Below are 72,089 nucleotides of genomic sequence, written 5' to 3'. Positions count from 1 at the left end.
TTTTCTTTCCAAGCTCCTTAGTCTTGTGTAGTCTGTTTTCCTCGAAGATTCAGATCTCCTTGTTTGTTTGTTTTTTGTTTGTTTTGTTTTTATCTGAATTATTTTGCACGTAGTTCAAGTTAATAAGGTCACTTTTTAGTTTACCACTCCATCTTCCAAATGCTGCGTTTGGGTCCAACTCCTGATGTGCAAATAAAACCATGAACCTCTATTGAACCACTTGATCAGTCCTGTTGAAAATTGGTTCATTCATTCAAAGCTTTGTTCAGTGACATCTAGTAATGAAATAGGAGACAGCACATGAAATCTCAATTTCCATTTGCTGATTGTATCAAAGTATTTATATCATTCATTGTGTGAATGATATAAATACAATTTTGTAACGATGGATTGATTGGTCAGTTGATTCTGTAAACTTATGTAATGTAGCAGGTAGATGAAGGTGTCCTTGGTTGAACAGGATGTGTTGGGATGGTAGGGCATGTTTCAGTAACTAGGGTGGGGTGTGATCATGTACATGGGACATGTGATTTTCCACAATGAAGCAACCTTTGAAATAGTGGTTCAAGGAAAATGTAACTTTGAGTTTGAAGCTTGTGTGGGAGCATCAGTTTCATACGGCCAACACTACTCCTGCCTGCCTGTCAGTCTTGACAGTGTCCTTCCTATTGTTTGTTTTTATTCCTGTTGACTATTAAGTAAGAAATGAAGGTTAGAGTAGTTCAGTTGCTTTTGCTTCCTTGTATGAAGAAAAAAGTATGCTGATGGTAAAGTATCAGGTCTTTAGTCTCTATAGTTTTAGTGCCAATGACAAAAATGCATGCTTTTGTCAACGTGTTGATGACAGCAAAGGTGAGTGGAGAGATTAAACAAGATATCACAAATACATTTTATATAAATGACATCTGGAGACTAAAACATTTTTTAAACAGTGCCTGTAGCACATTATGTGTATGTAAACTATCAACGCTGAAATTAATAAGATCTAATGAGATCTTTTAGAATATGTTTTTGTGAAAATGTCAATATGTTTGCTACAACAGTTTCCTGCTAATTTCACATTTTTTGCCCCTTAAAAAACTTTGGCTCTGTAAAAATCATATTATTCCAAATCAAATGAAATCAAATGAAAAATAAAACTTAAACCTTTGTATCAGTGTAAACACATTTCACTAAACTGGAAACTTTAGATATTTAGATGAACTCTACAGAGTGACATGAAGTCGCAAAAGTTGCAACAGTTCAATCCAGCTAAGAGACAAAAACATTTACCTCCTCTTGTCACATGAAAAAGGTTATTGAGATAAATAGAAACTTAAACCTCTGACACTTCAGAACCACACAGGAAAGTAAGTGATCTTATTTAGTGAATAATACTTTAAATATGAATAAATCAGTTATTGCTGATTGTCCCCACAGCAAATTCCATGGAGACATCTGGATTTGTCCAGGACAAACTAACTGAATGGGGATTCAGTGAGTTCATGCAGAGATTTAAAGGTATGAGTTTATTATTATTATTTAATGGGAATTGTTTTATCTGTAATGGCACTAGAACAGCATCGTAATTTACTGATTTAGAAGTCAGTCTGGATATTCCTGTGATTTATGACTTGTAATAGAAAACAAAAGTCTTTCATATTCAAAGTTGATGAATATTAATGTTTTGCAGTGTTAGCTTCATCTGACTTTTGAATATTTTATTTTGTTGTTGGCATTATTTCAGATGAAGGCATTGACAAGGAGACGTTTCTAAACCTTGGAGATTCAATCCGAATTAATTTACTGTTTCCTAAAATTGGACCAAGAGTAAAGTTTAGAAAGAGACTGAAAGATTACTTACAGGTAAGGCATCTATTTTTTATTCTATATCAGCAGGTCTATTGTTTCATTAATGTGTGATGTGTTTGTTTTGATTCTGTAGATGGAGACATGTCATTTTGTCCAGGAAAAATTAACTGAATGGCATCTCAGTGAGCTGATTCACAGATTTGAAGGTATTTTATTATAGTTTGGTTTTGGTCCTTCATAAATTACTGCTGTACTGTAATTTCATATTGATATTTTTTTTTTGTCTAATTTCAATTTGAATACTTCATTTTGTTGCAGAGGAAGGTATTGACAAAGAAGCTTTCCTAAGTCTCGAGTCAGGCAGAATCAATACTTTGATTCCAAAAATTGGACCAAGAGTAAAGTTTAAAAGGAGACTCAGAGAATACTTACAGGTAATGTTTTATTAAATGTTACAAAAAAATCCTGGAACATAAAGCCATAAAAGTTTAAATATACTGTTTTTTTTAATAAAACAAATGGCGGTTAAGATCAGTAGATTAATAGTGTATGCAATGCATCAGAGTGGAGGTTGTGTGTGAGCGCTGTGACATTCAGAAAAATAACCTCACAATACTCGAGTACAAGATAATGTATTTAATGTAACATTTACTGTGCATGTAATGCATTTCACACTGGCAGGTATCAATATAACAAAACTGATCACACTTCTTTTATTATACGAAATACATCTTAAATTTATCCCTCACCACTGCAGGACTTGAATAGAACACATGATGATTCTGCTGACATGATGGAAACAAGCGCAGAGCAAGAGGACAGTTCAGAAATGGTATGATCTCATTGTGTCTGAACATGGTTCATTATTGAGTGATTAATCTTTGATCATTTTTGTTATTAATGTCATCATGTTATTATAGAAAAATTAATGTTGTCAGCGTTAATCTCCTTAAGTAAAGTAAGTAAGTAAAATTTTATTTAAATAGTACCTTTCAAGATAAAATCACAAAGTGCTTCACACAAGCAGAAATGGACATACAACCTCAAACAAACAAAAGCAACCAAAAGCAAGTTTAAACAGATACATTTTTAACTGCTTTTTAAATGAAATGACTGAGTCCACAGATCTCGAACTCAAAGGGAGCGAGTTCCAGAGTCTGGGAGCCATTGATACAAACGCTCTGTCACTGTTTGTTTTTAACCTTGTATGCTGGAAAACCAGCAAGCCCTGGTCCCTGGTCACAAGACCTCAGGGACCTGCTGGGGCGATAAGGCAGAAGGAGATCACTGATGTAAGTTGGAGCTACACCGTGCAGGGCCCTATAGGTCATGATTATAATCTTAAAATGAACCCTGAACTTGACATGATGTCAGACTTAAAATGACATTGACGCCATAGCCGCATTAACGCAGCAAATCTACGTTAGCTGGTTACCGTGGATCTCCCCATGCGTGGAGCTGGACGCCGCTAAACAATAACAAGCTAACCGCTTACGCCATTAAGTTAAAATGACATTATGGCGTTAACGTCATTTTAAAGAGATTAATGCTGACAGCACTAATAAAAATACATTTTGATTGATTCAAGGACTCATATCTTAGAGTAAAACAGGTGTCAATATGAGCAAAGTGAACCAGGTTAGCTGTTTACCTAAGTCCTCTGCAGAATTCTCCAACACAGCTCAACTGTTTTTCACAAACTGTGAGTAAACAACATGAAGGCCTGTGCCTTGTCTGGATAATTATTTGGTATTTGTTTTCACGCAGGAGCCAAACATTTTTCCTCAACATTTGGAATCTTCTTCAGCGTCTGACACAACAGATGGCAAAGACAGGGTAAGAAAGGAAGTCAGAAAAGATACTTTTAAACTGGTTGAAGATCCAGTGATTAACAATGATTTTATCTGCAGACAAACATTTTGTCTCCATAATGCTGCATTAAGAGGAGCAATAAATAATGAAGCTAACAAATGCAAACTGCTTCAAATTTGTTTAATATACATATCTGAAATGCACCTTCATCACGTGAATATGAAATATTAAGAGTATAGGTAGGCCTGGCTGATGTTTTGTCCTTGTTTTAGATGCAGGACCACAACATTTTTCCATTTCAGTTGGAGTCTGCTTCAGCAGTTGACAGAGGCAGTGACACAGTAAGAAGGAATATTGATGTTTCTCCTCAAGTCATTTTGTTATGCCGATATTATTTGTGTATATAAAACACATGTTTGTTTGTCTTTTCAGAGTAACGAACCAATTCGCTCCTGGGCAACAGTGACACAAGGACAAAGTCCAACCACATTTACAATGTTTTACTGTCAAGAGTGTAAAAACTTCATGGGAAACAATCCTGATTCTTGTTGTTCTCACTGTGCCTCAGTGTTCAACAAAGCAAGCAGCATTCAAAATGGAAACTTCTTTCTGTACTCATCCCTGAAAGACCTTCTGAAAGGTATCCTTGAGAACCACAGCACTGAGTTGTTACCTAAAACAGTTAAAGATGAGCATGATAACATCAAAGATGTGATGGATGGGATGATGTACCAGAATCTCCTCAGAGAGGGTAAACTAGCTGCAGATGATCTCACACTGACATGGAATTTTGATGAAGTACCAATTTTTAGCACCACCAGATACTCAATTTGGCCCCTTCAGTTTGTTATTAATGAACTTCCTTACACACAAAGACAGGAAAATATGATAGTTGCTGGATTTTGGTTTGGCCAAGGAAAACCTCATATGAACACATTTCTGAAACCATTTGTGGATGAATGTTGTGATTTAGCCCAAAATCCATTTCAGTGGAGAGACAGCAGAGGCACTCTTCATTCATCAAAAGTCTTCTGCTTGGTTTGCTCCTCTGACGCTGTGGCGAGGCCACTTCTCCGGAATTGCAAACAATTCAATGGAGAATATGGTTGTGACTGGTGTTTACACCCTGGCACAGTGGTACCAAAGCGCTCTGGCTCTGTGAGGTCATACCGATATGATGAAACTAAACAAGAATCAAGATCAAAGAATATGTTTGTTGAAAATGCAAGAGAGGCTGAAAGCTCCCATGAAAACACCTCAGAGTGTGGAGTAAAAGGAATGTCCTTACTTTCCAGACTTCCTTTGTTTGACATTGTGTTTGGATTTGTACCAGAATATATGCACTCAGTTTTAGTTGGTGTGACTAAGCAACTTATTGGATTGTGGCTGAACTCAGAGAACTCCATGAAAGACTGGTATGTAGGTCAACAGATTTCACAGATGGACTCTTATCTCCGAATGTTAAAGCCTCCATCAGAAATGAGCAGATCTCTACAGTCACTGAAGGGTCGGGACACTTGGAAAGCATCTGAGTGGCGAGCTTTCCTTTTATTTTATGCTGTTAGTGTCCTACCAGGCATCCTTCAGCCTTCATTTCTCCAACATTTTTTTTGTTTGTCGATCAGCATTCACATTCTGCTACAAGAATCCGTCTCCCAAAATGACCTTCAGCTGGCCCATGAGAACTTGGTACTCTTTGTTAGAAACATGGAAGAACTCTATGGTGAAGAAAACGTTTCATTCAACTGCCATCAGTTGATCCACTTAGCTGACTGTGTGCGTAACTGGGGGCCTCTCTGGGCAACATCAGCATTCAGTTTTGAGAGGAACAGTGCAAATTTAAGGGCACTGCTTAGCAACATAAACTACAATCCTCAAAAAATTCAAGACAAGTTTCTCTATTGGCAGCGCCTGCCGAGTCACCTTCGCTCCCCTGTTTCTAACGGAAATTCTCCGTTAGCCAGAATTTCACCTGGAAATTCACGGCATCTGGATATCACAGGATCCATAAAACTAGCAATAGAAGAGCTCTTAAATCGACCTGTTTCATTCAGATCAGTGGAAGCCTTTGACAGCTTCATCAACAGAAATACTGTTTACTCTGTAAAGGGTGAAGAGGCAGACAGAACAGACTGTGTCATAAAACTCAAGAATGGCTGCTATGGAGAAATACAGTTCATCGTCAGGTTTAAAGAGAACTGTGTTTGCACATCCAACTGTGTGTGCTCGGCTATTTCAGTCATTGTGGTCCAGCTGTTTTATATCAAACGTGATGCAGAGGACAGCAGGATGATTCCTGACAGTGCATCAAGGACTATCTTTGTGAAAGTGGAAAGGATAACTCCGCTCAAAGCCTTCTTCTTGAGGGATGTTAGGTGTAAATGCATGTATGTGAATGGTTGGCTGGTGCCTTTACCAAACTCATATGAAAGATATTAAAGTTCCAGCACAGCTAAGGTGCTTTCTCTGTCTTGTATATCATGGCACATGGCTGTTTTTACTACAGTGAAAATCTTGGAAAAATGAACGATGATGAAGTTTTTTCAAAGGAGTTTGGAGTAATTTTGTTCATATGTGTGCGAGATCTGTGGCTTACGTTTTCTTTTGGTGTGACAGTGTGGACATAATGTAGCCAGTGTAATGTAGGATTATATCACTCAGTACTGTATGTGTATTATCTGTATATGGAGGAAATTATGGAGTGATTTGTAAACAGCCAAAAGCTTGCCTTTCCCAATTTTGTATTCACTACGTATTTATCATACATGTCAGTTTACCTCTATTCAAACTGAAATGCAAATTATTGTGACACATAAACATTTCGTGAATTAACGCTAAAAATCCGGGGTGAGTGGATCAATGTGGTTTACTGCATCCTGATACAGATTGCTATTACTGAGATAACAGATCATAAAGCTTCATATTACCTCATATTATTGTGTAATGGCTGATGAGACTTATTCTGTTTAATGTTGCAATGTGTGCAAGTCTATTGAATATAATACAGATTTATTTGCTCAAGAATGTTTGTATCCTGCTACATAAAAATGATTATAATTAAAGTCTTATTACTTAAATATGCCTGAAAAATCTGTTTGGCCTCCTTCTTCACTCTGGATTTGTGCTGCTATTCAGAGTCAATTCAAATTATAGTGTCGTTCCTAAAAAAAAAAAAAAAAAAAAAGGATGTGTAAATGCAGTAAATGATGTTTAGAGATTTTTGAAAAATAAACATGACCACTGTTCATATGTGGCTTTATTACCTTATCATAGGCCAGAATTAAATATCTAAGTAGGACCCTTGTTTAATACCATGTTAAACATGTTTACCGGGTCATGAACCATCGGTGAAGCAAACAACAGAAAAGAATCTCGTATATAGACTTATGCCGTAAGTTGACCTAAAACTAAAAGGAAAAAACAATCTGACATTTTAAATGAAATCAAACATCGTTTAAAAGACACACATGGCAGTGTGGGAGAAAAAACTCAACACTGAATGCTACAAGTGCACAAATATGAAATCAGCGTGGTGCTGCAGTGCACGCATCAATTCACACAATATTACAGAAATACTTTTTATATAAATGTCTTATATTGTTTCTTGGTCCCATCAATTTCTTATTCTTCAGTCATTTCTGAAACAAAGTCCACACTGAATGCCTGCTGTGCATCTGTGGTCATGTGAAGCTACATTAATGTAACAGCATGCCAGAGTGTAAACACAGATCTTTGTCTATACGTTGAAACAAGGTTGTGCCTGAAAATTGCTACTTTTATGTGACATTTTATGTGAATATGTGACAAATGATGTTAGAATTATAATTAATTATAGAGAAAACTGTTTAAACCTTGGTGGGCAATGAGCTTAGAAAGAAGGATTATCTAGAAAATGACTTCAGGAAATGGTTGTGTTATAAAGTTGTTTTACAATCTGGACCAGTACAGACTTGCCCCTGACGGTTAAACTGTAATAACATCCCACAGCCGTGTTTCACACCTGTTGGTAGTGGGGCTTTTTGGCTTCTGCTGCATCTTTTTAGTCTGTGCTGGATTTTCACCAACCCTAAAGAAGTCCAAATACACCACTGATCACTGGATCTCAACAGCATTAATGCAAAACATGTGTTTCCATTTCTTGTCTTACTTCTTTTTCCTGTCCAGAGACTGATGTGTGGCAGCAGAAAGGGCCACTCTCTCTTTGGGGCACTTAGCTTTCTCCTGTAGGAGTGAATGTAGTTTATAGTTTATGAAAAAATAATCAGAATACTGAAGATGTCAGAGATTGTATCTTTTTTCCTTTTCATAAGTCATTAAAACCAAATACTAAAACACTTTGATATGACTCAGAGAACTGAAAACTCAGCATAGATAAAGAAGGAAACAATGTACAAATTGGTAACTATAGCCCAAAAGGCTGATTGTGTTCATCTGCGCGTAGTGTTTTCAGTGAGACAAATGTTTTGTCACTCATCCAAGTGACTTCTTCAGTCTCAACTGACTGCAGGTTTTCCCAAACAGTACATTTGGGATTTACTTACCTTGATGATTAAGCATGCATCTGATAATTAAAGCCCTTGAAGAAAAAAAATGCAATGAATAAATCATACACACTTAAATATTGTATTTTGACCACAACTAAATTGTCTGACTGTCTGTATAAAACTGAACTTACAGCTATAAGCAGTTGATATTAAATATATGCATCACTAAAACATGACAGATAACAAAGCCAGAGTAATTAGGCACACAACTGTTTTTAAGTGTTTTCAATTTAGCTTCTTTTGACTTACATTTAACTATAGCTACTTATTTTTTCCTTCATTGACAATCAGCTGTTGACACAAATTATTTTGGCGAGTGGCAACAGTCAAACCAACAGCACTGTGATGTTTTTGTTCGTGAATATGTAGACACGCTGGTGCGAATGTCTTACTATAGAGGCTGGTTCTTTAGATACAAGGGGGAGTGCGCGAGTCAGAAACCCAGGGCACATAGATGATGTAAGTCTCATCAGAAACAGCTTATTTCCAAACCAGGGAGGAAGAATGAAAAACAATTCTAAAAACAAGCAATAAAATGTTGTCAAGGTACTAAAATCCCCAGAAATAAATAATCCCAATTTCAAAAAAACATATAAAACACAATGTTCTATGCTCGCTAAACTCCCACCCTGTCCCACAATGTAACTGTCCCACAACAAAGGATAAATGTTTGTTAGGTGTTCACAAGCAGGACCGAAATTCCTCCTTCAGAGCAGGGTCCAGACCAGCCTCGTCCCAGGCAGAAGAGGAGAACCCTCCTATCCCCATCTCATCCTGGAGTCCATTGCTCCACCGCGGCTCCCCTCACATCATCACACTGTAAACAAAAAAACAGGGGCCAGAACCCTTCTCCCAGAAGCTGGCCTGGCTAATAGCCATGGTGACCCTCTCACAATACGGCTCTACTCGGTGAGCAACAGTTCATTCATGTGAATTTTCAAAGCTAATTCAAGGACCATCGTGTGGTTAGCAGCATTGACTAAAGTCTTAGTGGTGAAAGGTTTGCATTAAAAGAGTAAAAACTCCAGTTAGGGCATGACTTTAAATACATTAAAGGCAGGGTGCGTCTGAAGACTGCTGCATTTATGAATATGTGACTAAAATAATGTTAGAACTGTAATTAATTATCTATAAAAAACAAAAAATGTTTAAAGTTTTGCGGACACTGAGCTAAGAAAGAATGACTACAATGTTTATTGGTACTATACTGGTACAATAATTACTGGACAAGTACAAACTTGCCCCTTACAATTAATGTAACAGCATGCCAGTGTGTAAACAAAGATCTTTATTTATACGTCGAAAGCAGGTTGTGTCTGAAGACTGCTACTTTTATTAATATGTGACAAATTATGTTATAATTATAATTAATTATAATAAAAAATATTGAAACCTCGGTGGACAATGTACTGAGAAAGAATGACTTCAGGCAATGGGTGTGTTATAATAGATGTTTTACAATCTGTACCGGTACAGACTTGCTCCTGACGGTTAAGCTGTCCTGAGGCACAAACATGTTGTCTTTGGCTTGGCTTCAAGACTCTAGGAAAGGAGTAATGAATGTATGTAAATAACTTTTGAGGACAATCATTTAGAAATAACATCAAGTGAAATTTAGAATCAATTAAAAGTAATAATGAAGTAATATCATATTTGTTGGTAGTGGGGCATTTTGGCTTCTGCTGCATCTTCCTAGTCTATGCTGGAGACTCACCAACTCCAGTACCACATACACCACTAATCACTCGATCTAAAAAGCATTGCCATAAAAACATGTGTTTCCCTTTAATTTCTTACTTCTTTTTCCTGTCCAGAGACCTCTGTGTGGCAGCAGAAAGAGCCACTCTCTCTTTGGGGTACTTAGCTTTCTCCTGGAGGAGCGAATATAGTTTATGTCTGTGGGGGTTCTCAGCCATCCAGGTCATCGTAGTCTAAGGACCTTGGAAAGAAAAGCGTCTGGACTTGAAGATGTTTCACCTCTCATTCCTGGGTCAAATGGTGGAGAGTCCCAGATTCAAGCCCTATTGGAGTATCCCCTAAAATGGACATGGACCCCCTATTGATCCTCTACCTAATCACATGAGCCAAGGTGTGAAAACAGGTGTTGGTCACAATCAGCCAAAGTTTCGGGTGAACTCATTGTGAAACCAAGCCCCACCCTATCATGTGATCTCCTGAGGTCAGAAGAACCAGGATGTGCATAGGCACGGGATCTAGAAACTGGATCATAGATGGCAGACAATTGGTGTCGTAAGCCACCGCCTCTGTTCAAAGAGGGTAAACAGAGGGTAAAGCAGAGGGTAAACAGAGGCGGTGGCTTACGACACGGTCTACAACTGTCTGCCATCTATAATCCAGTTTTGATTCCCTTTACACCCATGGGGGACACTCCCATTGCTCTTAAATCTGGGACTCTGAAGAAGCTTCTCGGATGAGAGGTGAAATGTCTTCAAGCAACTTAAAGAAGTCCAGATGCTTTTCTTTCTAAGCTCCTTAGACTTTATAATTTATGAGAACATATTCATAATACTGAAAAAAGTCTTAGATTGTCAAAAATGAATATCTTATCTGACGATTGCTTTGGTGAAAAGGTGCTATATATTACAAACAATGTATTAATAACAACAAGATGACAGTGCTTTATAGACTGTTTTTGTGGAAGTGGAAAGGGCAAATTAACTCAAAGCCTTTTTCTAGAAGGGTGTTAGGTGTAAATGTGTCTGTGAATGTCCTGTGACACTATTATCCCCTCTCTCTTTTAATAATGTCAAAGATAATAGTGTCTTTGACACTATTGGACCTAAAGTTTTAACCATTATTAAAACCATCCCAGCCGATCTTAACCATACCATAGTGAACCCATTTCTCAAAAAAAACAAAAAACAAAACAAAACAAACACATCTCAATGCAACAGTGTTCTCAAATTTTAAACCAATCTCTAAACTCTCCTTCCTGTCCAAAATCCTGTCTTCCTTCAGTTCCAGGCTCTACTGGAAATTAACGATATCTCAGAAACATTTCAGTCTGGTTTCAAAGCGAAACATTACGAAAGCGTAGAGCTCCCACCCAGGCAAAAGAAAAATAGAGCTATATCACATGTAATATGAAAACTTTATTGTTCTCACAATATACTTTTCACATTTGAACAACATAATATCATGTTATTACAATATACATTATATACAATATACATTATAACAAAAAACTTTTTACAAAAAAACAAGTAGAGGTGACACGGGCTGTGAGATTGAAACACAGGCATTAGAGCCTCTTAATGTGTGTTTAGTTTGGGTTTCCACCGGCGTGGAATTACCAAAAATAGAGAGAGCATAGGCTAACATATGAAATGGGAAAAGACCGCTGTGTAATCCATTTATTTCAACAAAGTAACTGTATTCTGAATATCACCTTCTTAAATGGTAACTGTAACGGAATACAGTTACAATTACTTTTTGTATTTTAAATACGTAACGCCGGTACATGTATTCCGTTACTCCCCAACACAATCTGCCCGTGATCAGGTACCCTGCTGGGATAATAAGATGGCCTGGAGATAGAAGCCACTGACATCAAGACCAGGAAACTCCTAACCCTGCATGGAGGGTTTCACCCCAAGTCCAGCACCCTAAAGCTAGATGGATGCTAAGCAGAAAAAAGGAGGCCATGCCCTAGTGAGTGTCAAGCACCACAGTCCAGGATGAGACAACGATCATCCACAAATACATAAGGAAGATAGCCCCAACCAACTGCGTGCTCAGTGAATACCAGAAACCAGAGGAGGAAGAGCAGGAGCCATCATGGAAGGACAGGCCCCTCCACAGTATGTACCACTAGCAGATAGAGGAAGTGGCTGACATCCAGAAATCCTGGCTGGACAAAGCTGGACTGAAAGACAGCACAGAGCCACTAATCATAGCAGCACAGGAACAAGCTCTGAGTCCAAGATCCACAGAGGCTGGGGTCTTCCACACCAGGCAAGACCCCAGGTACAGGCTGTGTAAAGATGTCCCCGAGACAATCCAGCACATAACAGCAGGGTTCAAGATGCTAGCAGACATAGCATACATGGAACACCATAACCAAGTGGGCGGCATATGTTCAGAAACATTTGTGCCAAATATGACCTGGAAGTCCAGAGGTGAAAATGGGAGATGCCTGGTGTGGCGCTGTAGTGTAAAGAAAAAAAAAATCAAAATGACCTTAAACTAAGTCACAATAAATTGTTTTGGGATGTCCAGTAGAATTTTACAGTATGTGATCAGCTGATCTTCGCTGATCTGGGATTCACTCCTGATTGTGGATTTACACACTGGAATTCAACAAGATACAAGCAAATATTACATGAGCTATCAAGGCTGAGTTCCAACCCCTGAATAGTATGAAGCAAATATAAAGGTGGATCATCAGCTTAAATTTAGATTGATGTCTGATACATTGTTACATGGAAATTCACAGCAATGACAGCCAGTTAGACAAACTTCATCACAGAACTGCAACTTAACCAGCTTAGCCTGCACTAAACTGCATTAAACTATCTAGTATTTTCATAAAACCTCAGAATAAGTTATTCAGGAGGATGTTCTTCCTAAATACAATATTTGGATTAGGTTAAGATGGATTTAAAAATGATTAAAAATTAAGTTCTGGTTTTGCAGGTAAATGAAGACATTCTTTCTTCTTCTTGTTCTTTCATTGTTAATTCAGATGACTGATCACCATTTGAACTGCCTGTGAGATGCTACTCCGCCTGCCTCGCCCCCCAAAAAAGTCAAATAATCGGAAACACCAGACCTATCCCGCTGGGCGGGAGCCCCACTTCCCTCCAGTTGTTTATTAAGCCTCTCTCAGCCCGAGAGTGAAGGAATGGACAAATACATAACTGAATCACTCACGACAGGCATCATCCGCTCTTCATCTTCCCCTGTGGTAGCATGGGATTTCTTTTTTTCAAAGGCAGTTGCTGAACATCAGGTTCACGTGAGGCAAATCCTCCCTCACTTCTTGGAAAATAGGTTTTTTGTGAAGGGGGAGAAATGTGAATTCCATGTGAACTCTGTGGCTTTTTTGGGTCACATCATTGAGCAAGGGAATCTGAAACCTGATCCAGTAAAGGTACATGCAGTGGTGTAGTGGCCCGAACCCTCCGATCACCAGCAGCTTTAGCTTTTTTTTTACCGGCATTTTATCAGAGAGTTTAGTAAGATCACACTTCCACTCACCAGACTAACCTCACCAAAAGTTCCATGTCAGTGGGACAGAGCGGCTCAGCAAGCCTTCACTCAGCTGAAAGAGAGGTTTTCTACAGCTCCCATCCTACAGCAGTTTATTGTGGAGGTGGATGCGTCTAACTCTGGGGTGCGGGCGGTCCTGTCTCAACAAAAGGATGACAAGCTCCACCTATGTGCCTTTTTCTCTCGCCAATTCTCCCCCACAACGTATAATTATGACATCGGGGACTGGGAGCTGTTGGCTATTAAACTTTTATAGGAGGAATGGAGGCACTGGCTAGAGGGCCGCACAACCATTCATTGTATGGCCTGACCACAAAAACTTGGAATACTTTTGGTCATTCACACGTATCAACTCCAGGCAGGCCTGGTGGGCTTTGTTTTTCACCTGTTTTGACTTTTCTTTCACCTACAGACCAGGATCACGGAACGTGAAACCGGATGCGCTCTCCCAGCAGTTCAACACCACAGAGGAGGAGGAAGACCCCGGACTCATTCTCGCACCTTCCTACCTGGTCGGGGCCATCTTCTGGGAGACCAAAAATGCAATATATGCATTTCCAATATTTTCCATGTGTCCCAAGTCAAGCCTGTATGCTCCAGCCCGGTGTGCCCTCTTTCCAAGCCTTTGTTTTGGTTGTGCTCGCCCTCCCCCTCTCTTTCATCACTCTGCCTGGGTGGAGCTCATTGCGAGCTTTCCCTTTTGGCCCACGCACCTGCTCCTAAGCACACACTGGTGATTCATCTTGTTCTCTGGCCACTACTTAAGGCAGTGGCTCTGATCTCCTTGTTGCTGGACTATTGAGTTTGATAAGTTAGTGTAAATCCAGCTTGGTGAATTCTAGTGTGCTTGTGTATGTAACTAACTGTGCTTAGACATCTCAAACTGTGGAAACTTAAACGTGGATGTATACAGTTTAGAGTGTCGTGCGTGTGGATCTCTCAAGCGGAGAGAATGAGTGACAATGATTTGTTTCTCTCCCCCGACCCTACCCCGCAGACCACTGGAACCCCTGGCTTTCCCTCCCACCTGTATATATTCTGCACCTGGTGTTTTTGTGTAAATAAAAGAACAGTTAACTTGTGATTCCAGTCTGTCCCTGTCAAGATTCGGCTGTGTGCAGGCAGGAGTTGGACCCAAAATGCAGACTCCTGGACACGAGGGATGAACTCAAAAACTACAGCTTTATTGCAGGCAAAGGAAATGGCATACAACACAAAACTAAACTAAACTGGAAAAGAATAAACTAAACTCACGGGGAAACACGCAGAGAAACATAGCCATGATGGGACACACACACACACACACACACACACACACACACACACACACAACCCTGACACAGAGAAACACAGGGCTTAAATACAATGGGCAATAACGAGGGGACTGAGACATAGATAGGGGAATAGAGCTTGATGAAATCAGACATGATGAGACCCAAGGGAAGTACATTCATGCAGGACACAGACCTTCAAAGTAAAACAGGAAACGTAACACAGTGACGCAGCCTTGACTTGGGGCTACAACTGACGGGAGACAGATCAACTGAGAAGCACAGAGACCAAACATAAGGGAGGCACAGAGAACACTAAATACTGGGAATGATTACAAATAACACAAAACACTGGGTCACACCCAGGACAATGACAGCGCCTGAGTCCGTGTCGTCCAATTGTTTTTGTTTTGAACTCATTTGCTGATTTTGTTTTTATGCCAGGCCAGCTATCAAATTTTTCAGTGATGTCACAATTCTTCCCTCTTTTTTTTCTTACTGACACAAATTCTGCAGTTTTTTATGCTCTATGTGGAAAAACAACAGTACTTTTGATTATACCCTGTTTTATTGAATGTTGTTAAAGACAACATGCAAAAATATTTCACATACACCTTTCATATATTTAAAAAAAAGTTGCAGTCTACGATCAACAAAATTAGGGCTTAAATACTTGGCACTTTATGCTAGGACAGTAAATAAGACTAAAAGCTGCATGTAAGTTCTAAGATTTACAATTTTAAGAAAAGCCAATTATATGCATATTGACTCAGTAGTGACTTCTCTTTCCTCAACATATTACTTTTTCATGCAATTGCAGGCTTCACTGAGTGGGAACACAGGTCAAGACATATTTGGCAATCAAGACAAACTGAGACAGGACAAAAAACAGATAGAAAATTGTGACCAAACAATATGCGCTTTTTCTTGTTCTTTTTTTTTAATGTTTTTATTTTGTCATATCTTTAAAATACATTAGCAAAACAAGAAAAAAAAACCTAACATTTAAACAATAACATTGTATATAAACATTTTGAATTTCAAATACTGAAATGAACATTTTGTTTTGTTTTTTTAAATTCCTAAACATTTACACAAACATTCACAATGCAAACTCTTGAGAGCAAAACATACTCTGATTTTTAATTTCGACAAGAAAATAAACCATAAAACTTCTAAGGAACAATTTGAAATCTCGAATTGACACTATAGATATTACAATAAAGGTGGTGTACAAAAAAAATCTATTTTACTTATTTACAGAAAAGTGCAATAAAACTATTCATTTCAGTGATTTAAAAATTGCAGGCAGTGGCAAGAGAAATTTCTTCTGCTAATGATTCAATCTTGTTTAAGCAGACTGTAAACCATGGGCAACTGAGGAATAACTTTTACTAACTGATAATGAAAACTAGGGCTGAACAGTTCGTCGTGTTTTTGTACCTGAAATCAAATTTTAGTTATATTGTTTGGTCAAAGCTGTTTACTTTCAAATATATATTTCAAATCTAGTCTGAATTGGAATATATGTTATAACAATCGGAAATAATTTCAATAACTCATTCACCACTAAAAGGCATCAGGTATTGCACATTACTCTCCATAAAAATGGATCAGTTTGGTAATCTGTCCGCGAACCAGCTTGCCGGTTTTTGGTATTACTTTCTTTTTTTTTTCTTTTTTTTTTTTGTGTCCCGTTTGGATCTTTAGCCATCAGAATTGTTGTCTTAAGGCCAAGAAAGATGCCAAGCGGATTTATTTTACCAAGTGGATCATCATGGCCTTGCCATATTGGTCCATTTGATTGACCTTTATTATAATTATGAATTTATTTTATTTTCGGTTGCTACAAACGGGACAGACATGACTGGGGGATAGGACAGGGAGAAAGAATGAAAGAAAGAGAGGGAGAGAAAGAAAACCAAAGGGGAGAAGAGACGGTGAGAAGGGGGGGAAGAAAGAAAAAAAAAGATAAAAACACCTGGATCACCTGTATGGAGAAAAAAAAACAGAAGAGAACGCAAACAACAAAGAGCAACATAATAAAAAAAAAACAGCACCATCACAATAAACTAGCTAGCAGTAGATAACAGTAGATACTAAATATTAAACGATATTGTGCAGCACGTAAGATAGACAGCGCACAATGTGCTTTGAGGCAGCAGCCAAGAAAGGTGTAGTCCACGTCTGTGAACACCCGTGTGTACACCTGTGTGCATACCTGTGTGGATCAGCATGCTTCTATTCCAAAGGTAAAGATCTGCTAGGGAGTGTGGGGAGCCATAGCCCCGTCCACCAGGGTATGAAGCACGTATGGAGGAGATCCAGGCCCCAGATATCCAGAGGCCCCAGAGTACAAGGACCCGAGGAGGACCACCAAAAGGGGGGGAACCGTGCTCCCCTCCTGGGAAGAGCTGAGTAGAACCCCAAACGAGAGGTCACCCAGCAGCTATGGAGCAGAGGCCAGAGGGGGTTGCAGTGGCGTGCCCGCGGGCTCTGCCGGCAGCCAGCTGTGCCAGAGAGGACCGAGCTTCAGGCCCAGAGGCCAGAGGGCATCCCATCCCCCGGAAGGGGCCCAGCCGGGCCACAGGCGCCAGGCCCCGCCAATCAGCCACCAGGAGTGAGCCGGTACATACATGAGCGCCCAGCCCCAGTCGACAAGGACCACCAACACACCAACGTCTGAGGGCATCAGCCACCGGCAGGGAGTGTGGTGAGGGGAGATAGGCCTCCGTACTTTGGAGGGCCTGAGATGTACCCAGAGAGGTTGAGTCTAAGACCCAACCTGACATATAGACACAGACGAACAGGCACACGCGAACACAAACGTGCATTCCCACCCCATATGCACAACCAAATACTCAGCACTCACCCAACGTTTAGACAGACACAAATAGACACTGCACAGACAGTTGCACTCCCCAAACATACTCTATATCCCAGGTCCAGGTACCCCCGCCCCCAGAGGGGCAAGCCACACCTAAACCCAGGAGATGTAACCCTTCTCTCTGGGGTGGAGGTTTTTGGTATTTCAGTTTTGCAAAGTGACTAAATCTGACTTTGCAGCACCACGTCTGGGCCATTTACACATATAGTCAATGTGTCAATGCCTTCAACGCATGTGTTGAATTGAACCACATTCATCATAGATGTTATAGTTATATGTTAAGTGCATAAATGTGTTATCATTACAGCATCTAGTTATCATTAAAATACATTTGTGAGAAAAATGACTCCCTAAACCCAAATTAATGTTATAAGAACTACTTAAAATAGCAGATGGAACTCTAGAAAAAAGGTTTCTGAGGAGAAGGCTTTCATTTTAGTCGGTCTGACCCCAGTGCCATCCGTTAACACGGAGGAGGCGGGGTTTATGATCTACAATGCAGCCAGCATAACGGGGAGCTGTCAGGCCGCCCACATTTTCTACAGTCATTGGTCCACGCTCTTGGCCTGCGCACCTGCAATTATTCCACTCACCTGCTGCGCAGGGCGGCGGCTCTGTGTTACTTATCGCTGGATCGTGGCGCTCGTGTTTCTGTGGATGTCTAACTTGTGTTCTCTTCCCGTGTACAGACCCTACTGGACGCTTCCCTATTTTCCCTTGTCTTTGACGTGAGTTAGGATATTCGTATGTGGACGTCGTGTATCGTACAAAAGAGGAAGTGTGAGGGACTGGCGATTGAGAAGAGGAGTTTTGGACGTGTTCATTTTTCCCTGGATTCCCGGGAGCACTAATTGCTCTGCACTGTTGTTTATAGCGCCTGGTGTCACTGTAAATAAACTCTCTTTAATTAAAACCTTAGTTCTGCGCTAGAGTCCGCTCGTTCACCTTGACAGGATCAGAAATTACAATTTCTTTCAGTTTCTATTCTTGGTCATGGATGGTTTTGTGCGAAACAAACTGACTGAATGGAAACTAAGTGACTGGATTGAGGCATTTGAAGGTAAATTATTACTGTGCATCAGTGATGGGTACAGATATTGATACTTATACGTTTTGTTAACTCTGAAAAATAATACCTATTAATACACATTTTCATATTTACTCCACAAAATGTGCAAGAGAAGATGTCCTAAGACTGGAAAGTGATACTTGCTTAAAATAAAAGGGAATTAAATGTGTTCAAATCATACATCAATGCAGAACTCCTTTAAAAAAGTGTTTCTGAAGTAATTTTATAAATAATCGTTATTTCTGCTATTTAACTTTATTACAGCTCAAGAAATTGATAAGGAAAGTCTGTATCTTCTCAATGATCAGGAAATTGATCAATTGATCACAAAAGCTGGACCTAGAGTAAAATTCAAGGATAAACTAAAGCTGTTAAAGGTAATTAAATCCTTTAAGATTTCTTTCCTTTTTGTCTGAAAAACCTCACTCGTGTTAAAGTTTACAGATGAATTTGTTGTAGAATTATTATGGTGCATAAACTACTTAACTATCAGTGTGTCTATGATAGCTATATTATTCACATATTTTGCCAATATGGATTTGCCATGTTTTCATTATGTTAGGAAGAGCAAAATACAACTCAACCACAAAAAGAAGCCGTCAATACTTCTGGTCAAGTAAGTCAAAAACAGTTTTATTATAGAATAGATAGATGAGGTTTTTAAGTGTGGATAATTAAATAATAGTTTATTGCAATAGTAAATTGTGCCTCAGATGGACAGCAAGTAGAGAGTGATAAATGAGATGAGGAGATGGGAGGAAGAAGAGAGGCAAAGAGTGATTCATAGTCTAGTTTGTTTTTCACAGTTTTGTTGCCTTATGGTTGCTGACATGGCACTTTCACCAATCTTTTTATTATTATCTCATAGCATTTGTTTAATCAGCTACCATCTCTCCTATGGACTTTTTACAGTCTCCAGTTGCAGCTCAACACAGCCCGTTCCTCCTGCACTATCAGGAGCAGGATCAGCAGAAACTCCTCAACAGCAGCATTGTACCCCATCAGGTAAAACAGTGATATAGTATGATGCGATTCCGTATTAGATTCTTAAAGAATGTGTGTTGTTGTTCAGCCTGGCTGTATGTGCCTGTTTTTAACTTTGAGCACCCGCCCCTTTAAACAGCTCTGCATGGCCCTGGTGGTGGGCGGATCAAACCAAAACATAGATGCCAAAGTTTGTTTTGATATTGATAAATAGGAGCATAATGAGATTGATATTAGTTTCTGTCTTGATACATACTCAATCATCCAGGTAAGTAAATCCCAAATTTTCCCAACTATATAAAGTGCAAATGTTTATAAGGTTGGGGAAACCTGCAGTTAGCTGAGACTGAAGAAGTCACTTGGATGAGCGATGAAACGTTTCTCCCACTGAAAACAGTCCAGATGAACAGAATTAACTTTTTGGGATACTGGTTTCTGTTTCTTTGTTACTCCTAGAATCATCAAAGAGGCAACCTAAGGGCAACCTCTATCTAAGTGCTGCTGCTTTCAAGTGTCACAATAACATTTATTGTGATTGAAACAAATATCCCGAATATATCATAACCCCTTTGTGTTAACTGTAAAAGGGATACTGTGCAGTTACTATATTTAAACTACAAGTAGATGTGATACAGACTTCTCATTATATGTTTTCTGTCCTTGGGTTTAATTAATAATCCAAAGAAAAGAAAATCCCCCAAACACTTACAGGTCATGAAAATTCATTCTGATTTAGCAGTTTGATCCACCATCCACCATAATTATTAAAAAGCATCAGTATCTGTATCAAAATCGTTGATACTGGGCCTTTATTTACTTAGTATAAAAGGAATACCAAATCCAGCAGTATCTCACACCACTAATGTGCATGGGGGAAATTCATGAAAGTCCTATCGTGTCACCCTGCAAAAACCACACCCTGCTACATAGTGATAGCAACAGCTGATTTGGATCAGGTAAGGGTTATTGGAAATCGGATAATGAAGCAGCATGCCTTCATTCTTCATAAATATACACTAAGGTGACCTGAGTCAAAGCAAAGCCCCAGTCACACAAGCCTGACCACCCTGCGACTTAAAGTTCTTACAACCTCCACCAACCACTAAACAATTGATGTAGTTGCCTGATGTTGGAATACACATTTTAACCTAACAGCTGGTGGTTGCCAGGGATGGGGTGGTCACCAACTGGTCTGTGTCACTGGTGCTGAATTAGGCAGAAACATTGACTCATGGGATCATGTTTACTGAGAGGCAAGAATGCAAAAGTTTTCCTTTTTTTTTTTTTTAATCACTGTGCTAGTTGAGAATATATGTAAATATAAGTGTGTACATTTTAAAAAGTGCATGTGAATGTTTTTGACAGTTTGTTAAAGAACAAATTGTTTCTGTACAGGAGCAATGATTTCTTCTATAAATTCAATTATGCATACATGTACAATTTATAATAATTTAATTTCAAACGTGAAAGTTGAATATTTATATGCTTCCACAGGATTTGCCATCAATAAGTGAAAAAGGTGAGAAAAATGTATCTCACTCTCATTTTAATACATCTAATTTATTTATTTATTTTCACAGTATTATTTTTGCAACATCTAAAATACACCATAATCAGAAGTTTCAATATTCATAGATTTTTTTTTAATTTTATCATTTTGTTTAAATCCAAAAAGGAAAAAGAAAGTCAGAACTTTTTCAGAGTGAGTTCGGCGAATGGCAACCATCTCCTAAACGACAATACAACTCTGCAGCAGGATCACAGTCAGGTACATATCAGTGGACCATATTTGCATTACATTGGTTCCAGGTTCCTACTTATTAGTTTTTTACTTTCCCTCTGACAGAAACAGAAATACTGTCTGATGTCAAAGACATAATGAGACGTGTCAGTGAAAGACTACATGGCCGTGACAAGCTCAGCGCTTTCCTAAAGTGAGTAATAAAGATTTCCTATTTTTGTTGGACGTTCTTCCAACCATTTCCAAGGAAGTTGGGACAGTCTGTAAAATGAAAATGGAAAAAAAAAAACAACATTCATGAAATCTCTTACTCTAATATTTTATTGACAACAGAAAACAAAAACATATCAAGTTCTTAATCTGAGAAAATGTAACATTTTAAGAAAAAATAAAGGTTAGGAAGGGGGGGGGGGGGGGTAGAAAGTAAGTTGGAGCAAAAAGAAATAGTTGGAGGAACATTTTGCTGATATTGGGTATAATAAAGATTGTGGCATCCAGTCGAACTGAGAAGGCCAGAACTGATGGTTGTTGAATGACTTTTATTACTGCTTGCTGTGTATGAGACAACGAACCAACGTAAGAGCTAGACAAACAAAGAAAACAATTGCATGCTATACATATAACATCATTTTAACAGTTCATTACATTAGTTTAACTAATGATTATGGTGCTTTCTATTAAACTATACAATACAAATTATACATTTCCGATTGCTCAAATTAAATTATGTAGATTGCATACCTTGTTCCCCTGTCGACTGTAGCTAGAACCATTCATTTTTATACAGTTTAGCCGTGTTTTTCTCTTTTTTCTCCGTTACCAGTAGTTTACCGTTTTCTTGCGTCTTTTGTACATCAAGCTAGTTACCGTTACAACATTCACTTCCGTTTGCAAAGGAAGTTACCAAAATAAAGGCACAAACATTATAGTACGTGTATATGAGCTGGCTTTACATATCCACCTTTACATTAAACTAAAGATTTAAACTCGGTCAGAGCTCAACATGGAGCTGTGTAGTTTGTTCCAGTAGTAAGGCGATTTTTTTCAACACATTTTAAAAAACAAATCTTTCTGATTTTACTGCATTTTCAGTTTGATGTTTCTGAGAATGGGTCAGTTAATCCATATTTAATCTCTTTCAACAGGGATCAAATCAAAGATTTGGAGACAGAAAGGAGACACCTGGTTGGTGTCTTTGGTAGAACTGGGGCTGGAAAGAGCTCTTTAATCAATGCCATCATAAATAAGGAGGGCCTGTTGCCTTCTGGAAGTGTCAGTGCATGTACCTCAGTAATGATAAAGGTGGAGGCTACCAATGGATCAAAGTATGAGGCACACATCGAGTTCATTACAAAAGAGGTAGAATGAAATATGAATATGGTGATTCTTGAAGTAAAGTAATGTGTTAGAAAACTGCTTTACTAAAATTAAGATATAATTTATTTATTTTTTAGGATTGGGAAAATGAGGTGCAGTCCCTAAAACAGGCTCTTGAAGATCATGATGATGATGATGATGATGATGGTGGTAATGATGATTGTCTTGACCCTGATGGAAAGTTATCAGCGCTGTATGGAGAAGAGTGGAAAGGAAAATTAACTCACAGCCTCATGGACAACAAATATTTCAGAGATATTCCAGAGTTTCTGAAGCCCAAGATAAAAATTTTGGAAAGTGACTCAGTAAGTCTGCAGTAATACAGGCCAAAATAAAATCTGGTTCTTCTTCTAGAACAAAGGAATACTTGCAGTTTAAAACATATATTAGACCACAGTTTGGGTGAGATACATAGCAGTGTGTGGCTTATGAACATCACATAGTGAGCAGTCAATAGTTACCCAAGCAGCATTAAGCTTCCCTGATGCTGCACCTTTGCAGCAGGAAGATGTCCACGCTGTGTAATGCCACCCTAATGGAAAGTGCAGACAGAATCAAAGCACTGGTGAAGCAGATGTTGCTGTAGTTTATTGCTGAGCAGATATATGTCGGCGATATGTCGATGTGCCTCATTTCCAGAATGTTTGACATCCATCAAACAAGAAACAAAAAAACAAGTGAAATTGTGGTGGTTAAAATTTTATGGTTTACTATCCTGTTGCTGTCTGATTATCCTGTTACTATGGAGCTTGCAGTTTTCTTTGTGGCGGTGTTGAAGAGTTTCACATTTGTAAAACTCCTGCTCAGAAGGTCGAGCAGGTCACCTACTAATCGGAGGGTTGGGGGTTTAATCCCTGGCTCCCTCAAGTCTGCATGCCAAATATCTACAAACCCCCAGTTGATGTTTGATGCATCCATCAGAGAATGAATGTTTGTAAGTGTTAGCTAGAAATAACATACCCAGAAAAAAGTGCTTGGGGTAATGAGGCAAGTTTTATAAAGTGCTTCAAATGTTTACATGCAGTAGAAGAAATCACTATATAAGAACCAGGCCACTTACTGTGATCCACAGTAAAATATGAAAAAGGTTTCTTTTTTTTTTTTAATAAAAAAAAAAAATCTAATTACTTTGGATTTATTTTCCTGGTTTTAATTTCAGATTTTAGGATGTCTTATTTTAATTTCCCATCTTCTTTTTCATGCAATCATTAAAATCTTTGTTATGAGCACATACATTCAATTGGCTTGTATTTATCTTGTTTGTTTGTTTTTGCAGGCTGAAGGATTGTCTGAAAAATTTGTGAGATATACAAGAAGTGAGTCAAATGAGACAGAAGAAGTAAAGAGGTGGTACTGGCCACTTGTGAAGTGTGTGACTGTCAAAGTGCCAGACAATGATTTTCTTGATCATGTCACACTCGTGGACCTTCCTGGAAACGGTGACTCTAATAGAAGCAGAGATCAAATGTGGACAGAGGTAATTCACAGAAGTCATGTTATCTTTCTTCAAAGCATTAGTTATTTATAATTTACATGTATTCATTTCCTTTTCAGTTTATTGCCAGTTGTTCTACAGTGTGGATTGTGACTGAAATGACTCGAGCAGCATCAGAAAGAGAAGCCTGGGACATCCTGGAAGGTGCCAGCAGCCTGCTGGGAAATGGTGGCGAGTGTCAGCAAATTCATTTTATCTGCACCAAGTCAGATCATGAAAAACCAGATGATATGTAAGTCAAATATACAAAAAAATCAAATTACAAAGAAAGTTACACAGATAGTTACAGATACACATGGTGACCATATGATTCACTTTTGTTCCTTTAAAAGTTTAAAAGACTTTGTTTAAAAGTCATTATTAAAAGTTATACATTTAAAAAAAATCTATGTATACGTGTTTTAATAAGTTTTTAATTAGATAAATACTGTTGTAGAAATTTAATTAACAAAGTCCACAGACACATTCGGCTGTAATGAACATTCGTTATTATCATGCGCATGAGAGAGAGCACACGCAGTCAGGCGCCGTCATGCAGTCTCTGAAACAGAAGTGCAGCTCTCACCTTTATTTATTCCCCAAAAAAGTGAGGAAGTCCGAAAGTGATCATACAGCACATGACGCAGCTTGCTCTGAAACCTAACTGAACAATGCGTATCCTGTTTCGTGCTCTTGCCGTTATCACCACCTGCAAAAGGAGTTATTTTTTCAACTACTGAGGCTGAAATAAGTTCATCTAGTTTTAGACTGCTCAGTGGAAGTTTTCATTACAGTGCCACAACTAAGTATGCACACAAATGCTTGAACCTTAAATAAGAATAATTGAAATTTTCCATTACAATACTAACAATAAATTACTTTTACATCCAATTTTTATTTCCTTTCTAAAAGATACAAAGTCAAGAAAGCAGTGAAGAATGAATTCAAAAAGCGGGAAACGATTACGGTAAATTTACAATCTGACAGCAAAATCTAAAACAATTATTTTCTTAAACGGTCCAAAAATAAAAACTGACTAACAAAAATGTTCTCAGAATCACTTCAGTGAGGATAGTTTCCAAGTCTTCACAGTGAGCTCCAAAGAGTTCCTCAAAGGGGAGAATGTAAATCCAGATGTCAATGGTAGGTGAAGTCACTACCAGTGATGGTATGTTTTTGTGTAACAGAAAATGTATTGCTCAGATTTATATTTCTTTTTCAATTTATAACAGAAATACTGAAACTCAAGGAAATTTTGAAAAATCTAAATGACGCTCATTCAGAGACCTCAAACTATGTGTCTGGAGCTCATGGGATTCTGTCTTTGATTCAAGGAGCCAGAAGCAGAGAAGTGGTAAGATCAGGCAATAAAGCCTCATTTATAATCTTCTTAAAGAAAATGCATAAAATAAAAATGTTCATAAAATGTTCACTAAAGTTTACTAACATATATTGTAAGGCATGCTGACCTTCACTGAAAATGTGGGATACTGGACATCATAAATCTATATGTGGTAATTTATTATTAGTGATCGAAAGGAGAGAGATTATTTGGAAGAACTGAATATTATTTATTGAGATACAGAATTTGATTAAATAGTTATTTACCAATGAGACTCCAGTGAACCAATGAGAGCACAGAAATGATGGGAGTTAGATAAGATAAGATAGAACTTTATTAATCCCTCGGGTGGGTTCCTCTGGGAAATTCGATTTCCAAAAAGCACAGCACCGACAGAAGTTACAGAGTTATACACACACACATATATATAAATACAGAGACAATATAAATAAAATATACGAAGGGGATAAATAGAATAAATAGGAATAAAAATAAAAATACAAGTGAATTGCACATTTCAAGTATTGAGTCTATTGCACTGTTGACTATTTACAAAAGTATTGCACAAAAGGTATTGCACAGTGAGGTGAAGAGGCACTACAGCTTAGTTGTTCCCCCCTCCTTTGTCCTCCTGTTTCCCCTCCCTCTCCCCTCCAGAGAGGAGTTAAACAGTCTGATGGCGTGTGGGACAAAGGAGTTTTTAAGTCTGTTAGTTCTTGTCTTTGGGAGAAGCAACCTGTCACTGAACAGACTCTTCTGATTGTTTATGGCCGTGTGCAGAGGATGCCTGGCATTGTCCATAATGTCCATCAGTTTCTTTAATGTCCTTTTCTCTGCCACTGTCACCAGAGTGTCCAGCTTCATGCCAACCACAGAGCTAGCCCTCCTGATCAGTTTCTCCAGCCTGGATGAGTCCTTCTTTGCTGTGCTGCTCCCCCAGCACACCACAGCATAGAAAAGTACTCCAGCAACCACCGACTGGTAAAACATCCTCAGGAGCTTCCTGCAGATGTTAAAAGACCTCAGCCTCCTGAGGAAGTACAGTCGGCTTTGGGCTTTTTTATACAGGTGCTCTGTGTTGCATGACCAGTCCAGTTTATTGTCCACCCACAGCCCGAGGTACTTGTACTTGTTGACCACCTCCACCTCCTCCCCCTCTATCTGAACCGGCAGTGGACCTGCTCTAGACCTCCCGAAGTCCACAACCAGTTCCTTAGTCTTTGAGGTGTTGAGTTGCAGGTGGTTTGTGTGACTCCATGCGACAAAGTTCCTCACCAGACTTCTGTACTCCTCTTCCTGATCATCCCAGATACACCCCATGATGGCTGTGTCGTCTGCAAACTTCTGAATGTGGCATAATTCAGAGTTGTAGCAGAAGTCAGAGGTGTACAGGGTGAAGAGAAGAGGGGACAGCACAGTTCCCTGTGGTGCTCCTGTGCTGCTGACCACTGTGTCAGACGTGATGTCCTTCAGCCTGACGTACTGTGGTCTGTCGGTGAGGTAGTCGGAGATCCAAGCGACCAGGCAGGGGTCCACCTCCATCCTGTTCAGTTTTTCCTGAAGCATACAAGGCCGGATGGTATTAAAGGCACTGGAAAAGTCAAGAAACAGGATCCTGACCGTGCCTTTTCCCCCATCCAGGTGTGAGTGGGCTCTGTGTAGGAGGTACAGGATGGCATCCTCCACTCCGACACCCGCCTTGTATGCAAACTGTAGTGGGTCCTGGGCATGTTGTACCTGTGGTCGGAGGAGGTTGAGGAAGAGCCGCTCTAGAGTCTTCATAAGATGTGACGTCAGTGCCACCGGTCGGAAGTCATTCAGCTCATTGGGCCGGTTCTTTTTGGGGACCGGGACGATGCAGGATGTCTTCCATAGGGCGGGCACTCTCCCCAGTCGCAGACTGAGGTTGAAGACTCGTTGTAGCGGCTCCCCAAGTTCAGCAGCACACGCCTTTAGCATCCTAGGACACACCTTGTCTGGGCCTGCTGCCTTTCTGGGGCGAAGCTTCCTCAGTTGTCTCCTGACCTGATCCACTGTGACACTGGGAGATGTTTGGGAAGAGGGGAGGGGGGGAGATGTCTTGCTGCTGAGAGAGGGATTGGAGGAGGGGGGTGTCATGGTGTCATGGAGTTAGGACAGGACCCAGAGAGTCTAGATTCTTGGGGTAGTGAAAATAGTAGTTTGGATGGGGCTCTGAGTGACCGCAGGAAGGTTGAGGTGAAGTTGGGGAGGGGGCAAGTTGCATGAATGAGAGTCTGAACGGCAGAATGACAAAAAATCATATAAAAACACAGAGAACAGAGGATGATTGATTTGCAGAAGGCAAAAAATGATCAGACTAGAGTAATGAGTTCAATAGTGTGGAAAAATGGAAGTGACATAACGAATAGACAGAGGCAGACAAATGATGACAGACCTGTCTGACTGAACTTATGCATGAGATTCCTGTTAAAAGCCTGGGTTTCTCAAGACCGCCTCAAAAATGAGTAAAGAACCATTATGTGATGTTTTACTGCTTTAAATAATGATCTTTCTTTTTTTTCAGGTTGAACAAAAAAACGAGGTGTGTGCAGTCCTTGAGGGGAACTTGAGCATCCAACATAATCGAGTCAAAAAAGCAATTGAAGACATTACAAAAGCTTTTGAACAACACCTACGTGAGGGAGTTGAAAAATCCCAAAATTTATGTGAAAGAAAACTGAGGTCCTTCTTGCACCCCAGTGTATGTGTTTTAATTACAGGATCAAAACCTCAGGATACTTTGTGACCATGTGTTTAAAAAAAATTAAATAAAAATTCTGTTTTGTTTCAGAAAACAAGTGGCAGATCTTTTCACAAGACGCTAAAGTCTGCAGTTAGGAATGTTGGCATCCAGAAACCAAAAAAAGGGAAGCGAAAAGACCTCAACATGATATTAGCGTCTTATTTGACTGAAAGCATTGATGAAAAATTCAGAAAGACCTTCCCGTGAGAATAATTGAATTCTGAACAGCACCAATATGTACAACAATACATGTATCCAAATCGCACTATATCATAAACTTGCTAATACTGCTATTATAAACCACATCTTTGCCCCATTCAGAAACGACCTAAAATGTGGAAATTTCAATGGGGCCATTGATGCGTTTTCACTCAACACTGATTCACTGATTGAAAAGTACAAAAATGTCAAATTGCAACTGACATTTCTCCAGACAGAGGTAAAAGATCATGCCATTCAAACTTTTTAGCTCATGTTTTCCTCATGTTGTACCCACTAAGAACTTGAAAAATGAGGCCTAGGTGGGTTTCAGTGTGCTTTGCCCAGTTGGGGTCCATTTAGTTCCCAGATTTTACCAATATAACATCGAGATGGGCTTATAAAATGAGGCCATTATGGAACCCGCGGACAATCCCACTTAAAACCCACTTTTTAGCCTATGTAGTGCCCACATGGTACCCACAAAAAACTTGATTTATGGGGCCCGGGTGGGTTTTTGTGTACTTTGCCCAGTTGGGGCCCATTTAGTTCCCAGATTTTCCTAACATAACACCTATATGGGCATTTAATATGGGGCCATCACGGAACCCGCGGACAATCCTATACGGGGCCCATTTTTCAGCCCATTTCAAAACCATATGGGCCCCACATATAAATGTTGGCTGGGGAACTTCCCTATCCATGAACCTGTTAGCTTAGCTATTATTAGAAAGTCATTCAAACACTGAACTTGTAGTTATTTTACCTTAATGTTGTTTTAAATAATGTTAATCCGTATTTCATGTCTCTAAGGAAAAAAAAATGAAGACAAAGCTCAACAAAACCATCCTCACACAAAAGAAATGGATCTACAACAGTCTGACAGAGACAATCAGGAGTAACATGAAAGGATGCTACAAAGGTAAGAAAGAGGTGAATTACCTTATTTTTCGCACTATAAGGCACACTTAAAATCCTTTAGTTTCTCAAAAATCAACAGTGGGCCTTATAATCCGGTGCGCCCTATGTATGAATTCTGGTTATGCCTACTGACCTCGAATTGATTTTAAGTGGTACACAGCGTTCAAAAATCTGTCAAAAATGTTTTAGTACTACTTTGGTAAGCTACGAAGCCACATCGCTTGATGGATTGTCGGAACATTACGGCTACCATAATCAGCAGCCTCGCGGCATAATCCCAGTCGTAATCCGTTTAACAACCAGACATCCATGAAAACAAAATTTATTAAATTTAGCTGAGTTAGAAGTTAGCAGGAAGTTAGCTCACTAGTTTCCACCTAAATATGATATACCACATATATATTCTGACTGAGAGATTTTTGAAAAAATCAAAATGTATAGCTCTGCTATCACTTCAGACATAAATGAAGAGAGAAAACTAAACAGCAGTGACTTTTGTAAGGTTACTGAATGTTTAGAAGTGTTAGGTGAGGGCTAGTTCTTTTAGGTTCAACAGCTAACAAGATAGTGTATCGGTCAGGATACAGGAAGGAGGACAAGACGCTTCCACTTTGCTGGATTGTCACCGCCGGCCGTTTTATTGCCAACTAGATGCTCAGTGTTGCCAGCAGTCTGTAGTAACAAATAAATTGCCATGAGACCGAATATATTACTGCAGAAGCTAAACTAATATAAACTCAAAAATATCCAATGAAATAAACCAACACATCCATATAAATATATCCATGACTTAATATATAATAACTCCAATTAAGCACAGTGGTAATGCGATACTATAAGCAGAAACATTCACTCTAACCATTGACAAGGAACTTTGGTGCCGTCGTGTGGCCAAATAAACTACTACATAATGGCAGCAGCCAGTGGCACATGCCAAATAACATATTTAAGGAAATTTACTTCTAGTCATGAACTTAACACTCGGAGCATCACGGTGAAGAATGGCAAACAGGAACAAAACTTACATGAGGAGGTAACAGAACTAACTCAGAAATACAATCTTCCCTTCTGGAGCAGCAGTGCAGTACCTCAAACCTCTGCCTATGTCATTTCCCACAACTCCACCCCAAACAATATTGCAGGACATAAAATCTCAGAGCCTTTTATACACTGAAGTTGGACTAGCTGGTATATAATGATGTGCTACATAATCGCTAGGAACATACCTATGTTTGCATAACATAAACACAGTGAAGCTGGAGGATGAATGCTAACTTTTTTCCACTCGATGAAAGTTAATGTGGGGGTTCCCGATGATTAGGGAGAAATGCATTCACATGTCAAGATGCTGTAAACGGACCAAACTTCAGTCAGGAGAACAGCTGAGATAATCCATCCACAATACGAGGTTAGTCATTAATATAGTGCAACAACATGGGAGTAGAGCAGCTGTGAGAGAATTCAACAATAATGAATCAATGTTACGTGTTAAATATCAACACTTCACCGAGTTCTTTCGATTCCTCATAGGCATCTAATGGAAGACAACACACTGCTCACTAGACCATTTTACACTTTTATTACTTCCAGAAGGGAGATGCGTCCTACATGACACTCTGCCACGAATCTCCAAATGGCAGTGTGCGCTTAACAGTTTTATTACAAACTGTCTCACTCTAGTCTAAACCACAGTATTCTAGTACATTTCCACTGAGAGATGATTCCCTGTTATCTACTTCTACAGACAAATGTGGGCGAGAGTCTCCAACATTCTACCACTAAAGGACACGTAGTCTAATGCCTTTATTATCAGGGCCGTGTCCACTTAATACTACACTATACAGTTATATGACATTTTGGTTAATATAAAGCATAGCATTGAGGCGCTTCAGGTAATTTTCATTTTCACATTTCACATACGGAAGTGGAGGAAGCAAGAAGAATGAGTTGAGTAAAGTTTGACTTATCTTACTGTTTTGTTTTGCTTAATGCGCCTTATAATCCGATGCGCCTTATGGTTAGAAAAATTCGGTATTTCTATTCAACTGTGCATGAAAATGATTGTCTCCTTGTAGAAGCAGCAGCATTTGAAGGACCAGGCACCCTGAAGAGGATGAGGGACACTATTGAGAGACATGTGGAGTCAAAGAAGTACATGTTTGAAGAGGCAAAAAATGCCATGTTGGAGCAGTTGAACGATTTGAAGGTTTTTTTTTTTTTTTTTTTTCAAGCAGTCTTGAAACATATCAAACCAATAATTTATCTCTTGTCCAGTTATTCTTGGATTCAATAGTTGCCTATTTAAAAAGTAACAAAGGCTTTGATGATAAATTAGGAAACTGTCCTGAGGACACTGAAGAAAACCATGGAGGAGTCCATTGAACACTCACTCAAGACTGAGGCCTGCTCACTGCCAGGTAAACAGAATATATAAAGTGTTAGGAATCCTCTCAATACAAACACTAACAATAAATATTTAATAAAAACAAATACTTTGTTTTTAGATGTTTTGGAACATCTTGAGATGGTGAAGAAACACTGTGATGAACTTAATCGTGATCAAGATGAAAAAAAGTAACCACACTGGGTAAATCTTAAAATGTCACAAATTGTTTAAAAGGCTGTGATCATGAACTATTTTTCTGATCATTTTGAACAATGTTTTTAGTGCTGTTAGCATTAATCATGTTAATACACGTCATCAAAGTTAACACGATAAACATTTTTAATGCACTCAACCCATCTGTAGTGCAGAATAGACAAACTTCGGACAAACTGCTTGAAATGCGTTGATAGAAACATTCAGAGGATTTTGAGTCAGTCTGTTCTCCAGATGAGTTAATTATTAATCGTGTTAGTCGTGATGACGGCGTTAAAGCGTCTGCGTGAACACGCTAATGCCGAGTAACCCCTCACAGGTACTAATCTTCGTTAACTCGTTAACAGGGATTTGCCAGTTTTGACGTGTTAACATGGATCGGTTCACGTTAACGAGATTAACGGTGACAGCACTGGTTTTTATTTAAATTTAACTGATCCATCCAGCACCCATTTTTCATTTGCTCCACAGAAACAGCTGAGGCCTGATAACCCACAGGACATCCCTGAGGAAACACTGATTAGAGACACAAGGTCTTTACATATTATCACAGTAATATTTGTTTTGCTCTCTTTTAATGTTGTGTTTATGTGTACTTTTGACTTTTTAATGAATTTTATACAAAAAGCATCTTGAATATTATAGATATCAATTAAAACTGCTAATATTAAGGTGTTAATCACGAGTGTCTAAATCATGTTTTGATTTCTTTCTTTTTAAAAATTTGTTGTAGTTTTTAATCACTTATAGCAGAGCGTGAAGACATGTAATGCATTCTCCATTCAAACCTGAGATTTATGATTTTAATTGTAAGAGTCTGAGATTACAGTTTCCAAAAGCATTTTGATTTTTTTGCTTGTTTTAAATATCATAATTTAATGTTTTAAGTTGACGTGTATACTGTTGGTTCATTGGGACGGGAACGTTTATTTTAATGTAAGTGCTTATCAGTTAAACACTGAGCCTCATCCAGCACTGAAAAGGTACCAATTTTACATCACAGTTCTAATGACAAATACTTGTTTGTTGCAGTTATACAATATGTGTACATGACAAATAGTGAGAAATGGCTCTAAGTAAAGCTGCAGGAAATCATCAGCTACTTCTGTCATCTCCCTGCCATTTAGCTTTTTCTGGGTTTGGAATTATTAGTGAATATATTACAGTTTGAGTTTAGGTTCAGGTTGTTTCTTTGTTATTTTTTGTTACGTTAAATGTTTAAAATTTTAATTACTTCTGTGCATATTGTTAAATTCCTGTTTTGATTTTTGTCTTCAGTAATTCTCTCGTGTTTCTTCCACCCACCATACTTTATTTCTTCATGAAACAGTTCATTCACGTTCAGCATTTACTGTCATGTTTCCTGTAACCTTAGTAATGTCATTACAAAAAGGTACTAAGGTGCTTCCTTTATTACACTGGTGAAACAAAGATATTTACATCTCATAATTTTAAGTGACCATGCAGTTGTTGAAGAAAAAGATGAACCAAACTGAGATTGTTGCATAGAGCATTTAAATGTTAATTAATGCAGCACACTGTGATGCAGCTAGTATATCATTTAGCTTTCTTGCTTCATCTGTACTGATTCTAAAAGAATGCATGCATTTGATATTGTATACTGTTCAATAAATCTTATGTGCAAGCAAATATTTATTGTAATCATTAGATAGGAAATTTGTTTTTAACCCAGATCTTTTTACCCTAAAATCACCAAAAAATTGATTGCATTGCGTGACAAACATACAGTGGTGTGAAAAAGTGTTTACTCCTTTCCTGATTTCCTATTTTTGTGTTTGTCATACTTCAGTGTTTCAGAACAGCAAACAAATTTACAAATCAAACAAAAATAATACTAGTAAAGACAAAATGGAGTTTCTAAATGAAGGTCCCAAAAGGTTGATTCTGTTCATCTGGACGTAGCGTCAGAGGGAGAAACATCCTTATCCAAGTGACTTCTTCAGTCTCAGCTGACTGCAGGTTTCTCCAACCTTATAAACAGCACATTGCACAAGGACTGAAACTAGCCCACTGAATAAACAATGGACTGCGAGGTCAGTTTCTTGATCATTAATATGCAAATTGTCATGACCATTGATTAGTTGCCTTGAGTACCAATCACAGACTTTGGGAATGTCTACAATCACAGCATTGTAAGATGGCGAAAGATGTACCCTTATTCCCCCTCCTCGATTCAGAGATGATCTTTGCCTTTTCACGTAAATGCCCTCCTCGACTCCCCATTCAAACCAGCGTTCCTTCCTAAATCCCCCGTTTGAGGATTTGAAACATTAAAATGTGACAAACATACAAGAAAAAAAAAAAAGAAAATCAGGTAGGTGACAAATACGTTTTCACACTACTGTAGTTTTAAACACTACACAAAAATTACTCTACAATCTAAAACTAAGGACCTTTTCTGTATATTAGTATTTTATTTTTGTCCTTATTATATTTTATTTATGATGTTTTACATAGTTTGTGTAAATACAGTAAATTATTTTTAGAGATTTTTGAAAAATAAACATAACCGCTGTTCATATTTGGCTTTATTACCTTATCATAGGCGAGAATTTAATATCTAAGTAGGATCCTTGTTTGAAACCATGCTGAACGTATTTACTGGGTCATGAAACATCGGTAAAGCAAACAACAGAAAAGAAGCTCATGTCAAAAACTTATGGCTAAGTTATAGTTAGCTTAGTTTAGCTAGGTTATAATTTAACTGTATTGTGAATTAAATTCAATGAAAATTTAAATAATTTCAGATTTTATTCTGGACATTGAAGAAAAAAGACAATCTGACATTTTAAATGAAATAAATCATCCTTTAAAAGACACACACAGCAATGTGGGAGAAAAACATCAATGCTGAATGCTACAAGTGCACAAATATGAAGTCAGCGTGGTGCTGCAGTGAACGCATCAGTTCACACAATATTTCAGAAATACTATTTCATTAAAATGTCCATTTACAAGACCAAATGTCTTGGTCTTGTAAATTTATTTTTCTACAGTCATTTCTGAAACAAAGTCCACACTGAATGCCGGCTGTGCATCTGTGGTCGTGTGAAGCTACATTAATGTAACAGCATGCCAGAGTGTAAACACAGATATTTATCCTTTTTCCGTTTCATTAGGCATTTAAACCAAATACTAAAACACCCTGATACGACTCAGACTTGGAGTACTATACATTTTATAGTACACTTAGCATAAAGAACAAAACAATGCACGAACTGGTAATTAAAGCCCTTGAAGGAATAAATCATATACATTAAAATATTGTATTTTCAGAACAACTACATTATGTGACTGTCTGTGTGCAACTTACAGCTATAAGCACTTGATATTAAATATATGCATGCTAAAACATGACAGACAACAAAGGCAGAGTACTCAGGCACAGAAATGTTTTTACGTGTTTTCAATTGAGCTTCTTGTGGCTTACATTTAACTACAGCTACTTATTCTTTTCTTCATCATAACAATCAGCTGTTGAAACTAATAATTTCGGTGAGTAGCAACAGTGACCAACAGAAACCAACAGCGCTGTGATCGTGTTTTTGTGTGTGAATACATTCGTGTGAATTTCCAAAGCTAACTGAAGGACAATCATGTGGTTAGCAGGTCACAGGTCGGGGCATGTTGTGTCATGCTTTAGCCCAGCGAGTGTTGCTTCTTCAGGTTCTCTGTGCACTTCACCCTCTCCTCTGGGGTCTTTCTGTACCAGCTCCTAAGAGAAAAAAGTCACACTGTGGTGACTTTAAATACGTCAAAAGCAGGGTGTGTCTGAAGACTGCTACTTTTATTAATATGTGACAAATGATTTTACAATTCTAATTAATTAATAGAAAAAAACGTTTAAATCTTGGTGTCCAATGCACTGAGAAAGAATGATTATCTAGAAAATGACTTCAGGAAATGGTTGTGTTATAAAGTTGTTTTACAATCTGGACCAGTACAGACTTGCCCCTGACGGTTAAGTTGTCCTGGGGGCACAAACTGTTTGTCCTTGGCTTGGCTTCAAGATTCCAGGAAAGGGATACTAAATGTATGTAAATAACGTCTGGGGAATATAATCCAGAAATTACATAGAGGGAAACACAAAATGAATTAAAAAGTAATAAAATCCCACAGCCGTGTCCCACACCTGTTGGTAGCGGGGCATCTGGCTTCTGCTGCATCTTTCTAGTCTGTGCTGGAGATTCACCAACCCTAAAGAAGTACCACATGCACCACTGATCACTGGATCTCAGCAGCATTAATGTAAAACATGTGTTTCTATTTCTATGTCTTACTACTTTTTCCTGTCTAGAGACATCTGTGTGGTAGCAGAAAGAGCCACTCTCTCTTTGGTGCACTTGGCTTTCTCCTGTAGGAGTGAATGTAGTTTATAGTTCATGAAAAAATATTCAGAATACTGAAGATGTCAGTGATCTTATCTTTTTTCCTTTTCATAAGGCATTTTAACCAAATACTAAAACACTTTGATATGACTCAAAGAACTGAAAACCAGTGTTGGGTAAGTTATTTTAAATTAATAACTTAGTTACATTACTAGTTACTTCTATCAAAAGTAACTCAGTTACTTCAAGTTACTCGGTACTTTCAAAGTAACTAGTTACTAGGGAAAGTAACTTTGGTTTTACTCAGAATTCTTGTATTGATGTGTTGCTTCCCTAACTGGATACCCAGCAAGGATGCCAGTCTTCTAGCTTGCTTACATGTTAGCACTGTCTAGCCACAATTGCACTGTGCCACCTACCAACAGAAAGGAAAAAATAATGTGCATATTACCACGAGAGAAATCCCAGGCCTGGACCGTCGTCGACTTCTGCCATGATTCTAGCCTACGTCACAGCATCACGTGTGCTTTTTACGTCCAACACGGAAACTGCAGTCGTGGTACTTTTGATTGTACTCGGTACTCGGAAATTCTGCCTTCCGAGTAGGAAGATGTAGGTAACTCCAGACTGCAGATGAGCTGCATACAGGGCTGGACTGGGACAAAAAATCAGCCTGGGCATTTTGATTAGAGACCAGCCCACCACTATAATAAAAACCTTTGAATGAAAACAAACACCGTTGTCACAGTGATGTACACTGTCTTGTTGGTATATATGTATCAGTCTAATAAACTTAAACCTACACCATCCTCCCTATTCTGGTATTCTAAACAGTACTTAGCTGAAACCCGAAGCCTGCTTGGTCGCGTTAACCTCTTGAACTATCTACAACACATGGTGGAAACCTGAAATTAAGACAGAGGAGACTAAGAGGTGAGACATGATCATTACTGAATATTAAAAATAATAACTGACAGATTTAGTGATATTTTCATAAACTATTTATTTACCACATCAATTAACAGCATGGCAGGGCAAAATGTTTTTTCTAACATGGCAACCTTTAAAAAGTGAAAGGAGACAGAAGGTGAGGAAGAATAACACTTCATTGACTTTTTGATGGCATTTTACACACAGTACTGGTACAGAATCTAGAAAATGTGGGACATGTACAACATATACAGTACTTACTTCTGAAGAAATTATAATGGGACCCTGAAAAAAATGACTATGTACAATAATGGATATCTATACATTTTACAACTGATGAAAACATTGGTTGTAAGGTTCAGGTAATTATTTATTAAAAGCTTGACATTTTAAATGAGAATAAGAAAGAAAAGTATTTCTTTTTGCTCCCTTTTCCCTGTTAATGCATTACCTGTCCCCAATGGCAAAACTTTGGTAGAGCTGCCTCTGCACAGTTACCAGTTGTCAGCTACAGAGGATCCTGGTGTTATTTGTCTCTCAGAAACAGTTCATAACTTCCCTTCAACTCATTCATGTCACCTAAAAGGTAAACTTGTTTCTCCATCACCTGTTCAGCTCTGATGATTCAGTAGGGACATCTCCTGGTTTCATCTTCATGTTTCCCTCTCACCACATATCCAAACCGATATCATGACCATTTCTGAAACAAAGTCCACACTGAAGGCCTGCTGTACATCTGTGTTTGTGTGAAGCTACATTAATGTAACAGGATGCCAGTGTGTAAACAAATATCTTTATTTATATGTCGAAAACAGGTTTGTCTAAAGACTGCTACTTTTATTAATATGTGATTAAGATGTTGTTAGATTTGTAATTAATTATCAAACAACAACAAAAAAGAAACATTTAAAGCTTTGTGGAAACTGAGCTGGGAAAGAATGGTTATCCAGAAAATTACATCAAGCAATGGGGAGGGATGCAGCAGATTTTGTGGATGCAGCTGATGGCAACATCAATGAACTCACAGACTCTGTCATTGGATATATTGGAAAGTGCATGGATCATACCATCACAAAAACCACTGTCTGCATATATCCAAATCAGAAACCCTGGGTAAATAAAGATGTTCGCGCCAAGCTAAAAGTGCAGACCTCTGCCTTTAACTCCGGGGATGCTGATGCATATAAAGCAGCCAGGTATGACCCCCGAAAGTTCATAAAAAAGGCCAGAAAGGACTGCAGGGACAAAATGGAGTCCAGCTACCACAGCTTTGACACCAGGCGACTGTGGAATGGACTGCGCTGCATCACTGACTAAAAGAAGGACAACACAGGCAGTGTTCAGCCCACTGCATCTCTCGCAGATGAGCTCAATAACTTCTATGCTCGTTTTGACGCAGACAACAGAGAGCAGATCCTCTACCCTCAGGAGGACAGTGAGGCTGTAACTTTAACTTGAAAACAGAAGCTGTGAGATGGACTTTTAAAAAGGTCAATCCTCACAAAGCTCCAGGACTGGACGGCATCCCAGGGCGGCTTCTCAGAGTGTGTGCCGACCAGCTGGCAGAGGTGTTCACCAACATCTTCAACCTCTCCCTGAGGCAGTCAGTGGTCCCCACATCCCTCCAAGCATCCACCATCATTCCTGTTCCCAAAAAATCAGTGGTCTCCTGTCCGAATGACTACCGTCCTGTTGCACTGACATCCGTCATCATGAAGTGCCTCAAGCAGCTGGTCAAAGGTCACATCTGCTCCTCCCTCCCTGACACACTGGACCCTCTTCAGTTTGCCTATCGGACAAACAGAGCCACAGAGGATGCCATCGCCCTGGCAACGCACACCACCTTCACTCACCTGCAAAAAGTGAATACATATGCAAGGATGCTCTTCATCGACTACAGCTCGGCATTTAACACCATCATCCCCTCAAAACTTGCCACAAAGCTCGTCGACCTTGGGCTGGGAACACCGATCTGCAGATGGATTCTAAACTTCCTCACAAACAGGCCCCAGGTGGTGAGAGTTGGTAAGCATACCTCCTCACCACTCATCCTAAACACAGGTACGCCACAGGGTTGTGTGCTTAGCCCCCTCCTATATTCCCTGTTCACACACGACTGTGTTTCTAAACACGTGTCCAACATCATCATCAAGTTTGCGGATGACACAACCATCATAGGCCTCATCACAGACAATGATGAGACGGCCTATAGAGAGGAGGTGATGGCACTGTACGAGTGGTGTCTGGAAAATAACCTGACTCTCAACATCAGCAAAACTAGAGAAATGATAGTGGACTACCGGAAACGACCAGTCAGGGAACACCAGCCCATCCACATCAACAGTGTCAAGGTCAAAAGGGTCAGCAGCCTCAAATTCCTTGGAGTCAACATCACCGAGGACTTCTCCTGGACCCTTCACACAGACGCTGCTATCAGGAAGGCTCGCCAGCGGCTTTACTTCCTGTGGAGGCTGAGGAAGTTTGGCATGAACGCCAACATCACCTCAAATTTCTACAGGTGTGCAATCGAGAGCTTGCTGACGAGCTGCATTACAGTTTGGTACAGAAGCTGCTCTGCCAGCAGCCGTAAATCACTACAGAGAGTGGTGAAGGCAGCAGAGCACATCACTGGCACGAGGCTTCCTGCCACTCAGGACATTTATCTTCAGCGATGCCTCCGTAAAGCACACAACATCATCAAGGACCACAGCCACCCAGCACATCAGCTGTTCTCCTTTTTACCATCTGGCAGACGTTACAGGAGTCTGTCTGCTCGGACTACAAGACTTAAAAACAGTTTCTACCATCAAGCCATACAACACCTCAACCACAACACTTAAACACACACACCACACTACACAGGACGCACTCAGAAGCTACCCTGCAGCTTCACAAGTACTCTGTACAATCTGCACTGGTCACTCCACTTTATTGATATTTATATTTTAAAAAGTGCAATACTGTAACAACTGCCACAAAAAAACTTTTGTACTGTTTAGTTTGTATTGCTGCTAATTCCTGTGCAATATCCCATCTGCCCCCCGCCCCCCTCACATTCCTATTTAAGATTTTCTTTATTTAATCACTAGTGTGTACATATATTTATATATACATATATATATATATATTTACTCAGTTAACTGAAAATCTCTTTTTTTCTTTTACTACATCTTATTAATATTTTGCTCTTTAGTATTTTTCTATTTATTTTTTATTTATTTATTTATTTTATTTTATTAATTTTTTTCTACTGTACCATTCTGCTGAGTGACATTGCAATGTTTACCCTGTGCTAACTTACACATGACAAATAAAACTGAAACTGAACTGAAACAGATGGGTATTGATAAGATTTTCACGATTCAGATTCCATTTTTGATTCTGTTTAACCATTCGATTCTTTATGGATTCTTTATCGATTCTTTTTAAAAAAGGAGAACACCAAGGTCGATTAGCTTAGAACTTTGTTTTATATCTTCTCTTTGAACAAGATAGAAATTTAGGAGTAACATGGCCTTACAAACCCAACAGTGAGACCTTAAGACATCCACAGCCTATGGCTCTTCAATGGGGTTTCACAGGGTCCCCAGGAAAAAAAATTGTAAATGTAAAATAATAAAATAAATATTCTACTGTAGCAATTACACAAGAATATCCAGTAATGTCCCTGTCTACAATTAAACACATTCACTTACCGAAAATCGGGGGCATCTGCTGTGGCAAATGGGTGCAAACCTTTTACCACAAACTTAGTCACTGTTCGGTGACATTCGTCTATCCCGGCCTGAAAGGAGACGCTAACAGTAGACTGCAGCGAGAACTGCCAGCATCTGAGCCAACCAGACTCTGTCTGTCTCTCTCATCATGGTCACCTAAATGCAGCGCACAGTAATGGCAGGTTTTGTAATAAGGCAGATCGCGCTATTTACTTGCCGCATTAACGGGAGAGGACGTGCAAACGTTACCGCTGCTGCATGGTTGAGATTCACGAGTCCGGAGCGGAATAAAAAATACAACATTCATTTCAGGTCATCGCGTGTTTTGTGAGCAAATGCTTTTGCATATTCGTAGTGTTTCCTCCCTTAAATGAAATATCTACTTTGCAAGTATTGCAAGTTGCCCTGTTGTCATCCGTTCTCGTAAAGTATAACCAAACTTTTTAGCGTTTGAGCTGCTTAGGCGCCCTGCCAGGTAAATGACGCTCCGCAACGTGGTGACGTCATTCGGGGCGACTGGAATCGATAAGGGAATCGTTTGCAAAAATGGCAAACAATTCCAAGGAATTGAAACAGTGGGAACCGGTTCTCAACAAGAACCGGGTTTCGATACCCATCCCTAGCAATGGGTGTGTCCTATAAGGTGTTTTACAGTATGTACCAGTTTTCTTTGGCTTAGCTTCAACACTCTAGTAAAGAAATATTGAAAGTATGTAAATAGCCCATGGGAACAATAATCATCTGGAAATTACATTGAGTGAAAAAACACACAAAACACAAAATCTGTTAAAAAATAATGAAATACAAGTACAGGACCCACTCTTGGCCCTCCTCACATACCAAGAATCTAAACACCTCCTTATCCATCAAACAATCTACTACTGCACTACCCCATCCTACAGTCTCTCCCCAGGTGTTTTCACTTTCCTCATTACCCTTTTGTGCATTTAAGTCCTCTCTCTCCCTGCTCAGTGTTGGTTTATCTGTTTGTCTCGATTCATGTCATTTCAGGTCTCAGGGTTTTTCATGTTTCTGTTCAGGTTCATGTTTTGACTGCCTCAAGTCTTGGTTTTGCATGCTCCAGTTGAGATTCATGATCATGTTTTATGTCACAGTCTTCGTAGGTAATCTTACCTCTTCCCAGTTTAGATTTTGGTTTAGTTTTCCCTCAGTTCGCCACGCTCTGTTTTGTTTTGCTGTATAGGAATTTCTTTTACTTTTGTATTAATCACATTATTTTATTGTATAATGCCTTGGTGCCACTGGATTTTAACATGTCTCACACTCATACAGTAAGACAAATGGTGGGGGTCTAGTAAGGAAGTTGGGGAAAGCAGACAACTCCACAGGAAGAGTCTTTTGTCTCTTCGAGGACTCTGGGAGGCAGCAAGGGAGTGTGAACCTTAAGGTGTGAAACAGCTGTGTACTGCCTTTTGTTCCTGTGGAAGGTATTTAACTGAGAGCCATTTTAAGCTCAGAGAGACTATGCTAACCGTCTGCCCCGCGGTCATGCAGGCTCTCCACCAATTTGGGCTGGAAAGAGCTCTTTAATCAATACCATCATTAATGAGAAGAATCTTTTGGCCACTGGAATAATCAGTGCATGCACCACAGTCATGACAAAGGTGGAGGCTAACACTTGCAGCCCAAAGTATGAGGCAGAAATTGAGTTCATTACGAAGGAGGTGAGAATTAAATATTTTATTTAAAGCTACAGTATATGTGTTTACAAAAATACAGCAGGTATTTGCTTTACATTACATTTTATAAAACTAAAATGCAATGATTTTTGTCTTTTAGGAGTGGCATGATGAATTATGGTCACTGAAGACGCTTAAGAAAGGTGATAACTATCGGGACATGTTTATTTACATTTTCCAGCTGCCTCCTGCAGCTGAGCTCCCTTGTCAGGTCCCAGCATCCTACTTAAATAGGAGAGATTGATTCGTATATAGCTCTAACTTGGCGTATGTTGCCCCAAGTTAGAGGGTTCTACCTCATGTGCTGAAGGCACCCCAGATGCATGAATAGTTGATGGAGATTAGCTGTGTTGGTCAGCTTTCCCAGACACGTTAAAATATATTCCTAGTTTTAGTCTTTAGGTTTCTGTTACCTTTCTTTCCCCGTTTTCCATTTTGTTACTCTTGTCTCTGTGCTCTATGTTTGCTCTTGTCTTCCCTGTCAGCCATAACTCCTTGTCAAGTCTGCGTCTCCATGCCTGTCTTGTGTTTCCAGTTTTACTTTGATAGCCTCATGTCCTGTGTTCAGTGTTTTGAGTTATGCTTCCCCTTTGTCTCGTCATGTTTGAATACTCCCAACTGTGCTCTCCTGTTGTGTCTCAATCCCTTGTTACTCCCTTGTGTATTTAAGCCCTGTGTTTTCCTCTGCCCACTGTCGCCTTGCCCGATGTGGTTTAAATTTCTCCGTATGTCCCTATTCAATCATTCCTGGTTCCGTGTTCCACGTTTCCTAGCGTTTCTGTTTCTGGGGCCACAGCATTTAGTTTGCGATATGGCAGCCTTGCTTCTGTCAGTCTGCCCCGAAGAAGCTGTGGCTACAACTGTAGCTGCCTCCACCAGTGTGTGAATGTGAGAGTGAATGAATAGTGGAATTGTAAAGTGCTTTGAGGGTCTCGAAAAGCGCTATATAAATGCAATCCATTATTATTATTATTATTAGTGAATATTGAATCCTACTGAAATTTGAATCACACAGTAACTGTAACAGTAACTGAGAAAATAATCAAGCATTTTATGGCTGTAAAGATATTTGTACAACAGAGTAGTTAAATCTCTCAATAAGTTAATGTCAGAGATTGGTGGATAATTTTAAAAGACATAAGTTGCTGGGTTTAGGGTAGAGAGGACCGATCCGATATTACGTATCGGTCCCATACTGACGTAAATTACTGGATCGGATATCGGAGAGAAATAAAAAATGTAATCCAATCCATTAAATATCAAAAAAGCACCTCACAAAACTTGTGACATGGTGTGGGGATGAACAAAAAGTATTTTACCAGCATAATATAATTTGCAGTATGATCATTGCTTTAACAATGTAACAGATAGCTTTAAGATGGCCTTAAGATGTTTATGCATACGGTTATCATATTAACTTTGTATTCCAGAACTATTTTATACATATTGCATATCTGTGCTTATTTTGAGTTGATGTTCGGTTCATTAAGGGTCTTAAGCTTCACTGGCGTGACTGTCCAGGTGATACATGCTGAGGGAAACTAGAACATAGAAGGAATTGCAATACATGCTTACAAAACACTTATATCAGGTCATTTTTATATTAAGCTTTTAGTAGAGGTTCTTGATTAAAACATTTATTTGGTAGATGACATATATATAGTTTCAGTTAGGTTGTTACACATAAGGATGAGCCTCTGTTCTGGTGAAAGGTCAGAAGTGCAACAGGTGAATTGAGAGAGAGCATTTAAGGACGAGACACAGACAGTTAGTAGGCGAGAGGTGACATAGAGGCTGAGTGAGGTCAACACATACACACACACATTAGTTAGATTTATTTATAGGTGAGAGGTTAGTCATGTCTGGTTGTAACTGCGAAAGTGTCTCTGTAAACGAGGAACCGTTCCTTGTTGTCTCGGCAAGAAAGAGGAACAATTCACTTCAAGACAAGAACTGAAAGGTTGACAGGAGATACCGGCCATGAAAATAGAAGATGATGTTCTTTCGAACTGTGTTAAAAGTCATTGTGGTTTTGATCTGATCTATGTATAAAATGTATCTGTGACGTATGAAGGGGCGTCATTAATCAAACCCTAAATCTATAAAATAATTGTTTGTGCTTTTATTAAGTCGAAGATCAATTGCTGTCTGTAGTGATCTTCCCACGCGTGTATTAAAATCATCGTTTGACTTAACCCGGCCGGATCAGTGTGGTTATTCTTCGATCACCTCTTGTATCCTTCCTCAATATTTGAACCTTAACAACGGCATAACTCGGCTCATAACCGTAGCACGTCGGAGCAGTGTGCGTCACGTGATAGAGCGGCTTTGTGTATTGTAGCCTCGCTACCAAACCAGCATTTCATCTCCGAGGAAGTTATCCCCGAGAGAAGTAAAGCAAGTGTGTAAGTTTATCTCTGAATGTTTGTAAAGCATTCCCGCGTTAAGCTTAACAACCGATATATGGAGCGACTGCCTCTTCTCTCTCCCTCCCTCTCCTGTTGCTACTTCAATCATGAAACTGATCAATGATCAGCTGATCGGCTTTTCTGTCGCGACTCCCGTTTCCCTTCTTTGTTTTTGGCCCACTTTGCACCAGAAAGAGGAAACCAGCGGCTGAACAACAGCAGCACGTTTAAGCTTGATAAGCTGTTGTTAGAATTTATTTAATATTACTTTCTACACCAGGATCCTTTTCTACGTAGCTGACCGCTGGTAACTGTGCAGGGGCAGATCTAGCAAAGTTTAGCCAGGGGGGGCCAATAGGGCATTAACAGGGAAAAGGGGGCACAAAGACATACTTTTCTTTCTTATTCTCATTTAAAATGTCTAGCTTTTAATAAATAATTATCTGAATCTTACACCCAAAGTTTTAATCTGATGTAAAATGTATAGAAGTCCATTACTGTATATAGTAACTGTTAAGTCTAATATACTAAGTAAGCTATACTACTTTTTCCTTTGGGAAGATACCATCTGTGCAGTCTGCATTTTTGTTGAAGAAAGATGTTGAATCTATTTAATTATTCTTGAAAAATAATTAAATTCTGTGCATTTTTTTTTCACACTGCATCAAATTAAAGTTGATTACGTCAATTAAGCATCATGAGGTGGAGGGTGGTTCCCTATTTTTTTTGCTGGGTGTTTGCAACCCTATTAGTTAGGTTGCTTAATATTTCTGCTAAGTACTCTTTAAAATACCAGAATAGGAAGGATGGAGTAGGTTTAAGTTTATTAGATTGATCACTATTGCTGAACTATGAAATATTTTGGGTGCAGTGTATTTTATTTTATTTTTTTTACATACAGGTATAACAGAATAGCTTTAGTGTTGTTGTTTATTTAAACTTGAGTATGAACTTATAAAAAAATGCAGCAAGATATAAAAAAACAGTTTTATTGATTAAAAAAACACTATATCGGATTCATATCGGTATCAGCAGATATCCAAATTTATGATATCGGTATCGGTCATAAAAAAGTGGTATCGTACCATCTCTAGTTTAGGGTTAAAGGGGTCAATACTAGCTACTGATGTCAATCCTATACTTTTTCTCCAGAAGAATGTAAATTTTTCTTAAGTAATAACTTTTTGTAATGTTAAGTAAAAAGTAAGCCTTTTTACAACTTTTGAAATAAATATTACAATGTAGTTCAGAACCAAAGTGCTGGCAGCATAAAGAGAGAAAGCTACACAAAACCAAAATTTAAAAGTTGAGTTTTTAGCTGCTTTTTAACACAAATCACACGTCTCAGTGGGTGAGAGCTCCAGAGTCTAGGAGCCATTACCACAACGCTCTGTCACTTTACTGTAATTCTCAGGCCTGTATGATGATAGAAATGTATGAATGTAAAAGTTTAAGGGTATAACAGGAACAGTTTCAACTGCGCGTGCAAATAAGTTAACAATTTGCATTGGATATCACAAGACTATAGGTCTGCAAACAGGGCGTCTGTTAGCTGTAAACATAAAACACTAGGGAAGCTGCATTAACAAATGCGTCTGTGATGCTGTGTGCATATATGTGCCTAAGTTTGATCATCCTTAGATCTAAACATTAAAAAAAATCTAAAATGTTTCCCAAGAAAAAAAATTAGTCTAAAATTTGGGTTTTTTTTTTAAATTTACTGATTTAATTGTAAATGTATTAATCTTATTTATCTTGTTTATTGCAGGCTCAAAAGCTATCTGCAGAACTTTTTAAATATACAAAGTATGTTCCAAAGCCGGAAGATGGATATAAAGCACAGCAGTGGTACTGGCCACTAGTGAAGTGTGTGACTGTCAGGGTGCCAAACAATAAGTTTCTCCAGCATGTCACACTTGTGGACCTTCCTGGAAATGGCGATCGCAACAAGAGCAGGAACGAAATGTGGAGACAAGTAATTTTTCACATCAACTTCTTGTTGTTTTTCTGGTGTTGTTTTAACATCTTTTGTATTAATTATTTATAATTGACGTGCTATAATTTTTTTCAGATTGTTGGAGATTGTTCTACTGTGTGGATTGTGGCTGAAATTACTCGGGCAGCATCAGAGAATGAGGCCTGGGAGATTCTAAAAAGTGCACATGGCCTCATTGGAAATGGTGGTCAGTGTGAGCAAATTCACTTTATCTGCACCAAGTCTGATCCTTCAGACAATCGGTAAGTGAATTAAGATGTCAAAGTGCATAATTTAAAAAAATTTAAAATCACATACTGATCAATGTTGTGGGAGAAATATTGAATAATAGTTGTATTCAGATATTTACTAAAAACACATAATATTCTAAACACTAACACAGTACTGGTAAAATTCTTTGTGAAGTCAGTACCCAACTCACAGCTTGTGGCAAGGCGAATAATGGTGTGTTTTTAACAAGCAACCAAAAAAAAAAAACAACCTTTATTTGTCACCAGTGTTGGGCAAGTTACTTTGAAAAAGTTATTAATTATAGTTACTATTTATTATTTTTCAAAAAGTAATCGAGTTAGTAACTGAGTTTCTAAACGTAATTAATTTCTAGGAAAAGTAACTATTGCATTACTTTAAAAGAAAGTTTTTAACCTTCTGGGGTCCCGGGTATAATTGACCATTTTTGACTACTTTTAATTTGACCTCTACATATCACCATTAAAAACTATTTACTTTGCCTTGTTTGGTGTCATTCTTTTCAGTACAGCCTCACATGTCTGAATTTACAGTTATGTTTTCATTTTGACATACTCTATTAACACAACTGATCTAAAATCAGACAAAAAAACAAAATCTGAGTAGAAAAAGTTATATTTTATGCTGTAACAACCACAAACATGTTTAATGAATCATATTTCATAACTTAAATACAAATATAAATTGTAAATCTTAAAATCCCATGCACAAGTTGTAATGGTTCGCAGTGGCTGACCGTGTGGAGAGTGTTTGGAGGACCCAGGTGCGGACACAGATAAGCAGACCAAATTAACTTTAAACAAAAGGCAAGCCTTTATTTGAGGCTGGAGTACATGAACTAAACTAAACGAGAAGTGAACAGGGTCAACAACTAAACAGGAACCTAAATTGGGAAGAAACTAACAACAGTGAGGCTATGAACAAGACTGTGCCTTTATTTGAGGCTGGAGTACATGAACTAAACTAAACGAGAAGTGAACAGGGTCAACAACTAAACAGGAACCTAAATTGGGAAGAAACTAATAACAGTGAGGATATGAACAAGACTGTGCCGGAACATGAGGGAACTGTGAAATATAAGAATAAGCATCATGAGCCATGACCTGCACAGAGACTTGAAACCTGACATGACATACGGCGTGGAACACAGACGACGCGACACAGACTGAATGAAACACAGAGACTAAATACACATAAGGGATGATCAAGGGAAGTGGTCACACATGGGAGCACAGCTGACACACATGAACCTAAAGACGGGACAGGGGAAGTGAAACTAAAGACACTGACATTGGACACAGACTTCCAAAGTAAAACAGGAAACATAACAGACGCAGACTTGACTAGGGAATACAGCAGACCCTGGAACACAGGAAACGAAAGACTAGAAAAGATAAACTATGACAAAATCAAAATTCAATAATGACACAAAACTCAAAACACTGGGTCACCGACCCAGGACCATGACACAAGTTAGCTGCAAATTTGCAGCCATTTACCTTTTTTTTTTTTAAATAACCATTTCAAACTATTTACATAACAATCAGGTGTTCTGCATTAAATAAGATGCCACATAAATTATTTGGGCCACTGCAAAAATAATTTCTGTCCACTATAAAGAAGAATATCACAAGCCTGCAGGTCTGACAAGAGGAGATGTATCACTCCCCCTTTTTTCTACCTGGAGACACCATTAACACTGCAATCTGCCTTTGTTGGCTTTTTTGCAGCACCTGTAACATTCAGCAGTCACCTCATTGTTCTAACACACAACACAAAACTATCCACTACACTACACACTAACTACACAAGACAACACACTAACTACACACTCCAAACACGCTAAACATCACAAATCTCTCACATCTCAAAACTTGCTCTCTTTTTTCAGCTCTCTTTCTTTCTCTTTCTCTCTCTCGAAGTTTGATTGTTGTGTTCAAAATGTAAATATTATACTAAGACACTAAATAAATGAGACTGTAGAAAAAAAAACCCAGAATACGTCACCATGTGACCTGTGTCAGTGATGTGAGGGGACCATTCTTACATAGTGCAAAATACATATACTAGCAGAAGTTGTTGTTAGTGATTTTACTTTTTCTTATTTATTATTATTATTTAATATATTATTATTTATTTTAAAAGGTTTTTTGTTTTCCTTTCTTTTTCTACTTAACCCCTTTAACTAATTTGAACTTTGACATACAGACAACAATGAACCGAGACAGTTTCTACATTTAACAAACATCCAGTCCCTCTCATCAAATCGTCATCAGACTCATTCACGTCTGTCTTTTTTTTTTTTCTGTTTAATCTGAATCTTATTATTCTTTGTAATCCTGCTTATTGTTGGACTTCTCCTTTTGCCTGCTAACTTCATCCTCCATAACTGACCATTTTCGCATTAACTTTAAAAAGCAGATGAGCACACATAAAATGTTTTTGTTCTGATGAATCTGTCCATATATGTAACTGCTCTACTGATCAATTTAAGGAGTTGAAAGGTCTAGTATATAAAGGAGGAATGGTTTAGCGGAAATTACAATTTATCTTTCAGTTTCGATTTTTGGTCATGGGTGATTTTGTGCAAAGAAAACTGACTGAATGGAAACTAAGTGAAAAAACAGAGACATTTGAAGGTGAATTGTTACATTTTTTTGTTTAACATATTTCATTTATTGTAGGTACATATATATATACGTATGTAACGCTAACTATGAAACATAAGAGCTACTAATAGAGCTTAAAATGTTGTTCCGTACTATAACATGGTCAGCCTAAATGTTGTCCATGTTTAGAGAGTAAAATATCACTTGTGGATTTTATACTTCATACACAAAATGTGTAAGCAAGAGTAAACTGTTAACACCTTGCTTAAAACAAAGAGAATTAACATGCATTTAATTCATACACCAATGCAGAACTCCTTTAAAAAAGTATTTCTGAACTAATTTTATGAATAATCTTTATTCATACTACTAAACTGATGAGGAAAGTATGTATCATCTTGATGATCAAATCGAGAAATTGATCCCAAGAGCTGGACCTAGAGTGAAATTAATTAATTAAATCCTTTCACATTTGTTACTTTTCATCTGAAAAATGTCACTTAGGGTAAATGCTTACAGGTGAATTTGTTTTAGAAATATTATGGTGTGCTAATTACATTAAATTTCAATATGTCATTTTATGGTGGGGTGTGATTTGTGGTTTAGCACCAGGTGAGGGGTGGAGCAGCGGGTTCAGGTTACAGTGACAGGGGAGGCTGGGAGAAAGAGCTGATGACTGCCACACCCTGGTTTAGTAGCTGCTGGGGCCTGAAAAGGAATGAACTGAGAGCGGAGTGAGAGAGCTGAGCCAGTGGGAGTTGAAGAGTGTGAAGTGAAGTGTGAACTGAATGAAAAGAATTACTGAAACCTGACACAGAACTGTCTCCTTGTGTGTGTGCGTCATAACGGAGATCAGGAACAGAGTGATACAGTGGTGCCCAGCTTCCCGCTACGACATGTCAAACCCGCAGAACCTCCAGCCAGCTCAGGCACTAGCTCAAATGATGGCCAGCATAGCGGCCTTGCAGCAGGAGCAGGCGGCAGAGCACCAACGTCATCTGCAAGACCTGCAGGCCCTGACTGAGCGGCAGACGCAGGTGCTACAAAACTTTTTGGCTCAGTTTGGGGCCGCTGCGAATCCGCCCCCTCTGGACGGGCTGGAACTCTCCCCAGAAGACCATCATCGCCGCATGGAAGAAATATCGATGCCAGGGGAGGTAAGTGTCTCCCAAAGAGTGACTTTCGATGTTTGTTTGTTTTTTTAACTATATTATTAAATAGACTTTAGTCAAAGGGGTTGTACATCAAATAAAGAAATGGTCTGCTTTCTAAGTATCTTGTTATGTGTATTTGTACTCATATTTTCATCAATCCAGTTCTTTTTGTTTATAGAAAGGTGCTGTTATATTTGTTATTTCTGCTGCACTCTTGACTAGCTCTCTCTTGAAGAAAAAAATCCCAGATAAATCCCAGTTATATACCAGTTACTTTGCCAAAAATTGATTGCAACAGCTATTTTGTAGTGATGTGTCGGTCGCGAACGGAAGTGAACAATGCGAGCCGGCTCCTTATCCGGTCGTTAAGTCTGACGTCACTAGCCATGTCTGGGCCTAAACTCCACTGCAGGTCCATATATCAAACGATCACTATGGCATTACTGAGAGTTGAAAAACTGTCTAAAGTCTTTCATCTTTAATAACATGATCAGCGTTCTGCTCTACCAGGTGTAACAATTGAGTTTACATCCAGGCATCCATGAAAACGGAATTTATGACATTTAACGGAGTTAGAAGTTAGCAAGAAGTTAGGTGGATTCTGTTCATCTGAATGTAGCGTTTTCAGTGGGAGAAACGTTTTGTCACTCATCCAAGTGATTTGAATTTAGATGTGTAGAGTTAGAAATGCTACAGAAAGTGTTGAAATTAATCAGTGGCACATACCAAGGTTTTTTTTTTTTGTTTGTTTGGGGTTTCTTTCGAATAAAGAAGTTCAGTCAGGAGAACAACTGAGATAATCCATCCACAATACGAGGTTAGTCATTCATATACTGCTGCATGGGCTGGGCTGTAGTTACATCCCAAAGTCTTAAAACCTGAGCTTAAATAAATGATTAGCGGTAATAAAAGCCGAGGGAGGTCAACAGTGATCACTGACTGTATTAGGAGCTTTTTGAGATTAAATAGAAGAAAATACATAACATTAAACATGTTAACAACACAAAAGCCATATTAAACGCAGACTACTTTAGGCCCAGAAGTAGGATTGGGAGCCATGGGGGGTTTTTTTTTTTTCTTTCTCTCACCCTCTCTCTCGCACTTTTTTTCCGCTTCACTCCACACGCAAGCCTTGTGCTTTGTGCTGGGAAGAGAGGGGAGGGGTGGTAGTTACACTCTCAGTAGCACAGGAACAGAGCAGGAGGGAGACAGAGAAAGAGAGCCATGGACAACAATGTCACATTAGAAAAGTAGAGTAATGATCCACAACTATTTTCAGTTGCGGATGATAAAGGATTCAGAAAGTTTATTCATGCAGGCCCAAGTTGAAATGTAAATGGTTGGTTTTTGTATTATATGATTTATTTATTACATTTTATGTGGAGTGAATGAATAAAAGTATATTTACGGTGGCTGCTAGAGACAAAGCACATACAAACCCCGAAGCATTTACAAACTCCAAAACACGTGCAAACTCCTAAACGCGCAGTGTTGAGCTTTTGTTACCTAGTGGCTACACAAGCCAGCAAGTACCAACAACTGGATTTGGTGTGTGGTAGTAAAAGGTAAATGAACTTTTTTTTTTTAATTATTTGAAAATATATGAGTGCTTGTGTATAAATACACAAAAATTACACGTATGCTTTCAATTGTGTAATCTAAGTGATCTAGGTAGCTCTGTTTTTGAAGTTCAGTTAACGCTAGAAATGTGTTTTGGAGTTTGTACATGCTTTATCTCTAGAGGCCACCGTATATATTTATATATAAACATATATAAATAAAACCACTTTTGTTTTGTTTTTTACATTAGTAATTCCTTTTGTGCATAATTTTATATTGTTGTTAATAATAAATTAATTAAAGCAACAAAACAACCTGAAGAGCCGGTTGGGAGCCAAAAGAGCTGGTTCTCTAAAAAGAGCCGGAAATCCCATCACAACTACTTTGTGATAGGAATGATCTCTAAATTGATATTGTTTGTAAAATATGATTGACCTATTTTTGACCAATTTTAAGTCAACAAGTCATTTATAACAGCTTAAATTCAGTGCCAAGGTAGTTATCCCCGACAGAATTTGTTTTCCCCGGATCAGGTGAATTTGCTTGGTGGGGAGAGCGGATCCAATTAACTTCGCCTCCGTAACGATCAGAAGCTGAAACCTGCAGTCAGCTGAGACTGAAGAAGTCACTTGGACGAGTGACAAAACATTCCTCCCACTGAAAACAGTCCAGATGAACAGAATCAACTTTTTGGGATACTAGTTTCTCTTTCTTTGTTACTCCCGAATTCATCAAAGAGGCAACCTGGCTGTCTGTGTAAATGCTGATGCTTTCAAGTGTCATAGCAACATTTACTGTAATCGAAGCAAATATCCCAATTTCGACTTGGATTTGTTTGAGTACAATTATCCATTTGTGTTAACTGTAAAAGGGATACTGTAAAGTTACTATATTTAAGCTACAACTAGATGTGCTACAGCCTTATCATTTTATTATTTCTGTCCTTGCCTGGTTTTAATTAATAATCCAAAGAAAAAAAAACTCCCAAAACACTAACAGGTCATGAAAATTCATTCAGACTTAGCAATTTGATGATTCATCCACCTTAATTATTAAAAAGCATCAGTATCTGTATCAGAATCTTTGAATTCATGAATATCCTATTGTGCCCCCCTCCCTGCACACACCACAACACTGCAAAAACCACACCTTCCCACACATTGATAGCATTATTCAGAAAAATTCTTTAACTTTTATGCTGATTTGGATTTGCAATATTTTTATTGTGTTAGGAAGAGCCAAATACAACTCAACCACAAAAGGAATCAGTCAATACTTCTGGTCAAGTAAGTATAAAAAACTGTTTCATGACACTCCTCTTCAGTATCTGTACTGCAAGTTACATTTTTAAGTAAACATTTTACATAGCTTTGCACTTAGCTTTACCTACTCTGCAAACAAAACTATAAAGAAACAGCTGATGTCGATCAGGTAGGGATTACTGAAATTCAGATAATGAACCAGCAGGCTTTCCTTCATTCATACAGTGGGATGCAAAACTTTGGGCAACCTTGTTAATAGTCATTATTTTCCTGTATAAATCGTTGGTTGTTACAATAAAAAATGTCAGTTAAATATATCATATAGGAGACACACACAGTGATATTTGAGAAGTGAAATGAAGTTTATTGGATTTACAGAAAGTGTGCAATAATTGTTTAAACAAAATCAGGCAGGTACATAAATTTGGGCCCTGTTGTCATTTTATTGATTCGAAAACCTTTAGAACTAATTATTGGAAGTCAAATTGGCTTGGTGAGCTCAGTGACCCCTGACCTACATACACAGGTGAATCCAATAATGAGAAAGAGCATTTAAGGGGGTCAATTGTAAGTTTCCCTCCTCTTTTAATTTTCTCTGAAGAGTAGCAACATGGGGGTCTCAAAACAACTCTTAAATGACCTGAAAACAAAGACTGTTCACCATCATGGTTTAGGGGAAGGATACAGAAAGCTGTCTCAGAGATTTAAGCTGTCCGTTTCCACAGTTAGGAACATATTGAGAAAATGGAAGACCACAGGCTCAGTTCAAATTAAGTGGCAGACCAAGAAAAATCTCAGATAGACAGAAGCGACAAATGGTGAGAACAGTCATAGTCCACCATTTGTCAGACCAGCACCAAAGACCTACAACATCATCTTGCAGCAGATGGAGTCACTGTGCATCGTTCAACCAATTGGCGCACTTGACACTACGGTATGAAAAGGAAAAAAAATAGAACGCATAATGGACAGGTTTTTGACGGGGCATCCACACAAATGCAAAGCAGGAGATGAAGCATCGCCAAATATGTTTCAAGCCAAAGACTAGAAAATATGGTGATGCATATCATCCCTTTGACTTCACCTGCACAAGGGCCAAGGTAGGTCTCCTCTGCAGAATTGGTTTTCCCTGCGTCGGGAGCACGCGCTGGGCTCACATCACGGACAAACAGTATGCCACATTCTTGATTTTTAATTCACAACCATTTTTCTAATAAAACAAAGGGGGCCTAGCAAAAAAAGTTTGGGAACCAATGCACTAAAGTGACCTGAGTCAAAGTAAAGCCAGTCACACAAGCCTAGAGATCAGTCTGTGACTTAAAATCCTTACAACCACCAACCACTAAACAATAGTGATGGTAAATTTGATTCCTTTTAGTGAATCGAGTTTGAATGAGTCACTCACCAAAATGAATCGGGTGTTTTGAGTCATTTGAGTCACTGAGTCAGTTGCTAGGAGAGTGCAAAAAATGCACATTTTCATGCAAACTTAATTTGTTTGTCTTTTCATGTAAACCCTATTGCTAAGATGAGTGATTGAAAAAGAAAAACAACTCTTTTATAGAGCAAAAAAGAGCAAAAGATAAAGATTTGTAAAGGGAACATTTATTTTTATTTCAATGAAATTTCTGACAGATAGAAAATGAAATGTGAATCAACAAAATCAAAAATATAAATAAAAATAAATAAAATTCACAGATTACTGTGTTCAAAAGTACTAGTCCACTTCAAAATTAATTGTCCCTTACAGATTGGCATTGAGGAAAATAAGCTCCCGAACTTTTCCAGGGCTGAGACGGTTCCTCCTGTCTGTAATTATTTGTCCTGCCTTTGAAAAGATCCGCTCTGATGGAACAGAAGTTGCCACTATGCAGAGTCTCGTCTTCATAATATCGCAGGTTTTTTTGAAGACAGTGGTATGGGACTTCCACCATTCCAGGGGGTCAGATGTTCGGGGTAGGAGAGGTTCTGACAGGAATCCTTTAATCTCCAGCATTGCCTCTGTGAAGGGGTTTTGGACTCCTGGCCTCAGTGATGCAACCCGCTCCTCAAAATCGGCCCAAATCACAGGCACTGTCTCAGTGGAAGTACACTGAAAAAAATATGTTGTTGGATTTACTTAATTCAATGGTGGACATTTGTTGCACACAGATGTTTTGCTTTGGCAGCAACTTAAACAATTGAGTTAAATTAACACAATTTATTCATGTTCAATAAACCTGTGCAATTTGTGTTGATAAAATGTGACTTAAACATGTTTTGATGAAGTAATTTGAGCTCTTGAAATATTTTAATCCTTCACAATTTTCTCACTTTATCCCAACACCATTCAATAACTTTTACCCAATACTACTTGGTCACTTAAATACTACATGTTATCTTCAAATTACATTTTGCTATTATATTCTAGTATCAAATACACAATTTTCAAATGGAGGCCTTATAACAGATTATATTGTTCTCTTCCAAGATGGTTGCTGGCATCCACCAGTAACCTTTCAAAACAAAATGTCTAATTTCACTGCATTGACAGTAGGTAAAGAATTAAACTGACATTACTCCACTACTGAATCTATATAAATCAACAGTTAAATAATGTCAGTTCTTCCGTGTTCTCTGGAATCAATCACAGCAAAGAAATTAGACTCTTTCTTTTGAAAAATTTTGGGAAAGAACAATACAAAACATTCTATTTAAGGCCTCTAACGTCAAGATTCAGTTAAACAACAATTATAACTAAACAATTTGAGGTAATGTTAGTTTCCATTAACATTAAATTAGGTTACTGAATTGGCAAACACCTTCCTATTAACATTACCCATTTTACCCCAATAACTAAAGAAATTAGCACTTGCAGGTCAAAACCTTTATTCAAGAGATGCAAAAATAACATTGATACAGTGACTGTCAAAAATTACGGCACTGATCATACTGTGACATCTTGGTTCAAAACAGCACACTTAGAAATATTCAACGTTCCTTACTTCAACTGAATGAAACTGAAAATACCATTTCACACGGCCCATATGGGATATTTAGACTGCATAACTGTTCACGCTACATCTCTTCACTAGTAAAAGAAAGAAAAAATACAAAGAGAAATTTAAAAATGCTGCCAAACAGACAGAGAACTTGTACAGAGCAAAAGGAAAAACAAACAACAACAACAACAAAAAAACGGCTCGTCCTCATGGCAGTTGCAGTGTATATAAAAATGAACCCTGCGATCTGTTCCTGGAATTGAGCTTCAAAAATGCAGCAGAACAAGTGTGAGATTTAAATGTCTTCTCACCTAGAGCTGGTCACCTCACATGCATAACAGTGAGCTTCGTTGCAGGAGCAGTTTTGTCTTAGTTGTGAGCTTTTCTTGAGAGCTGAGTTGCTTCCAACTCAATTACCACCCTTTGAATCACCTCAAAAGTGTAGCAGAGTTGTGATGGGTAACTCATGTTGAAGGAATAAAAAAGGTCCAAACAGCATGGCTACTGCAAAGGTCACGTTATCCAGATCTTGAAGAACTACTATACCCTCGATGATGATGCCAACGTCAGAAAAGTCATTGCCTGGTGCATCCTCTGGAGACAGATGTTCATTGTGGTTTTCTCAATCTGTGCAGTGGCCTCAGTCAAGTCCTGGTTAAACACAAAACATTTCTTTAAGATTCCCTTTTAAACTCATCTCTTTTGAATCTACCAGTTCTAATGTTAGAGTAATTTAAACCAATGCAAGCAACATAGTAAATAGCTATAGCCAAAGAGTGGCCTGCCATGCTGCCATTCATGGTCTAACAGAGTTTCTAAGAGAGGGTGAAAAACATAATTTCAAATGCTTTACATTAGTTTTTCTTAGAAAGACACCGGCCCATCAGAAATCCAGGCTATGTCACTCAGAAGATGTTAGAATTTAGACTTTCAGCCCCACAATTTGGTTAGCTGTTGGTCTTTTTTTTTTTTCAAACAAAAGCTAATGTAAATATTGGTGGGATTTTCCTTTGTTCACTAGAATGACAAATTTAAAGTTTTTTCACACTGATGTGACCCCTAATACAGGGGTGGGGCCTCAAGGGCCGGCGGCTGAGTTCACTACCAGGCCTCATGTGAACTTCAAATTATTAAAGAGGACTACTGGTCCTAACTGGTCCAATGAGGATCAAGTGGATAACTAAATGCATTTTTAAATGTTGCAAAGCCACAATCTACTCATAAAACACTCACCATGAACTCCTGCACCAAGATGTTGCAATTGTCTTTCACACAGATGCGGAGCACTTTGATGAGACTCCCTTTGAGCATTAATGTCATCCTAAAGTATTATAACAAAGAAAACAGAGATTTGTGAACTTTTCAGTAGCACAGAAGAAAATGATCCCAGACCAAAACTTAAACCAGTCAACATGCAACACCAGCATCTACAAAGCAATATCAAAAGTTCCTGTTTGACATCAACTTTATGGATATATAGTTTCCAGAACATTTATTTTTTTAAAAACATCAATTTTTCTCAGTGGGCCAGTAAATGCATGACGAAAATTATGGCATCCTTTCGGTGGAATCAGTACTCACAGGTAATAGTTGACTGTTTCAATGGATGCAGCATAAAAATCTTTTACTGACCTAATGCAATACATATACACTTTGTAGTTAAAGAATTTTAAAGTTCTTACTGTCATCATGGCAGCTACATCCTTTAGCTTTGTGCCCTGTTCCCCCGATCACTTTGCAAACACTTTCAGCAGACTGTCAGAGAGAAACTCAGCTCCGTCAGAAACCTTGACTGTAAAGGCATGGTTGGGATGCACTGGAATGCTGCATTTCATCTGAAATGACATAAAATTATTTTGAAATAACAGCAGGCACTGTGCTTTGTTAATAATGTAATGTTTTGTTGAATAAAAACTGTGTTTCCAGATCTTATGGGATTAAAAAAATCCAAAGATGTTTATTTCTGATTTGCAACCCAAGAACCCACAAGTTACAACCTCATTTTAGTTCAAGTGTGCATTAATGCGAGTCCAGTAATCACCTTTCTGACAATACATACAGGTATAAGTTAAACCTATGGCAGATTTTGGATTTCTCAGTTGTATTAATAGGGTGGTCTATTTGAGTATGCATGCACCTAATAATTATAAAAAACCTATTATAATTAAGTTACAGAAACCTTAAGCGAAAATAGAATATACTTTCTTACCATAACACCTTGAACCCACAATCCATCAGCTGACTCCTGGTGAAATGCAGAATAGATGTGGTCTCTCAATGTGCATAAACAAAAACAAAAACAAAAACAAAAGGACAGCAGGTGAGGGCAGGAGGGGTAGGGATGTAAGCTAGCATAATACCGCTGATGATATTAGCTAAAGCTGTTCAATGTCCAAAATCTCACTAACACCACGGTGCAGTAAATACACAATGTAACTGAAGAGTCAGTTGACAAATCTATTCACACAGAAAACCAAATTATGTTATGAGTGCCTCGTAATTAGGTTTAATGTGATATTACGGCTCTTGTGCCAAAGACAAATTCAAATGAAAAAGCGCCAATTCTTTGATAACAGATAAAACAGCAAATAAGCTAACGGCTCTTTTTTAGCATGTTACATGGCGGCACTTTAGACGTTTAACTACATTTGGCTGAAATATGGTAAATATTAATTCAAAAAATCAAGACATACCAAAAAACGTAGAGTTGGCTGCTCGACTTGACTGAGATGGATGCATTTTTTAAACCACGATCCAAAGCCCGCGAGATGAAATCACGCGTGGTTTCACGAGATTTAACGTTGCTATCTTATTGACTTACTTCACCTGAACATGATATGAACAATTTAATACACCCTTTCTGCATATCATGTAGTTTTTACACTATATAGTTACATTTATCTTTAAAACATGAGGCAATTGTGTTAAATACATGCAAGATGCTTACATAAATCCAAGAGATGGCCAGTCCCTTTTTTTCAGTGTACTGGCCTGTGGGACACCCTCTCCCTCCTCTGTGCTGGGTGTTGCCAATGGCAGTGGTCTTAAGGACCTTGATGCAGCTCCCACAACTCTTGTTACAGCATCTTCTGCATGTCTATCATGTAAAAATGCATGCTTCTTGAACCTGGGATCCAAAAGTGTAGCATCTGCAAGCAGGCTCACTTGTTCGATCCCCCCCAGCTGTTTGACAATTTCTGCCATGAGGATGTCTACCATGTTGCGGATTGGCTGATAGATGGAAGGACTTCTCTGTCTATGTGCAGTAATCCTCTGCAGCCCTCTTGCCATTAAAATGGCTTTTGATCCAGTAACAAACCTGTTGAGGAGAAATAAAGGAAAGACTATAGTTCCATGCGTTTTAATGTAGTTACAGCCCCTGCAGTGCAGTGCATTAAGCATACATTGTCATATAAAACCATTTTACAGTTTACATTTAATTATAAGCTGTTGTAAGAAACATCTTAAATGCTATTATCTGGGAAAGAATTGAAAAATGTGTTTAGGCAAATGTAATGACACAACATGAAATATATACATGTATTATGACACTATTTTAACATACCTTTCGGCACTCAGTTTCACAGTCACTTCCTCAAAAGGCTGCAGGACCTCACAGGTTTTCTTGACCATCTCCCACTCTTCAAGTGACAGGGTTTGCAGCTGTGGATTTACCAAGGCCAGGGTGGAAATGAGGGGATCCTTCACTTCTGCAATCCGCTTCAGCATGTAATAAGTGGAATTCCACCTGGTTGGCACATCTTGCTTCAGTCGTAGTTGGGGCTGTCCCATCTGCTGCTGTGTCTCTCTCAGTTTAGCAGAAGCCACTGTGCTGCGGCGTGTATATTCAGTTATTGCTTTTACCTTTCTAATAATTTCTTGAATTTGAGACTGCTGGATTCCCTTTCTGACAATTAAATTCAAAATGTGTGCAAAACAATTTAGATGGTTCCAGTGCAGAATGTCACCCACAGCCTTCTTGACATTGGCTGCACTATCACTTACACATGCAACTATCTTTTCCATAATGGCCCATTCAGTTGCAATCCTTTCCAGCTCTCTAGCCAGGTTTTCAGATGTATGGTTGTCTTTTAATTCAAAACAGTCCAACAAGTTTGACTGCAGCTTAAACTCGGCCACATAGTGGCATGTAACAGACATGTAACTTGTTGATGTGCTGGAGGTCCAGCAGTCAGTTGTTAAGCACACAGCAGGTGCTGTCTTGATTTTTTCCTGAACATCAGCTCTTATCTTCTGAAACAAATCGGGCATCAGCTGTCTGGATACTGTACTTCTACTGGGAAGAACATATGAAGGATCAAGTGCCTTGGTGAATTCCCTAAATCCTCTGTCATCAACGATTGAAAAGGGCTGAAAATCTTGGGCAATCATTTTAACCAGAGCCTGGTCAACCTTGCTCTGCTGAAGTGGCATCATGGGCCTTGACACAAATGCTCCCATGTAAGACTGCCTCTGTCTTCTTTTTGCTGATTGTTGTCCTTGCCCTGCTGTGTGTGTGCTTGTATTTTCTTGCTGAGTACTTGTTGATGTGCTGCTGGAATAAACAGGTGATGTGACCGCTGTTGATAATGCTGCTGTTGAAGATTGTTGCTCCTGCTGTTAGCCGCTAGGTTGTCCAATGCTAGTAGCTGGGTTTTGACTGTGCTGTTGTTGTAGCATAACTGTGTGGTGCTTGCTACTGAGATGTCTTCTCATATTTGATGTACTTCCCCCTCGAAAAGACAAAACTGTCTTGCAAATGTTGCATTGTGCGTGTGTTGCACTTTTCATTTGAAAATGCATCCAAATATCACTTCTTCGACGACTATCCATTTTTCCTCGTATCATTAACTCGCACTGCCGGCAAACAACACCGTAGTACCGCCCCCTTGCCCCATACACGTGGAAAAAAACACAAACACCTTTAGAATTTTCTGGTTTTTTATTATTAGTATTTTCCTCAAACATGTCACATATATATTTTCTTATCTAAATAATTTAGTGAAATAGCGAATTTCTAATTATTTAACTTACATTATTGCAGCAGCAGAATGTGAGTCTGAGCATTTTTATTTTTTTAATAGTGGTGGAACTGAGTTCATATATTTTTTCCTTAAGTCTGCTTATGATCTTTTCAAAAAAACAAAGTGTAGACTGAATGTTATACTGCGTCAGTCAGACTATCGGACTTCGTCTTCAGTGAAGGAGCGACTCTTCCAAGGTAACACGCTCTGAGTTTCAACAGCTGATAACCGAGAGCGAGGGGTGAGTGTGTCTTATGAAGCATGAGGGTCCACTGAGCTGTGTACCAGGGGGCGCTAATGTACCTTAATGTTGGTGAGCCAGGAGGGAGGGGGTGAGTCCGGAGTGATTCGCTTACTCTACGATTCAGCACAGCAAGGAAGGGGGTTAGTGAGTCCTGAGTGATTCGCTTATGCTACGATTCAGCACAGCAAGGGAGGGGGTGAGTAACTCAAATGTGCTGTTAGCATGTTAGCTGAGCGATGCTACAGTGAACCAAGGAGCTATTTTCTTGATGTGAGGTTTCTACTCAAGGTTTTTTCTTCCAGTTCAGAGCAGAAATGCTTTTGTTAAGAAACTGGCTGTTGTTTTTTTTCCCCCCACAATTTTAATTATAAGCTAGATATATTTCTACTAATGGAATTAGTTTGCTAACAGCAACAGGGATGAGTCAGTGAGTCAGTTGGGCTTGTGAATCATGATTCACGAGTCAGTAAAGTGATTCTCGAGTACTGAACGATTCGTTCACGAATCGAACATCACTACTAAACAACTGATGTAGTTACCTGATACCTAATACACATTTTACCTTAACACAGGGGTGGGGAGCGCCAGACCTCGAGAGCCGGTGTCCTGCAGGTTTTAGATATCACCCTGGGTCACCACATTTGAATCAAATGATTACTTCATTACCAGGCCTCTGGAGAACTAAAAGAAATGTTAAGGGTGTAATTTAGTCATTTAAATTAGCTGTGTTGGATCAAGTACAACTAAAACCTGCAGGACACCGGCTCTCAAGGCCTGGAGTTGCCTACCCCTGCCCTGACAGCTGGTGGTTGCCATTGATGGGGTGGTCACCAACTGTTCTCAAGGTCTGTGTCACTGGCACTGAATGAGGCTGGAAAGTTGACTCATGCAATCATGTTTATTAACAGGTAAGAATATGAAAGTTTTCCATTTTTTTAATCGCAGTTTGCTAAAGAACAAACTGTTTCTGTACAGTTGCGATGGCTTCCTGTATAAGTTCAGATATGCATACATGTGTAGTAATTTAATTTCAAATACGAAAGTCAAATATTTACATTTATCCTCAGGATTTGCCATCCATAAGTGAAAAAGGTGAGAAATATTTGTCTCATTCTCATATTATTACATCTGATGTATTTATTTTTATCATTTTTGCAGCATCTAAAATACACCGTGATCACAATTTTCAATCTTGAAAGATTTTTTTTTTATCCAATAAGGAAAGAGAAACTCAGATCATTTTCAGGGTGAGTCCAGCCAATGGCAACCACCTCCTAAACGACAATACTGTGCAGCAGGATCACAGTCAGGTATTTGAAAAGTACTAATATGCATTTTTTTTTTATATAATAGCTATAGTATGAACTTGTAAAATCCACACTCTTTACTGTTTTTGAATATCAGTGGGCCACATTTTGCATTACACTGCTTCCTGTTTCCTACTAATTAGTTTTTACTTTCACTTTGACAGAAAAAGAAATACTGTTTGAGGTCAAAGAGATAATGAGACATGTCAGTGAAGGACTACATGGCCGTGACAAGCTCAAACTTTTCCTAAAGTGAGTAATAAAGGTTTCCTTTTTTTTGTTGGACATTGTTCCAACCAGTTCCAAAAAAGTTAGGACAGTCTGTAAAATGAAAATAAAAACAATATTCATGAAATCTCATACTCTAATATTTTATTGACAACAGGACACAAAAACATATCAAATTCCTAAGCTGAGAAAATGCACCATTTTAAGAAGTAATTGGGTAATTTTGTGTTTGATGTCACTATGTCTCAGAAAGGTTAGGAAGGCAAATTAAAAAAAAAATCTAGAAAGTAAGTGTTTGCAAAAAGAAACAGTTGGAGGAACATTTTGCTGTAATTTGGTATAAAGATTTAAACTCTGTCAGAGCTCAACATGGAGCTGTGATTCAGTTCATTCCATTGTTAAGGTGAATTGTACCAGAATCCATCATTTCACACTTCAGAGGTGATCAGTAGCTTTTGAATACTGATTAATATTTCATGTTTTTCCACACATGTAGTCTTCAGAGACGTGAAATTATAAATATCAAGTCTAAACATTGTAATAGTTTTTTTTTTAAACAAATTTTCAAAAAGAAATCTCAACCATCCAGGTAAGTAGATCCCATTGGTTGATCAGTGGTTGTCATGACAATTTGCATATTAATGATTAAGGAAGTGACCTCACAGCCCATTGTTCATTCAGTGGGCTAGTTTATAAGGCTGAGGAAACCTGCAGTCAGCTGAAACTGAAGAAGTCACTTGGATTAGTGATGAAACGTTTCTCCCACTGAAAACGCCAAGTCCAGATGAACAGAATCAACCTTTTGGAAATCTTTCTGATTTTGCCACATTTTAAGTTTAATGTTCCTAAGAATGGGTGAGTTAATCCATATTTAAACTCTTTCAACAGGGATAAAATCAAGGATTTGGAGACAGAAAAGAGACACCTGGTTGGTGTCTTTGGTAAAACTGGGGCTGGAAAGAGCGCTTTAATCAATGCCGTCATAAATAAGGAGGGCCTGTTGCCTTCTGGAAGTGTCAAGTCATGTACCTCAGTAATGATAAAGGTGGAGGCTACCAATGGATCAAAGTATGAGGCACACATCGAGTTCATTACAAAAAAGGTAGAATGAAATATGAATATGATGATTCTTAAAGAAAATTTATGTGTTACAATCTAGCTGCAAAAACTGCTTTACTAAAATTAAGATGTTTTTTTGGAAGGATTGGGAAGATGAGGTGCGATCACTAAGACAGGTTTTTGAAGACAACCACGACCATGACGACGATGATGACAACGATGATGATGATGATGATCTATTTGACCCTAATGGAAAGTTATCAGCACTGTATGGAGAAGGTTGGGGAAAAAAATCCACTCTCAGCCTCATGGAGAAAGGATATTTTGTGGATATTCCAGAGTTTCTAAATTCCGAAATAAAAATTTTGAAAAGTGACTCAGTAAGTGTGCAGTACTACAGACCAAAATAAAATTCACTTCTTCTTCTAGAATATAGGAATACTTGCAGTTTAAAACATACATTAGATTCAAGGAAGATCAGTGTGTGGCTTATGAACATCATATAGAGAGTAGTAGGAAGTCATTAAAGCAGCAGTTAGCTGCATTAAAGCTGCATCTTTTCAGTAGGAAGATGATGTCCATGCTATCTAATACCTCCCTATTTGGAAAGTGTAGACAGAGACAAAGCGCCGGTGAAGGAGATGTTACAGCAGTCTATTGCTAAGATAAATGTTGGGAATATGTCTTTTTTTTGTGTGTAGTTTTTCTTTCTTTCTTTCTTTTTAGTGTGTAAGAATATTCAACATTGCTATCAATACATTTTTCAAGAAATGTGTTGATAGCATGCATTGTGATATTATTTCTTAGTTTGATTTCCTGTCTTCTTTTCATGCAGTTTTTACATTTTTTGTTATGAGCACATACATTAAATTGTCTTGTATTCATACTGTTATTTTTTTGCAGGCTGAAGGGTTGTCTGAAGAATTGGTGAAATATACAAGAAGTGAGTCAAATGAGACAGAAGAAGTAAAGAGGTGGTACTGGCCGCTTGTGAAGTGTGTGACTGTCAAAGTGCCAGACAATGATTTTCTTCATCACGTCACACTCGTGGACCTTCCTGGAAATGGTGACTCTAACAGAAGCAGAGATCAATTGTGGAAAGAGGTAATTCACTGAAGTCATATCATCTTTCTTCGAAGCATCAGTTATTTATAATTTATATGCTTTTATTTCCTTTTTAGTTTGTTGCCAGTTGTTCAACTGTGTGGATTGTGACTGAAGTGAATCGAGCAGCCTCAGAAAAAAAAGCCTGGAAGATCCTGGAAGGTGCCAGTAGCCTGCTGGGAAATGGTGGCGAGTGTCAGCAAATTCATTTCATCTGCACCAAGTCAGATAATGAAAAACCAGATGATATGTAAGTCAAATATGCCAAAAGTTTGGCACAAATGCACACGGTGACCATATACTTCACTTTTTTTTTTATTTTAAGAGTGAGGATGTCCTTTACAACAGAAGCTAAATTCTCCCATTGTAGTAGGCCACTCTTTCAGAAAAATGACAAATTAATTTAAGAACTATTATGTATCATTTTAGAGGTATGCTAATATTACTGTTAGAGTGAATTGTTGAATGTTGCCATTTTTATCCTTGTCATCTCTACAAAAGGAATTCCACTGTCCCCCTCCCCAGATTTTCAAGGTTCTGGGTGGGGGGCTGTAGTCTTTTATTATAGACACATCCTTGTGAGGGGTTTTTTTGATGTAAGCTTCCTGCCCAGCAGGAGGTCTCACACACACACACACACACATTCTTACTTACATACAGAAGTTCACACATATACATACAATGCCTTGTCTTGGAACCATGTGGGCGTTGCTTTGCTGTGATGTGTTTTGTGTGAACCGTTTCTCAATAAAAGGCAGCGGGAGGAGGCTGGATTTGGGGTCATTTTCGTGGTGGACACAGACGAGGCCTCCCTTGCAAGGAAAATCGATCGATCGCTGACTGTCTTGTTTTCTTCATGATGAATAAGTCTCTAGAACTAGCGGGGCTTGTGGAAACACAGACCCAACAATTACTTCTTTTTATCTAATACAACATTATTAGACATTATTAATATTACATTCTATCAGATATAACTCCTAATATCATGATATATGATGAATATTATTCTTAAAAATATGTTTACAATTATAAATTTAAAAATTTATGTATATCTGTTTTAATAAGTTTCTAATTAGATAAATACTGTGGTGAATATTTAATTAACAAAGTCTGCAGACACAGTTGGCTACAATCAACACTCTTTATTATCATATGCATGAGAGAGTACACACAACAAGGCTCCGTTATGCAGTCCCTGAAACAGAAGTGGAGCTCTTGCTCCTTTATGTATTCTCAAGAAAATGCAGGAAGTTACAAACTGATCATACCACACATCACGCAGCTCGCTATGAAACCTAACTGAACAATGGGTATGTTGTTGGGTGCTCTTGGCATTATCAGCACCTGCAAAGGGAGTTGTGTTCTTCAACTACTGAGGCTGAAATAAGTTCATCTAGTTTTAGACTGTTCGGTGGAAGTTTCCATTACGGTGCCACAACTATGCACATAAATGCTTACACCTTAAATGAGAATAATCTGAATTTTGCATTACAGTAACAATAAAATAATTTTGCATCCAATTTTTATTTCCTTTCTAAAAGAAACAAAGCCAAGAATGAAGTGATGAAGGAATTCAAAAAGTGGAAATTAATTAAGGTAAATTTTTAATCTGACAGCAAAATCTAAAACAAATATCTTCTAAAACTGCCTGAAAAGTAAAAACTGACTAACAAAAATGTTCTCAGGATCACTTCAGTGAGGATAGTTTCCAAGTCTTCACAGTGAGCTCCAAAGAGTTCCACAAAGGGGAGAATGTAAATCCAGATGTCAATGGTAGGTGAAGTCACTTTATGAATGAACATACAGCGACAGAAAATTTATTGCTCAGATTTATATTTCTTTTCAATTTTTTTTACAGAAATACCAAAACTTAAGGAAATGTTGAAAAATCTGAATGACGCTCATTCAGAGACATTAAACTATGTGTCTGGAGCTCATGGGATTCTGTCTTTGATTCAAGGAGCCAGAAGCAGAGAAGTGGTGAGATCAGGCAATAAAGCCTCATTCTTCTTAAAGGTCATAAAATAAAAATGTTCATAGCCACTAATGTGTATTAATGTATTGTCAAGTCAAGTCAAGTCAAGTCAAGTCAACTTTATTTGTCAATTCTGCCACATGTACAGGACATACACAGAATAGAAATTGCGTTACTCTCAAACCCTAGTGATTAGAAAAATGCAAATAAAATAATTAAAAAGTAAAAATTTAAATAAATTTAAATAAATACAATACAATTTTACGTATAACAAAAAAAAGCTATTGTAAGGTATCCTCACATTCACTGAAAATGTGGGATGCTGGACATCATAAATCTATGTGATAATTTATTAATAGTGACTGAATACTGCTGGAGAAACTGTGGGGAAAACATGGCAGATCATTTTCATATATTTTGGAAATGCCCAATAATCCAACCATACTGGAGTGAAGTGGTCGAATCAATTTACTTGGTGACTGGTCTCAAATTAAATTTGGATTTCTGTACTGTGTATTTGGGCGATATCCCATCAGCAGCCTCCTTAAAGGACAAATATTTGATAAACATCCTGTTGGGAGCAAAAAAGCGCTTACCAGGAGGTGGCTGGAGAAAGAGCCCCCAACAAAGAAAGATTGGATAGGAATAATGGAGGAAATATATAGAATGGTATATTTTTTTTCTGGGGGGTTTTTTGTTTGTTTTTTGTTTTTTTGCTGTTTTTGTTTTCTTCATGTGGGTGACTGTCATAATTACAAAACTTTCAATTAAAAAAAGAATAGTGACTGAATAAGGAGAGATGATTTGGAAGAACTGAATAGTGTTTATTGAGAAACAGAATTTGATGAAATATTTATTTACCAATTAGACTCCAGTCAACCAATGAGGGCACAGAAATGATGGGAGTTAGGACAGGACCCCAAGAGTCTAGTTTCTTGGCGTAGTGAAGATGGTAGTTTGGATTGGGCTCTGAGTTAAGGTTGAGGTGAAGATGGACAGGAGGCGAGTTGCATGAATGAAAGTCTGAAAGGCAGAATGACAGAAGAGCAGATAAAAGCACAGAGAACAGAAGCTGATTGGCCTGCAGAAGGCAAAAAAAAATGATTGGACTAGAGTAATGAGGTCAATAGTGTGGGAAAATAGAACTGATATAAAGAATAGACAGAGGCAGACGAATGATGACAGACTTATCTGACTGAACTTATCCAAAACCTAATTCTCTAAAATGAGTAAAGAACAATGTTTTGTTTTACTGCTTTAAGTAATGATCTTTCTTTTATTTCAGGTTGAACAACAAAATGATCTGTATGACCTCCTTGAGGGAAAATTAAGCATCCAACTTAATGATGTTAGAAAAGCAATTGAAAAAATTACAAAAGCTTTTGAACAACGCCTAAGTGAGGGGGTTGAAAAATCTCTAAATTTATGTGAAAAAAACCTGAAGTCCTTCTTATACCCCAGTGTATGTATTTTAATTACAGTTAGATCAAAACCTCAGTACACTTTGTAACCATGTGTTTAAAAAATGAAATAGAAATTGTTTTGTTTCAGAAAACGAGTGGCGGAGCTTTTCACATGACGCTAAAGTTTGCAGTTAGGAATGATGGCGTCCAGAAACCAAAAAGAGGGAAACAAAAAGACCTCAACATGATATTAGCGTCTTGTTTGACTGAAAGCATTGATAAAGAATTCAGAAAGACCTTCCCGTGAGAATAATCTAATTCTGAAGAGCACCAATATGTACAACAATACATGTATACAAATCGCACTGTATTATAAGCTTGCTAACACTGCCATTATTTTTGCCACATTCAGAAACAACCTAAAATGTGGAAATTTCAATGGGGCCATTGATGCGTTTTCAATTCATTGATTGAAAAGTACAAAAATGTCAAACTGCAACTGACATTTCTGAAGACAGAGGTAAAAGAACTTCCCTAATCATTAACTTGTTAGCTTATCTGTTATTAGAAAATCATCTTTTCAATAATGTTAATTCATATTTCATGTTTCTAAGGAAAAAAAAGTGAAGACAAAGCTCAACAAAACCATCCTCACACAAAAGAAATTTATCTACAACAGTTTGACAGAGACAATCAAGAATAACATGAAAGAATGCTATAAAGGTAAGAAAGATATGAATTAAGGTATTTCTATTCAACTGTGCATGACAATTGTTGTGTCCTTGTAGAAGCAGCAGCATTTACAGGAAAAGGCACCCTGAAGAACATGAGGGACACTATTGAGAGACATGTGGAGTCAAAGAAGTACATGTTTGAAAAGACAAAAAATGTCATGCTGAAGCAGTTGAACGATTTGAAGGTTTGTTACGTATGTACAAAAATGCCCAATCAGTCTTGAAGCACATATCAAACCAAAAGTTTGTCTCTTGTCCAGTTATTTTTGGATTCAATAGTTGCCTCTGTAAAAAGTAACAAAGTTTTTGATGATAAATTAGGAAACTGTCCTGATGACACTGGAGGAAACCATGAAGAAATCCATTAAACACTCACTCAAGACTGAGGCCTGCTTACTGCCAGGTAAACAAAAATATATAGTAAAGTATTTATGTTAGCATTAGGAATCCTCTCAATACAAATGGTAACAATACAAGTATAATAAATACAAATGCTTTGTTTTTAGATGTTTCAGGACATCTTGAGGTGGTGAAGAAACATTATGATGAACTTTATGGTGGTCAAGATTAAAAAAATAACCATACTGGGTAAATATTGAAATCTCACAAATTGTTCTGAGGGCTTTGATCATGAACTCTTTGTGCTGATTATGTTATGTGAAGGCTGATGTGCAGGCAGGAATGGTGGCAAGAAGGACCCAATGTGCAGACACTCTGAGACAAACTTAAACTCAACTTTATTGCTGGATAGCAAAAAAGAACAAAAAACTAACTAAACTGGAAAACATGACCTAAGCATAAACAAGCAGAACACACAGCATAGTAGATCGCAAACAGGAAAACACAGGGCTTAAATACACAGAGGGAGCAATCAGGGGATTAGAGACAGAAGGGAAACACAGCTGGGGCAAATCAGGGCTAACGAGACAGGGGAAGCAAAACCTGATACATTAACCTGGGACACGGACTTCAAAGTAAAACAGGAAACATAACACAGAGACGCAGACTTGACAAGGGGATACAGCAGACAGGGGAGACAGAGCAACTAAGGAACACAGAAAGCAGAACTCTAACAAAGAAACCAAAAGACTAGGTGTAAGTAAAGTTGTAGGAAATCAGCAGCTACTTCAGTCATCTCCCTGCCATTTTGCTCTTTCTGGCTTTGGAATTATTTGTCAATATATTACAGTTTGGGGTTAGGTTCAGGGTTGTTTTATTGTTGTTATTTTAGGTGTTTAACATTTTAAGCATTTCTGTGCATATTGTTGAATTCCTGCTTTGATTTTTGTCTTGATTAATTATCTCGGGTTTCCTCCCCTGATAATGCTTTTCTGTATTTTCATCCTGAAACAGTTCATTCATGTTTAGCATTTACTTTCATGTTTCCTGTAATCTTATTTCAGTAATGTCGTTATAAAAGCTGACTGATTTTTAAAAATGCTCGGGAAAGGTACTTCAGTGCTTCCTTTTTTTACCTCCTTCAGTATACAGGATTAGGATACACTGAACCCTCCTTTGTGAAATAAAGATATTTACATCTCATAATTTATAGTGACAGACAGTTGTTGAAGAACTAGGTTATAAAAACTAGGCTTGTGGCATAGAGCATTTAAATGTTAATTATAAGTGTTCTTTTCATTTTTATATTTTTTATTTTGGCATAACAAACTGTTAGAGCCACACATATGTTTTGATTATTATACTGCTATAATAATATCTCCTCCTCGACAAGGATTTATAGAGCTCTCTTGACAATTTATCAATTAATAAAGCTCACTAGTGGTCAGATTGTTTATTTTGCTTCCTGTTGGAGTCACACATCTGGATTTTTACTCCTCCACATTGTGATGCAGCTTTTATAATATTTAGTTTTCTTGCTTCCTTATGTGTACTGATTCTAAAAGAATGCATGTATTTGATATTGTATACTGTTCAATAAATCCAAAGTGCAAGCAATTTTTTTATTTTTTACATAAGATTTTTTTACCCTAAAGCCATTAAAAATTTGCATTGCAGGACCAACATGTCGTGGTGTGAAAAAGTGCTCCCCCTTCCCGATTTCTTACTTTTTTGTGTTTGTCACCCTTCAGT

The 72,089-nt window shown here is 38.2% G+C and overlaps 2 protein-coding genes and 2 long non-coding RNA genes across 9 annotated transcripts in view; 3 read left to right on the top strand and 1 right to left on the bottom strand.

Moving 5' to 3' along the window:
* Positions 1 to 6,752, top strand: part of LOC146711372 (uncharacterized) — a 7,916-nt gene extending 1,164 nt beyond the window's left edge. Inside the window, exons 2-9 of one of the 3 annotated variants that reach the window (XM_085454197.1) lie at positions 1,420 to 1,500; positions 1,727 to 1,845; positions 1,925 to 1,997; positions 2,110 to 2,225; positions 2,549 to 2,623; positions 3,559 to 3,627; positions 3,876 to 3,944; positions 4,036 to 6,752. In XM_085454197.1, the coding sequence (XP_085310323.1) occupies positions 1,428 to 1,500; positions 1,727 to 1,845; positions 1,925 to 1,997; positions 2,110 to 2,225; positions 2,549 to 2,623; positions 3,559 to 3,627; positions 3,876 to 3,944; positions 4,036 to 6,042 (2,601 nt within the window). In that variant the 5' untranslated portion in view covers positions 1,420 to 1,427 and the 3' untranslated portion in view covers positions 6,043 to 6,752. Of the gene's footprint in view, positions 1 to 979; positions 1,501 to 1,726; positions 1,846 to 1,924; positions 1,998 to 2,109; positions 2,226 to 2,548; positions 2,624 to 2,663; positions 3,084 to 3,558; positions 3,628 to 3,875; positions 3,945 to 4,035 lie in introns of those variants that run through there. The other 2 variants (XM_085454198.1, XM_085454199.1) reach the window with 2 other exon arrangements.
* Positions 6,753 to 17,884: 11,132 nt separating this feature from the next.
* LOC146711371 (nuclear GTPase SLIP-GC-like) lies at positions 17,885 to 33,644 on the top strand. 3 transcript variants are annotated; one of them, XM_085454203.1, is made up of 22 exons: positions 17,889 to 18,597; positions 18,871 to 18,983; positions 19,169 to 19,222; positions 19,519 to 19,611; positions 21,085 to 21,109; positions 21,266 to 21,358; positions 21,437 to 21,524; positions 22,477 to 22,690; positions 22,786 to 23,013; positions 23,985 to 24,185; positions 24,263 to 24,435; positions 25,095 to 25,149; positions 25,238 to 25,325; positions 25,415 to 25,536; positions 28,070 to 28,246; positions 28,337 to 28,491; positions 28,610 to 28,727; positions 29,300 to 29,408; positions 31,483 to 31,613; positions 31,743 to 31,824; positions 31,912 to 31,981; positions 32,478 to 33,644. In XM_085454203.1, the coding sequence occupies exons 1-22, from the start codon at positions 18,531 to 18,533 to the stop codon at positions 32,485 to 32,487; spliced, it is 2,466 nt and encodes an 821-aa protein (XP_085310329.1). In that variant the 5' UTR covers positions 17,889 to 18,530; the 3' UTR covers positions 32,488 to 33,644. The 3 variants fall into 3 exon arrangements, with proteins under 3 accessions (XP_085310331.1, XP_085310329.1, XP_085310330.1); XM_085454204.1 differs by having other exon boundaries at positions 17,890 to 18,597; positions 31,912 to 31,994; XM_085454205.1 differs by lacking the exons at positions 31,743 to 31,824; positions 31,912 to 31,981; positions 32,478 to 33,644 and having other exon boundaries at positions 17,885 to 18,597; positions 29,300 to 29,419; positions 31,483 to 31,587.
* A 12,484-nt stretch (positions 33,645 to 46,128) lies between these two features.
* Positions 46,129 to 47,344, top strand: LOC146711370 (uncharacterized). Its single transcript, XR_014920287.1, has 2 exons — positions 46,129 to 47,084; positions 47,181 to 47,344. It is a non-coding gene; the product is annotated as an uncharacterized LOC146711370 (long non-coding RNA).
* A 9,446-nt stretch (positions 47,345 to 56,790) lies between these two features.
* LOC146711369 (uncharacterized) lies at positions 56,791 to 59,900 on the bottom strand. Of its 2 annotated transcripts, none has more exons than XR_014920148.1 (5): positions 59,614 to 59,900; positions 59,130 to 59,193; positions 58,603 to 58,755; positions 58,154 to 58,241; positions 56,791 to 57,571 (listed from the first exon to the last, which is right to left on the bottom strand). It is a non-coding gene; the product is annotated as an uncharacterized LOC146711369 (long non-coding RNA). The 2 variants fall into 2 exon arrangements; XR_014920149.1 differs by having other exon boundaries at positions 59,130 to 59,165.
* Positions 59,901 to 72,089: the final 12,189 nt, after the last annotated feature.

The sequence above is a fragment of the Copadichromis virginalis genome, linkage group LG4 (assembly GCF_057382275.1).
Source record: "Copadichromis virginalis isolate Kocher_CV1m ecotype Utaka linkage group LG4, C_Virginalis_male_GT1.1, whole genome shotgun sequence".
NCBI lineage: Eukaryota > Metazoa > Chordata > Actinopteri > Cichliformes > Cichlidae > Copadichromis > Copadichromis virginalis.
This window is presented reverse-complemented; position numbering and strand designations above follow the sequence as displayed.

Bases quoted from the DNA above. Each gene is read 5' to 3' on its own strand.
- LOC146711371 (XM_085454203.1), top strand. From the start codon at position 18,531: ATGGATGGTTTTGTGCGAAACAAACTGACTGAATGGAAACTAAGTGAC. The intron at 25,537-28,069 runs GTAAGATCAGGC...CTTTTTTTTCAG, and splicing joins GAGCCAGAAGCAGAGAAGTG to GTTGAACAAAAAAACGAGGT. The intron at 28,247-28,336 runs GTATGTGTTTTA...GTTTTGTTTCAG, and splicing joins GGTCCTTCTTGCACCCCAGT to AAAACAAGTGGCAGATCTTT.